The sequence below is a fragment of the Rhea pennata genome, chromosome 1 (genome assembly GCF_028389875.1).
Source record: "Rhea pennata isolate bPtePen1 chromosome 1, bPtePen1.pri, whole genome shotgun sequence".
NCBI classification, from domain to species: Eukaryota; Metazoa; Chordata; class Aves; order Rheiformes; family Rheidae; genus Rhea; species Rhea pennata.
In genome coordinates this window covers 52,988,102-53,058,517 of record NC_084663.1, presented here as the reverse complement: position 1 = coordinate 53,058,517, position 70,416 = coordinate 52,988,102, and the positions used below count along the sequence as shown (strand labels likewise).

The 70,416-nt window shown below is 45.7% G+C and overlaps 3 protein-coding genes across 4 annotated transcripts; 1 reads left to right on the top strand and 2 right to left on the bottom strand.

The window, feature by feature from the left end:
* Positions 1–17,838: 17,838 nt before the first annotated feature.
* ERP27 (endoplasmic reticulum protein 27) lies at positions 17,839–37,127 on the bottom strand. Its single transcript, XM_062568541.1, has 7 exons — positions 36,906–37,127; positions 36,506–36,606; positions 32,812–32,949; positions 29,226–29,342; positions 26,497–26,622; positions 19,258–19,455; positions 17,839–18,391 (listed from the first exon to the last, which is right to left on the bottom strand). Exons 1-7 carry the CDS (start codon positions 37,024–37,026, stop codon positions 18,263–18,265), a joined length of 930 nt encoding a protein of 309 aa, XP_062424525.1. The 5' UTR covers positions 37,027–37,127; the 3' UTR covers positions 17,839–18,262.
* A 687-nt stretch (positions 37,128–37,814) lies between these two features.
* ARHGDIB (Rho GDP dissociation inhibitor beta) lies at positions 37,815–46,734 on the bottom strand. 2 transcript variants are annotated; one of them, XM_062568527.1, is made up of 6 exons: positions 46,628–46,734; positions 42,777–42,965; positions 42,143–42,226; positions 41,182–41,258; positions 39,590–39,653; positions 37,815–38,638 (listed from the first exon to the last, which is right to left on the bottom strand). In XM_062568527.1, the coding sequence occupies exons 2-6, from the start codon at positions 42,952–42,954 to the stop codon at positions 38,439–38,441; spliced, it is 603 nt and encodes a 200-aa protein (XP_062424511.1). In that variant the 5' UTR covers positions 42,955–42,965; positions 46,628–46,734; the 3' UTR covers positions 37,815–38,438. The 2 variants fall into 2 exon arrangements, with proteins under 2 accessions (XP_062424511.1, XP_062424516.1); XM_062568532.1 differs by lacking the exon at positions 46,628–46,734 and adding an exon at positions 43,538–43,643.
* Positions 46,735–59,338: 12,604 nt separating this feature from the next.
* On the top strand, positions 59,339–67,068 carry PDE6H (phosphodiesterase 6H). The gene is made up of 4 exons (XM_062568519.1): positions 59,339–59,670; positions 62,792–62,980; positions 63,379–63,419; positions 64,355–67,068. Exons 2-4 carry the CDS (start codon positions 62,841–62,843, stop codon positions 64,429–64,431), a joined length of 258 nt encoding a protein of 85 aa, XP_062424503.1. The 5' UTR covers positions 59,339–59,670; positions 62,792–62,840; the 3' UTR covers positions 64,432–67,068.
* The last annotated feature ends 3,348 nt before the right edge of the window (positions 67,069–70,416 follow it).

The window sequence follows — 70,416 nt, the reverse complement described above, 5'->3', positions numbered from 1 at the left end:
TATGTAGGACTCCAAGTGACCTCACATGCAACATATATGTTTCTGTGATCTATGAACTTTTGCCTAGTCCCCAAAGAAAAGTCCAAGGATGAGAGCTCTAGCTCCTGCAGTGACTGATGATTTTAACTGGAGGAATTTCAGACCTAACTGCGGCAACAAGGTAGTCACCATTACATGTGTACTTTACAAACAGCCATGGGAAAAGCAACCTGATGTGAATATTTCTAGAGCATGTCATTATTACTACAGACAGCTTATGGAGCTTGAGCAATGGTCCATATGGAGTCCTTGTAACCCCTGAGGCTAGTTATTATGTATTCACTCCAGTGCATGAGCCAGCACATAGAGGAAAGCTCTCCCTGCTCTCTGACATGGCAGAATGTGGGCCAGAGGCCTGTCTTCTCAAATCATGAGGAGCAGGAATAAAATTTTCTCCAGGTGTCCTTGAGGTGCAGGGGACATTGTTATGAGTCACTTTTGAAAAGCAATACAAAGAGGGACATTCTTTGTCCTTTCTTCTACCACAATTCAGAGACAACTGAATATTCAGCTCTGTGTCATGCAGAGCCTTGAAAGAGGCCAGGAACTAGGAAAACCTGGTTGTCTTTGTCTACCTAGATGTTGGAAAGGCTTTGGCCACAGTGTAATCTAGGAAAATTTTTGTGAAGTTGGAGAAAATGGGCATTAAAGCCAAATTTGTGAGGTGGTAAAGGAACCAGACAAACAGAACAGAAGCTCAAGCAGTGGAAAGGGTCGATGTTGAGAATTTACCAGTTGAGTTCCTCTTGGGACTGCCTTTATTGAATGCTTCCATTAATGACTGGCTCAAAAATGGAATACTTCTTGAGGAAGTTTGTTGATGACACCAAACAAGAAAGCAATATCAATGCAAGGGAGCCTGGGAGGTTATATAGGTGGAAAAGGATGACCTTGAAAGCTAGAGTAACAGAGACAGGATAATAAGCCCAAATGCAAGGTTTTCCAAAAGGCTTAGCAGCAAGAATTCCTGTTGTAAACTAAGAGCTCATCAGCTGGAAGTAACAGGGCAACAAAAAAAAGTAGTTTCATGGAAGAGGTATTCTGATGGGAAGCGGTGTAGATGAGGATGTGAAATAGAGATCGTTTCAAAGAAAAAGAATAAAGAGCAACTCACTGAACTTGAGGAAGAAATATACTTTGTTATTTATGACTGTGTTAGGATAAGCATCAAGGAAACATAAGAATTATTTAAGCTAAGGAACAGCACTTGTCCAAGGAACTAGGACTCATGGGTATGGATTATGGCCACGAGGACACTGAGACTGGAAATGGGACATTTCCTAACTGTGAGAGCTGTGGGGTCTGAAACAGCTCCTGTGCAAGAACTAATTGGCTGTCTGCTGTCCTGGTTGGAAAAGCCTTATGGACACTGAAGGGAGGAAAAAGCTTGGTGACTCCCACAGGCCACAGTGAGAGGGTCTGTCATTTTGTGAGTAATGGCAAAGCCCCCCAGCATGGTACCAGGCATGCTGATTATCCAACTCATGCCTCCAGTGAATCCGTCATCAGAGTCACTGAACATAGCAGCAAGGGAAGAGCTCCATGGCACAGCGGGGTTTCAAAAAACCAGATTGTCCAGAGTATCAAGTAGTTGGACTCACTGACCTAGGCAGCCCTTCCCAATCTTACATTCCTGTGTTTCAGGATATAAGGTAGTCAAACACTGCAATGGGCTATGGCTTAGGAAGCAATTTCTCAACATGATAAACAAGTGTTTTTTGGAACAACTAGTTCTACAGCACATGCGAAAACAAGACTTTATTTTTACTCTTTCGTTTAGTCCTAAGTAATATCTAGGAACTGATCCAAGAAGCAAGTATAATTGAGCCACTAAGTAATGGTATCTAAGTATCCACAATATAATTACAGTCAACAACCTCATGGAATAAATCGTGCTGAAAACTAGCGTACTGACACTAAACTTTAGAAAGGGGGATTTTTTTAAACACAGGACCTAGTCAAAAGACTGCAGAATAAAAATAAATGGAACAAATTTCAGGCATTTAAAGAACTTGATATATATATTTGAATGTGTGTTAGCTCTGTCAATGAACTCACTCAGCTATCAGAAGTTAACCCTAAAATTGGTTCAAAAACCAATTGTTCATCCTGGAAAAACACAATTTTCAACATTTCAAAACTGGATTTAAAATATGGGGATTAAAATAAATGTTGAGCACATAAACAAGAAAAATCTAGTTTTGCAGCCATCAAATAATTTTGTTTCAATATAATATAATATAAATAATTTTGTTTCTCTGAAATGATTCATTTCCATTTCAGTGGTTAAGTGGGAGGAAGAAAGTAATATAATGAATAAATGTTTTGCTCCAAAAACATTTAAGCACTTATCTTTGGAATCTGTTTTCACCTTTCCCTGGAGAAAGAATTTTGCCCCCAACATTTTGTTTTGCGGAAAAAGAAAAGTTCCTTGTGGGAAAACATCTATTAGTTCTAATTCAAATTTCTTCTAATAAAGCAAATCTATGCTATGTACAGTCTTAGGAGTATAGTAGAAATCACATCTGAAACTTATGGATACTGTCAGTTTCTTATGGTTGAGGACGTTTCCCATGCAAACTCACAGACAGCTGCTTTCACACTTCCTCCAAAGGTTTGGGGTAAGGTGCATTTTAGAAACTCCCCTTTTTGTCCTATGCAATGACTTTCTCCTGCCCACAGATGTGGAGCACACCCGCACATCCAAGCTGGTGGATGTCACTCTGGAGTTTGTAATGACTGACTGCTCAATATTCCAGTGCCAAAGAGCAGGACTGAAATCAAGCACCACGAAAAGGCTCAGATCTGGCTTCCCTGATCAAGTCCAGAAGATGATTTTGGCTAACTTTTCTTCCACCTGCAGTGTCCTACAGCATTTGGACCTCTCTCTGCATTAGTCACTATTATAAGGAAAAGTTTCCAACTTGTGAGCTGTGGGGTTTTGTTGGTTTGTTGCACCACTGGCTGGTAGACTGGGTTTTGAAGTCACTGTGTTCTGTTGGTGGTGGTAAATCTTTAATCAATTTTAATTCAAAGATTAGTTGCCAGACACAACCTAACAGCTGTGGCCCATGGAGTTGTGATCCTCAAAGTTGTTCCTTGTGATCCATGAAACTTCAAAATGAAGCCCAATGACCTAGCAAAATCTCCCATTGGTACAAACATGGCAGCCTTTGGGGTCAGCAGTACATTTCAATGCCCTCCGTTTCTGCTTGCTGCAAAAGTGAGTGTGGCTGAAGCCTCTGACTCCGACACTCAGTGCTGTCTGTGGGAAACCAGTCAGTTACCTTAAAGACTGACTCTCTCTGTTTGGCCAGGACTTCCCAGAACAGCTGTGTTTGGCTGAAACAATGAAAAAAAAGATTACTGGTAACGGAAAGTTCATGAGCACAGAAGAGTAAAATTTCACTGAAGTTAGACCAAGGTTATTTAATTCTCTGAATAAAGCAACAAAACATTCAGAGCTGTGGCTTTCTCTAGCTTGACACCCACTAACCCACGCATGTCCACATACATTGATTACCCTATTTCTCTTACTGCCTGGGAAGGAAGGAACAGAGAGGAGATTGTTAATATTATTTCTATGTTGAAAAATCTGGCAAAGTCTCATGCACAGGGATTAGATAATTCATATAAGTAACTAGAATTGCTTGTACTTCAAGTATCCTAGGAAAAACTGGGCCCCAAAAAAAGTTTGAACTCTGACTGTAAAAATAGAATGTGCTTCTGAGATGCACTCTTATGGGAGAGGGGAACAGAAATCTTCCTTCCTTTTCCCCTCCCAATCTTCTCTCCTCACCATGTGAATACAAAAACGTCCTGACCTGACTCATTCTCTGAGATCAGATGAGATTTATGCATTTTATTTCCTGTCCAGACATGCAGAGTGATAAGAAAGCAGCTGTGATTTCAGTCTGCTCATCCATCTGCTAAATAAAAAAAGAGCAATACCATCTCTTTTTTAAGCAATCGATTTAGATAGCATCTTAGATCCAGAATCTGCCAGTCTTTGTGAAGTCAAGATTGGACTAAAACATTTCTGTGCTGCCCATCTTCAATGGGTATGGCCCCTGAAATACTCACAAGCATCTCCGTCACGTTATATACCTTTCTTTGTTCTGTCTTAGGTTCAGCATTGACTCAACTCTATGTTACCACAGATTTTTCGTAAGTAAACAACATTTTTTCTCTCAAACCAAGCCAAGCCTGATCTTGGCTTTGTTGTTAGTATCTGAAAGACTTCAAAGCAAGATTAGGGAGGGGAGGAGTGGGAAAACATAAGAAACCCAACTGATTGTGCAATGCTGTTTGTGGGAGAAGAAAGACATTTCTGAAAGCATGACATTTAATTATTCTTATATTTTTATGCCTAATTACAAATAGTATTCATATTTCTAACATCACACGCCAGCCAAGTCACTTAACTTGATGACCTTCAATAGCAATTAATTTCACATACTAATTATATGTTCTTTGATTATATATTTCTTGTTTATTTGTATTCATTTCATCAATTGATTATTTTTATCAAGAGATTCCTTATTCTCATAAAATGGAAAAGAAAAAAGATGGATCAGATCAATTTTTATTGCTTTTCAGGTAGCTCTTTCTTCTTCCTACAAAGGACTTACCAAGCAAAATGTCTTTGTCACTAGTTGTCGTAATCTTTTTTTTCAAACTGTAGAGATTTGTAAAAGAAACAGTAAGATTGGTACAAATGGAGAACGAAGGAAAGTGCTGGGGTTGTGAAAACACAGGGAGGAATGGCAGAAGAAGGACTATAAGAACAGCCTATATTCATGGCACCAAGATTAGCAGGTCATCAAGGTCCCAGCACATTGACGCACAGATCCTCTGAACACCCAGACTCAGAAAATATAGCATAGTCTAAAACAGGGTGGATAGTAAAACAAGGGAAAATGGACACCCAGCACTCCCCCCAAAAGACAGACTCAAACTATTAGAGATTATGATGTGAAGATAAAGAACAAGACTGAGCCATAAGATACCTAGATAGGGAGAAAAAAAGATAGTAAAACGTAATGACTTCCAGAGGTGGGACAAATGGAGAAACAAAAGACCATGACCCCTGTCTGCTCCTGAAGCAAACAAAAAACACATCTAAAATGAGCATATGGTGGCCAGACTAAGAGAAGTGAAGGAGATGTGATGAGGTCTCCAGAGCCCTTGCCCCTCATCCTCTGCATCACTGCAAGGAAAACAGACAATGTGAACTGATGCATCTTGCTGTTTGTGAGTTGTGAGTACATGGCTATAACAGTGCTAGTGTGAATAAGTGAAATCAGCGTGGCTTAAAATAAAATAACCTTCCACTCCTAAAATGTCTCACATTAAGATTTGTTTCTACAATATTGCAACTTTATTTACTACAAAATGAGAAATGAAAAGATAAGCTCCAGACTTTTTATGATATCCCCAGCATATGATAATCTTCATCCAAAACCATCTCATATCAATCTGCAAATTTGGCAGTGGTCCACGTGGTAGGAGATTCCTCTTAGAGCTCTTTTGACTTTGGCTTTTGGTCCTTTCATCCAGGCGCTGAGCAGAAACCTAAGACAGATATACATAGAGAAGAAAAGAAAGGCACTAGTGCTTCAGGCATGGGACAATGTTCCTGGATTCAAACTCCTTCCCCACTTGGCTTGGTACATCTTGTTTGGAGTCTGCTGTGTTGACACTTCTCAGGCTAGTTTATTTGCTTTTTTTTTTTCTCTCTATGCATCTGATAGATAGAATGGCATTTTAAGATTCAATATTGGCACCAATAATCACATATAATCACACATATGACTTCTAGCATACATCAGTCCTAGAGGTTACATTGAGCTTTTTCTGTAACGAGACTTTCCATTAGAAGACGCTTGTCAACAAAGACTCTTTTGTCCTTTCTAGGCCTTATTGTTTTTTCCCCTCCTGTTTCAGTAATGAGATCCATAAACAACACCTCCTGGCTTCGTTTGGGCTGTATTATTTGGGATTTCTCTTCTCACAGTCTCCCACCTACAGCCATACCTGCACTGGAAAATTGTGCTGTAAGTTTGCTAGCAAAATGTGCTGTACAAGTCACGTATTGGGTACACAAGCAAGAACTGCATTTACAACATCACTGGCTGGTTAACCCTAAGATGAATAGGCAAATTATTTAATACAGTACATTTCCCTAAAGTAGACAATATGTGAGAATCTGCTTTGTACATATTATTTACAAAACATCTGTATGCATCTATAGAATGAGCCTTCCCCCATAGTACTTGGCCCACTATCTGCCTGTTACTTTGACTCCTTGAGGTAGATACTCGTCTTCCTTGATGTCATATCAGCAGTGAAGCTGCTGGAAACACTGAATAAACAAAATACACTCACTAACTCTTAAAAAGACCCTTGACTATTATGACACCGGAGTATACACCAGAAATGAACAGATAAATCTAGTAATGACTGCAGTAGTAATAGTCACCTTATGAGGTGAGGCCCCCAGGACCTCTTTAGGGCTGAGGTCTCGTTTGTGCTGATTCCTCTGCAAGCTCCAGAGGGGCGAGACATGTGGCTACGTGCCCACGTCACCCTGCTGTGGGGGATAAGGCCTGCCCAGCAGGAACAAGACTGAGCCACAGGCTCGTCATGAACAACCCCTTGTCTCTGCCTGGCCTCCCTTAGCCTCCAGGCTTTGAGAGGAGAGATGATACACAGGCATCCCAAAGGCAGGGAGGTCAAGGTCACCTTCTTTTTCAGCCCTGAGAGCCTATCTGATCTTTCTGGCCTCCTCTGCACTACCTATTTGATGCTGATCTGTTGCTGTTTCTGCTGCTCCTCCATCAACTATTGGAAACATCTGGCCGCTAAATAGAAATATGCCGTCATTACCTCATAGACCTGTTCTTAGCAAGGGAGACTATGAGATAGTAAAACCAAAAGAAATCAATTTTCCATAGTGGGTTTGCCGTTCCGGAGAGGGGCGCCAGCAGTAAAACAGCAGTGAGGATGTTACAATGAGCTCTGTAGCTACCAAGCAAAGAGCAAGGTCTGCAGGGCTAGAGAAAGAGTTAAGAGCTTGACTTCAGCTCCTTATCTCCTGCCCGAAAACAAGCCCCTGTGATTGCCTCAGTCAGGTTTCTGTCTCCTCCGTGCCACATTCAGCACTAAGGCATGAAGCCGACCTTAAGCTGCTCCTGAGAAAACGCTCCTGCTGGCTTGCTACCAATGCTGTTTCTTACCCATCTCCACCTGCTTGCTGTCCCTTATTCCTGGAGTCACCTGTGTTGCATGTGCTCCTGAAAAGCCTCCAGGCCTGAGGCAAGGTTTTCTTCTGCTCTGCTGAACTCCAGCTGTTCCAGCTACAACAAGAAGCCCCACCACCCAAGTGGGCGCCCAGCAATTGCAATGGGGATTACAGGCTCTGGAGAGGAGGCAAAAAGGCACAGAGACTTTCTGAAGCACACCAGGTTAGGATGACCAGAATAAACTAACTCACATGGATGTATCTGAATTCATTTTGATTTCAGCAAGCTTTGATTTTGGGGGGAAAATTAAGTGGCTAAATAGGAATGAAGTACATAAATACCCTTATGGGCTCATGACAGGTAGCAAAAAGGCATTGATTTCAGTTAACTAGCTAGATCCAAATTCCCATATTGAGGTCTCAAAGTGTCCGATGAAAAGTGCAGTTACTCTGTTCCATAGGCTTCTCTCAGGGAAAGATCCTTTTTCCTATCCTTCAAACATGATGTTTCACCATTGTCACTCGTAACTGATGTTCAGCTGTGCAGTCGATGATGAGCTGCCCTTTTGCTTGGGAACTCTTCAGAGCCCAAGAATGAAAACTCCCTCCTCCCCTGGGAGCTGTGAGCAGGACCCTGAGGGCTGCACGCAGCAGCAGAGCCCCATTCCCCAGCAAAATGCCAGGGAGAAGAAGGAGTGGCAGAGAGCTCGTTTCTACAGGAAATACAAAATAAGGCCCCACATGGCCCTGGGGCAGAGCCTGCAGGACCACAAAGGCTAGGGGAGCCCCATGGAGGGGGCCCTGGCCCATGAGAAGGGCCGCTGTGACCAAACCCACGTGGCAGAGCAAAGCAGTTGCCAATAGGAGCTGCGTAACAACCAAGCCAGCAAACCGAGGATTTAACACTCTGGAGCCTGTCTCAGGACTCTGCCATCTCCGCTCCACACTCCTGAGCATTTTGGGGCAGACAACCTTGACATTTCCCCCAACCCCCTTATCCTCGCCACCAGTGGGAACATTTGCCACTTTTGTCAATGATCCAAGCGATGAGGCTCTTTGGAAATTTGTAAAATAGGTTGTGGGGCTGGGGAGGAGAAGCAGGCAAAGCGAGTGCTTGTCTGGAAGTGGAGACCCTGCGCCCACACACCTCCCGTACAAAACGTGTCTGTCTGTCACGGAGAAATTTGCAGAGACAGATTTAATATGTTAAACACAAACAAACCAGCGCTGAGTCTTTGGCTGATAGTCACAGCTAGAAATAGAAGCCAGCCACTTCAGGGCCTTTGGGTTTGCTCTCCTGACAGATTCCCGGCCCAAGGACAGAGGTACAGCCCAAAGCAAAGTAAACTCTCCCCCCTGGGTTTTCAAGGAGGGGGGAACAGGAGTGAGTCAGAGAAAATCAGTGCCTTGCAAGGCACCAGGCAGCTCTGGCACTGCTCCAGAGCTTGCTCAGGGAAGGTCTAAGTGGAGGTCCATGGTGGAGATGTGGAGGGATGCGATGACCAGGAACACAGTGCGCCTGGCAACACACCACTGAGGAGTGACGTGGGGGGGGGGTCTGACCCTTAGATCAGCCTCATATATCCTCCTCTAAAACTGTCCCCTGTTGCAGGGTGCCTCAGTTTCCCCTTCTGAAATAAGCAGCTCTGTCAAAGTTGCTTCTCTGCAACTTTCATTCACAGAGTCGCCATGTGGAGTGTTTTCTACCCAATAACATAGCTGAGCTAATGATGCAGCTTTTTTCCTTTGCCTGATACCTAGTCTCACAAAACTTAAGGCAACATAATACCTTAGAGACTGCTATTCTGCTATCAGATGTGTGATCACTTGGAAGGGGAACTGGACAAGCAAACACACAGACAGCCTCTTTTCCATAGAAACAACCATAGAAATAAAACCTCACTTCATGTGAAAAGCTGGTAAAGGAGATTTTCAGGTCCTGAATATCCTAAGCATTCTTTTCTTTATTATTAAAAGAATGACATCTCTCTCCTCCTTCTGGATTGCAGAGCTATGTCTGCCAAGAGGGACTCCACTGGGCTATCACACGCAGGGTTTACAGGCTGGATAGAAACCTTTGAGTAAACAAGGCTCCCCGAATAAGGCAGCTAATCCATTCCCTTGCATTGCTTAAGTATTGCTTCATCTTCACTGCGATGGACAGTGTTTGGTGGATTCTGTTTCTCCTCCATTTGTGAGTCCATGTTCTTTTTAAAAGGGAGTGCCTGGCGTACATGCAACATTGCAGTTGTCTTCCTTTGAGAGCAGCAGGGTTATGCTTGGGATAGAGCTGCCTTCAGAGCACAGGGTGGACAGGAAGAGAAATACGGTCACAATGTGGGGCTGAGGGCCTCTTGCTCATGGAGAGACAGGGAGCTGGTGGGGAGGAGGAGGCAGCAGGTGCAGTGCCAGTGCTCTGTCACTCTCACAGGGAAGAAATTCCTCCTCATATTCAGGCAGAACTTCTTTTGCTTCAGTTTGTGCCCATTACCTCTTGTCCTGTCACATGGGACAACTGAAAAGAGTTTGTCCCCGTCCCCTTGACACCCTCCCTTCAGGTACTTGTACACATTGATAAGATCCCCCCTCAGTCTTCTCTTCCCCAGGCTAAACAGGCCCAGCTCTCCCAGCCGTTCCTCATAGGGCAGATGCTCCAGCCCTCTGATCATCTTTGTAGCTCTACGCTGGACTCTCTCCAGTAACTCCATGTCTCTCTTGTACTGGGGAGCCCAAAATTCTTTGGGTGCAGTACTCGAGAAGAGGCCTCACCAGGGCTGAGTAGAGGGGCAGGATCACCTCCCTCGACCTGCTGGCAACAGTCTTCCTAACGTACCCCAGGATACCATTGGCCTTCTTAACCACAAGGGCACATTGCTGGTTCATGGTCAATTTGTTGTCTACCAAAGCTCCCAGGTCCTTCTCTGCAGAGCTTCTTTCCAGCAGATCAACTCCCAGCCTGAATGCGTACATGGGATTATTCTTTCCTAGGTGCAGGACCCTGCACTTCTTTTTGTTGAACCTCAAGAGGTTCCTCTCCGCTCAACTCTCCAGCCTGTCCATGTCTCTCTGAATGGCAGCACAGCCCTCAGGTGTATCAGCCATTCCTCCCAGCTTGGTATCATCATCAAACTTGCTGAGGAGGCACTCTATCCCTCCATCCAGGTCACTGATGAATAAACTGAGTAAGACTGGACCCAGCACTGAGCCCTGGGAAACTCCACTAGCTACAAGCCTCCGACTAGACTCTGCACCACTGATGACGACCCTCTGAGCTCTGCCATTCAGCCAGTTCTCAATCCACTTCACTGTCTGCTCATCTAGCCCACACTTCCTTAGCCTACCTATGAGGATGTTTATGGGAGACAGTGTCCAACACCTTGCTGAAGTTAAGGTACATGACATCCACTGCTTTCCTCTCATCTACTCAGCCAGTCATTCCATCATAAAAGGCTATCCTTCTACCCTTCCCAGGGCAGCATGCTCCTATCTGCTTCTCTCTGGGTGGTTTGCATTTTTCCAGAGTGCTCTGCATCTCTGTGCAGTGAGGCTGTGCTACGCTGGCACACCAAATTTGGTTTCCATGCTGGGGAACTGCAACACTGAAGTGGCTGGAAGACTCATTAGAAGTGGCAGCAGCCAGACTCCTGGATGAGAGAACAGATCTGTGAAAAGAACCATTTAAGGATGATTGATCATTTGATGCAATCATCACAATCTCAGTTATGGCATCGGAAGTAGACTTAATCTATTTAGCTTTCACTTTAACAGTACCTTCCTCTCTGCAGTACTACTGTCTTGACAAAAACTAAAATGTGCCAAGATATAGCTCATTCATATGTTTCTCTGACCTGCCATGGATCTTCTTTAACCTACTTAACAGGCAAATAAAATATTTTCTTTACTACTAGAATATTGTCGGAGGAGAAAGCCTGAAAATATTGCTACCAAAAAGAGGGTTGAAAGCCAGGATGCCTGGGGACCCAAGAGCACTGCTAGAACCAACACTGCAACTGCATTTGGGAAAACCACGTGGGAGGACCCAGGAGGATAAAGCTGCAGGAATGTTCCCTCTGGCAAGGAGACCAGGGAGAGGAGGAGAGAGAAAATAGTGAGCCAGAGCTGCTCAGCTTGAGCTGTGGCAAACTAAAACATCAAATCAAGCAGGCTTTGATTTATGGAAAAAAATGCCTTTTCTACTTAAGAAAATAGCCATTGGCAGTCACAGAGAGCTGGAGGGTGAGGAGGAAGTCTGGCCATGTGGCTCCAAGGTTCAGGGGATCCAGATCCAGGAGATCTGGATTCTCTTTCCAGCCCACAGGCTTCCTTTATGATCTTGAGTAAATTATTGTCTGCCTCTTTTGTTTCTCAGTCAAAGAATAGAAAATATTGGCCAAGAAAAACAAAGCCTGGATTACAATGAGGAATTGTGAAATAGCCTAGGTCAACACCTGCGTTGAATTTCAAAATCCCAAAGAATACTTTCAGGAGCACAGATTCATAATGAAAGCATTGTTTGTATTTAGAAAAGCAATCTTTTTTGGCATACAATATGATATTATTCAGTGGGTAAGAAAACAGATAGGAAGAGGTTTTCTTGGTATGATTCTTCTGTTGATTACAGTGGTAACATCAAGAAAATAACAAAACAGAAAAGCTGGGAGATCATATCCTGCTCCTCTGATATCTGATTAGCAAACTAATTGACTTGATGCATCTCTGTGATTGCCTGCAGAACAAGGAATTAGAAGTGGCATGCACCATGGCTAACATCTGCTGGTACCCATGTAGGTAACAATATCCTGTCTCAGTCCCATCCAAGAAAGTTAGGATAGAAATGCCATGAACAACTCAACTGCTAGAAAAAAAAGGCAAGAAATAGTGGTGGTTATATAGGCATTATACAAACCACATGACGAGGTTGCATAGGGTTGCACAAAACATCTAGCAAGATGATGAAATGTGGACTCAGTAGGTGTTGAGGGAGCTGGGAAATGAGGGAAATATAGCATGGGTAATGCAGGGATAGTAGAAAAGCTGGGCTGTATACAGCCCTTCGCAAAGAGGAAAGATTTGGGGATCTTGGATGGACAGGAACTGAAAGCACCCACGATACATCTGCACAGCACAGTAGAGGGCAGATCAGAGTTCACTTTGGTGCCCCCAAGTAGGCTGGTACTTCCATCCAGTGCAGGGCAAACACCGTGAGGAGAGAGAGCCTTGATGTGGCAGCCAGTTTAACATCACATGCTCCAGGACAGCTGTGCTCTATCTGGTTGCATTTGACACCTATGGTACAGCCAAGCCACTGATACCTGGGAGGAGGATGCAGCACTGGAGGCGGCCAACATAGGGATGGCAACACTTCACCGATGCCATGCCCAGGGGCCTCATGTGGGTGAGCAGGCACAGCTGTTCATGGGCTTTTCCTCTAACCTGGAGAAATGTGCTGCTTTGCAGTTCGTGGGACTAGCCTGCCTGCCTGGTTTTGAAGGTACATTAGCAGTGAAGGAATAAATTCAAAGGGGAGAACAAGAACTTTCTTCTTCAGTGTGCATCTGTGGCTTTGCAGGTTTTTCCACTAAGAATACTGCTCTGTAGCTTCATCAGTGACTGAGCTAAAAGAGGTCAAAGAAGAACTTGATTCACAGACTTAGAAATACCACTGCTGTATTCCCATCCCCATCATTATCAGCTCTGTATGGTACCACTAGCACCTTATGTTTCTGATCCTTGCCTGTCCTTGACAACATCACCCCTGAGGGCAAGTTCTGTGCTCCTCCTAAACCAGTCTGTGGCTCTTCCCTGCCCTCCTGTTTCGCTCTCATGCAAACCACTTCCCCATTTGCATCCTTCAGGCAATATTTCCCCTCCTGTGTCAACTGCTCCCACCTCTTCATCAGCCCATGGGCTATCGTTACTGGTGCTGAGGAGAAGCCATCCTGTGCGGAGGTGCAGAATGACTAAGGCCTGTGGTCTGCCAACCTGGAATAGATAGTTTGCTCCTAATATTGCTGCCTGGACTTATTGGTTCTGCTTCCTCCCACACAAGCAGTGGTGTCAGCCACCTGTGCCCTTCACCCTTTTATTCTAAGGAGAACAAGAGCTTCTGAAATATCTTCCACTAAATATCTACTATGTCCTCCTCCTGCAGACTCAGGCCCAGCTCAGTGCTGGACTGGTATGTAACAAAGAGCTTTGGAAATTTCTTATTCAAAGTTGGCAGGGCCCTGGCAGCTAAAACCCTCACTAGAGAGAAGATAGGAGGCACAGCCCTGGCTCTGCTGCTGTAACCACCCTGCACCCTCTAGACTGCACTAGAGCCAGGAGCTCTAGAAGGTGTTGCTGTCTTTCAAAGTGTAGGGACCACCTTCACCTTCAAGGTGATGGGGGTCCCTCAGCCTCTCAAGGTACCTCCTTAAGCAGTGTCAGTCCAAAACAGTGGAACTTAGACAGTAAAGTCAGGGCCCTCCCCTCTTCTTCAGGTGATATCCAAAGGCTGTTTTTGTCCTGCTCCAACTAAATTCCCTGCCAAATTCCCTACAGTTGAATAACTGCTTTTGGCAGGGCCCAGCACTCTGGGTGCAGGTGGGACCACAGCAGCAAAGTTTAGGTGCAGAAATGTTTGAACTGAAGGTCTTGGTTCATCACATAACAGACTGGGACTAGTTGAAGGGGTTAATTCCCTCGCATCCAGCAGCATTTAGACTTTCGTTTGGGGTTTACACTACATAGAAGTGAGGGAATGAATTCTGTGTTTATGGAAAGGAGTGAGCAGAGCCTGCGACCCTGACAGTTCGTGCTCCACATATGTCCTGTTGACACCCGTGTTCCCCAAACACCCTTACTCAAGTTGACACGCGGTACAATTTACATGGAGATGGCACTATACTGCATGGTACTCCTGGAAAAGTCAGGAATAAAAATGGCAGAAAGCTGAGCCTTGTCTTGTAGATCTCAGAACAGAAAAACAGTAAATCCCAGCACCAACTCTTCTTTCATGTCTCTTGCAGCCTGGTGGGATCATTGACCTAGAATCAAGTTCCTGGATGTCCCTACAGCGCACAGAGGGCTGAGTGAAGCTGAACACTGAGTGGGGAGCCTCCACACACACACTAAGTGGTAGGGAACACTGAGGAGGGGACTGCAACCTCTGCATTGCCAGGGCACTTTCCCATCCCCAGGGATCAAAGGGAAGTGACTGAGAGCCAAATGGTGCCAGTACAACCTAGCAGCTGGCTTTTCTCCAGTGAGCATATGTGGGAAGCACTCCTGGGACCCAGTCCTCACCCCTGAGGAACATTTATGTATCTTGTGCAACATAGCACAGTTCAGGGACAAAATAAACAAAAATATTGGACCTCTTGTTCAACCTCCAGGTCTCTGTAATGTTCTGCTTCTGGAGGGCAGGTGTTGAAATCCTTTCTCATAGAGGATGAATTTGAACCTACATCTTCTGTAATTCAACCCGGTTCCCTGTGCCCAGGGGTAAAGACAGCAGCTCTCGCAACCCTCCCCAGTCTAGGCTAGCTTTGCTGTAGAGGAAGTTCAGCTTAGCCTCATTGATGGATAAATAATGTCGCTTGGATTGAGGCCCTGCGGCAGAGTAGGAGCTCTCACCCCATGGTGTCCCTACTAAACTGAGTGGAAAGGGAACCCCTACATCCTGCCCTCCATCAATTTGCATCTCGTTCCTCCTCCTCTTAAAACAAAGCCACACAGCCTTCCCAGCCAGTTCTGAACATCCGGCCAAATACAACATGCGTTCAAGAGAGAGAAAACCCAGCTGGAAACACAATTCAAAATAAAGCAATAAACAGAAGTTGCCTCCCCAGAGGTGTGCAGGTCCTTGAAGCATGATTCTCTCTCTGCTTTCTATCTCAGGCACAGCACTGCACAGTCTTAAGGCCACTGCCAAAGCTGCACTGCAGAAGCTTTTGAGCTCGGAGATCGAGGCAGGCCCCCACTACCAAAGCTGTGGCAGGACACTGAAGACATCAGTGCTATGCAAGCGCTGGAGAGTAATGCAGAGCAGGTGGTGGAGGAGGATGCTCTTCCTGTGGTTGCCCTGCGGCTCCCACAGTTGTTAGGTGCAGAGCTCTGGAAGGTGCAGAGGGAATTAAACTCCCCAGTGTACATCAATGAAGCTCCTAAAAAGCAGCCCCTATAATTAGCTGTGTACACAGCTGACAGTCACTGGGGAGGTTGCTTTTGCTCTCAGGCTTGTTTGCAGAAGCAAGGCTTCATTCACTTCCTGTTTTGTTTCCTTTCAGCACTGAAGAAGAGTCACGTTGCCGTGCCCAAGTCCTCTGGCTGTCATGTCCATGCAGGACCAAGACATGAACCTCAGACTCCCAAGCAGTAGGTTAGTTCCCCACCCGGTGTTTGGTTTGAACCACAGAGGTGCGTGACACTGGAAGCATCTCTGATGCCAAGGCTCCTCACAGATGTCTCTGCAGAAGGCCTTCCCACTTTACCTCAGGCACTGCAGGGACAGCAATACAACCCTTCCTAGTGAGGAACAAGCTGTAACTGTAAAAAGGAGCACTTTCCCCACTGAGGGCTACTGTTAGGGCATACAGCCCAGCACGTTCTCAGATTTGGACTGCTATAAATGCAGGAGTTCAAGAACATCACACACTACCAGGATATTGAAAGGGAGGCACAAGTTTGCTCTGTCTGGGATCTGAGCCAGTGCAAGTTGAGCCAGCTCTGATCCCCAGAGTTTTAGTGCCAGATGGTCCCAGGCAGAGACCTTGCCTCTCCCCCCCCCACAGCTCTAAGATTAGAGCCAGCTCCACCTGGGCACTGACCACTCCTCCCTCCTGGCACTCCAGAGGCCTCCAGGGCTGCCTCAGACATGACACGCACAGGCCTAGCAAGCCTCATGCATCAGGCAGGAGACTCTTCTGCCACAGTCAAGGCTTCATTCATGCTTTTCTAGTCCAGCTGTGCAACCTGTTGCCTCATCCATGAGCTAAGCCACAAGCCCAAAGCCCTGAGACATTTCATCGCCCCACTCACTCCGGCTGTTTTAATGAATACCTAAACTTTACAGCCTTGTAGGGTCCAGCTGATGGCAGTGACATCTCCACCCCAAGACTACATGCTGGTGGCAGAAAGTCACTGCGAAGTTGTACCTCAGAAGAGAGGATACCTGAGTAAAACAGCTCCATGGGCTGAGGGCAGATGTCTCCACCTTTGCCAGACTGAAGACAGCAATATGCATCATATAATACCCCAGACTCACCTCTCCTAATATCCCAAGTTTATTTTAATATCTGGCTGTGGCTAGTAGAAATACTAAAGGGTTTCATAGGCTGCATGCCACCTGCAAACCGGAAGCTAGGGACTGTTCAGCTGTGAAAAGGGGAGAACTGAACATAGGTGGTTTTCCCCTCTCTCCTCTCTTACTTCTGTCCGTGCACTCTTCTGAACCTCTCCCTTTTGGAAACGGTTCTTGGATATCATCTTGACCACAGAGCTTCTGAGATCCCATGCTGCCTACCTCCCTACTGCTTAGACAGGAAGAGCTCCCCATGCAGAAAAACACAGTCTCAGCTTTCCAATGCACAGTACAATCCTAAATACCATTTTGGTCATGTTGCTCTCTCTTGCTAATGTACAACAATGCCAATTCTCTATAAATAGGAGCTGTTACAGCAGTGGGCATGCTTTAGGCGAGCAGAGAAGGAAGTATGCGTGGGTGACAGCCTTAGGGAGAAGGATTTTGGCTTGATTCACAAGGAAAAGGCAACAAGAAATGTGGGGCACCTGCCTTTCTATTGTACTAACAGCCTCCCTGCTGGGGCAGGGAGTGGATCAGGAATCTAGCTCCTGATTTCTCCCTCTGTGGCATGTTTACCTCACCTGCAAGAACTCCTTTCTATTCTCATTTTTCCATCCTGGTCTGATCTCTGGGAAAAGGCTGAGGTTTCTCAGCCACTTAGGCACGCCGCCTCAAGTCAAGTCTCTCAGGCCCACAGAGACAATGCAGTCACTGTTTGGTGGAAGCATCTGTATGCCATGCCAAAGGACACTGAGCCAAGTATGAGGCAAACCTATGGCAAGCATCTACTAGAGCAGAACAGAAATGTCTCATTCATCTCGTCTGTAAACTCCCCACCCCATTCTCCAGCACTGAAACCTCAGATATCTAAGGTCAATAAACAGACAACAGCCTTTCCCATCAATGCAGAGTTGAGATATCCTCTATTTTGCAACTCAGCTTTTTACTACCACCACAACTCCTTCTCCTCTTAGCCTAGAGCTGCATCTCAAAGTCACTTATTTTTGGTGCACCATCTCTAACGTGCTGTACCTAGTGCTGTTCCGATCCCACACCCTCAAAGAATTCTCTCATTCTTGTGGAAATACCTGTTGGTCCTGAGTCCAGTTCCATGAAGAATGACCCTTAGAAACTGATCTGACTGGTTAGGCATTGCAAGCCTGGTTAAATAGAGAGAGGATTTCTGAGCTTCCCATTCAGAAATCCTTAGACTTTGTCCTTAAGTGAAAGACATGGGGAGTGGGAAATCACATATTTGCATAAAAATTCAGGCTATTCACTTTCTGCTTTATTTAGTAAAATAAATGGAAAAGTTCATGTGACCTCAGACTATCAATCTGTTCCTAATGTCCGGAGGGACTGACAGGGGATGCCAGCCTGGCACTAAAAGCAGAAGAGAAGGAAGGAACCGTCATGAGGGAAACAAACCTGACAGTTTCTCTAGGAGCTACAGGCTGTATCTCTGATACTACCATTTTGCTGTATAAACCTTTGCTCTGATAGTGGTGGCATGGAAGGACTCAGTGTAGAGAAAAAACAGTGTTCCTGGAGTACAGAGAAAAGAGAGTTAGAGCCAGCAAATGAGTAGGGAGGAGAGATTCCTAGAGGGGATAGACAGCATATATGTATATGGTAAGGAGACAGGAAGTCATGGTTAATTTGGCCCTTATTCCTACTGTCCCAGAAATTCCTGATCAGTGCAGCTTAGTGAATTCTTCACACATCAAGAACAGGTGACTCTGGGCACAGTCATCCTGTGGGCTGAGAGAGGAATCAGAGTTCCTCATTGACGGCTTTCTCCTTTGGTTCGTCTGGTTCCTCTTCTTTCTAAAACACATTAGATCAAACATTGTCCAGTTTTTCAAAATGGTGATGATAGGAAATGAGCCAACATAAAGGCCTCCTCTTGGTCTCTACACCACTGCCCTGCCTATCCCATTTCAATTGGGGGCAGGTTTAGCTCTGTTAGTTAGAGCATGGTGCTGCTAATGCCAAGCTCATGGGTTCAATCCCTGTATGGGGCTACACTGAGGGTTGGACTAAATGATCTCCAGAGGTCCCTCTCAACCTTACCATTCTATGATGATACAATTGCACAACATAGGCCACTGACATATGAGGCCTCTGTGCTATATCAAGGTGAGCTTTGGAAAAAAAAGAGAACTCTAACATTGGATGAACATGTAGATTAAATTGTCCTTTCCCCAGTAAAGAACTCTGGTAGAGTCCTGAGTCTTTGTCTGTGTACTCTGTTCTGTGGCCTTCTTGACAGATTTCCTTTCTACACCCATTGTCTGTCTCTCTGATCCCCTCCCATCTGCTGCCAGCCACTTCCCCCGTTCCCAGTGCCCAAAAGCATCCTTCCACCTGTCTTCTCAGCTGCTACTCTCAGCAAGTATATGCTTCCACCAAGACCTTTTCCTGTTTACAGAGGTCAGTGAAATCTACTTGTTGTAGACTAGAAGGCAGAGGTCAATGAAGAAAAAGGCTCTCCAAACACATCCATCTCTGCTCTGCTCTAGACTTAATGCTTTTCTGATATCCAAGTACAAATGAAAATGAAAGAGGAGGTGGCGGAGGTGAGGAAGAGATCAAGCAACTGAGGGTATTTTCCTCAAGAGCTTTTTCAGCAACAGCATTTTCCCACAAGGGCCAGCTTCCTGTAGACTGTACAAGAGTTCCCTTTTACCTTCTGCTTTCTTTGTAAGAAAATATTACAGAAGTCCTGCACACGCTCAATGGAGACTTCATCCAGAGGCAATACATCTTGCTCGTCATCTGGTGTGTGAAATATAGCCAGAGCTGGCAGCTGGGACTTCTTCAGTTTGAAGAATGACAACACTCGTTCATTGCTCTTCATATTGCTGTCTACCAGGACAAAGAGAATCTGTGAGAAGAAAGAGAAAGGCTGAGCAAAACAGAGACTGAGAGAGAAAGCAGATCCCCAAGCAGTGATCATACAAAGATTAAGTGATATTATTGCAATAAGTTAGGCTAGATCTGAGGAGATGTACCAGACTTCGTTAGGACAACCTTGCCAATGTCTAACTGTTCTATGCACTACATTTTTCCATATTTTATCAAGTCCAGGTTGACATAGCAAAGTGTCTAATTTTTCTTTCTTTAAGATGTACCCACTCTGTGACAGGAAGGCGGTCTCCATTTTTATTCTCTTTAATAGGTATGGAAACAAGATGTCTGCTGTTGGTGGAGTATGTAGAATAAGCTGACTCCTCCACTTGAGTGTTACTAGGATAAGACGATCACATCCTTGCAAGACCCAGAGCAGCAGGGTAAAAAAAGTACCTTGTGTGTGAATGGAGAACCAAACTCAGCTGCAAGAATACAGCAGTAAAGTCCAGAGGAACAGGAACCAGGAAGGACAAGAAAGAGTGTTTAGAGTACCAAACATGAGAGATGTATTTAAGTTAGCTGCAGTGACAAGACATGAAGGTGCAATGGTTTGGGAAATGGGAGGAGCTGTTGGCAAGACACCAATGCCCACATAGACCAGCTCAGTGAAACATCATTCAGAACTGTTGAGAGAAGCCCAAGAATGAGTAAGCCAGAACAAGAGTGGCCTACAGTTTTTCGGGCTCCTGAACATTCTTGGAGAGCAAGATTAAACCAAGGATTGGTGACCAACTTGATGATATCATTTTTGATGTAGGTTTTATCTGTGATCTTACATGGTGCAGCAGGAATTGAGAAACATTTAAAATTCTGGACCCTGAAAGATTATCAATAATATGTACATCTCAAAATTTTTTGTTAAATTATCTGTTAATGCTGCATTGCAAACATTATATATAAATTGCATAAAATAAAATAAATGCACAAATTGAGAAATTTATTCAATGATCTGATTAAATATTATCCATTGGCAGCTGACATCCAAGCCAAAGAAACAAATATCCAGTTAATATATGTCATTTTATCTTAGCTGCCTTAAGTTATACAAAAAAAGAAAAAAAGTTTTAAAAAAAGAAATGCACTGTGAGGATAATGGGTCTAGTTCTCAGCTTGTGACTCATTATTTTCTTTTCAATCAAAGCACTCAAGTTACTTCAAAAAAATTTTTTTTCCTAAAAATAAACCTGGTATATCTCAAATCCTTCACTTTAATAAATTTGCTTTTTATAAAAAAAAAAAGTTTCTCCAGAAAATTTTGTTAGGCAAAAGCCTATGGGAAGAAGGAACAGTTAGACTGGTGGAAGAGTTAACTGCTGTTAATTTTCACTGAGTATGTCTGATATTTCATGCAATTTCTCTTTCAGAAGTTAATTGTGCCTCAAAGGCAATAAACTGATGAGCAGACTGGTTGTGGGGACATTTTCCCAGAGTGCTAAATTCATCCTTTTGGGAGAGTATACTTTCATGCCATTTTGGCCCAACACAAGAATCTATAATCTATGCATGGGAAAGGGACATGATTTCAACTCCACACTAAGTTGACATAATCTTAGTATGCATCCTCATATCATCTCACCTAATCAACACACAGACACAGTATTCTTGGTGATGTGTCGCTGGCCAGATACGAGATTATATCCAAAGTATAGCCAGTGAATGAGATGACTGCACTTGGAGATGGATTACTAGGCAATCCCCTTAAAGTGCCAAACTGAAGAAAAGGATCTGTGATGAAGGATCTGACCTAAGAGACAAACATCAGGTTTTCAGATGGAGCAGAAGGAATGTGAACAATGGTTATTTTTAGGGTTCTCCTTCCAACTAGCGAGCTGGAAACAGAGCTTTGTGTCGGAGGGAAGTACTCTCAGAGGGACTGTAGAAGAGATGGTACGACATTTTGACCAAATGTCTATGTCATTTGGTCATTCATTGTCCTATGTCATTCATCAACTTTCGATTTTCTCTTTGAAAGATCCAATAGGCAACAAAAAAGCATTTTGTTAATCAAATGTCAATCAGGAAATTAATCAAAAAAACAATTAGAATTCCTGCACTGTTAAATGTTAACATTTTGTATGCTAAAACTCTTTAGCTTTAAAACAGAGTAATAGCTTTTTAAAATAGTAACATAAACTTTAGTCAATATTGTTCTCTTAATGAAATTTCCAGCTTTTGTTAAAAATCCCAAACCTAAAAAACTGTAAACATTTTATTTATGAATACAAGAACAGAATAAGAATTTAAAAAAAGGTTGATATTTAGATATCCAAACACTTTTTGTTTGCTTCTATTATAGAAGAACTAAAACACAAACAACTGACTCATTAACTGAAAGGGCTAAGACAGCATTCACAGTTCTTGACTTGGATGTGTCTAGTGACTCACATTTAGCACAAAGAGTTTCAGGGTTCTGAAGTACAGCAAAAGTATCACCCTCTTGTGAATGATATTCCAGAAATATGGGACAGACTGCAATTGTATCTATCCATTGTCACTTGAAAGAAGACACCTTAATACCTTCACTTGACTATAAGAATGATTAATTCCTGATAAAAGCTGTGATATGGTACAACTTTTTTTTGTTTCAATAACAAAAAATAAATTATGCATCCTATGCCAGATATGCTCCTGCTAAAGACTGTGTAGCCATGCAGTTACAACTTTGAGGCAGTCAGTATGGTGGATTTGTACTGAGGCCACAAACACAGGAAGCCTGATCTCTCAGCAGCTGGAAACCAAATATATTTCTAAATAGGGACATTTCCATGACTGATTTCTCCTGGTGGGACTAGTGTTTTCTCATGATGAATTCATTTTGTTGAAAGATTCCCAACCAGCTGTAATGAAAAGAATGAATGCAGCAACTATTGAAAATTATACTGACCACTCTACAAGAAAACAACAGGTCTTTTACCCTGACTATGCCCTTATGCTTCTGTGGATAGGAGCCACTGTGCTTCCAGTACTGTAGCCACACTGAAAACTTTCCCAGCATTCAAGGAGACAGAAGGCAAAATGAAAACATGAACAATTTTTCTCAGATGAAATAATTTTTGTGATACATAATTTCAGCAATTCACTCTGCTGTACGCATGGTCCCTTGACTGGTTTCCTCAGTGTCCTCAAAGTGATATGATGATGACTATTCACAAGCCAAACATGTTACCCAAGCTCCTCACAGATCAAGTTAAGAGGCTAGATCTGAAACTATTCCTGCATTTTCCTTGAGGAGAAATGTTTCTTGCATATTTAGGACAACCATGTTCTACATTTCCATAAGAAAATAAAAACTCTTTGTGGATATTCCACCTATTCTAGAAGGGAAGAAAGGACATGCCTGTCCTTCTCCACCAGTGATGGAAAGAGTGTATGGCCTTAGCTAGGACCACTTAACAAAGTTATAGTTCATCAAAACAAATCCCACTTCTGATGCCAACTATCATATCATTGCCAGAAACCAATAGTTTCATCCAAAAGAGAAGGTTTGTTTTCTCTCTTGAACTATCCTGAACAATAGCTGTTTTCTTTGGTTTTCCACAAAATTGTTTCATCTTGTACCAGTCTTCTTGCCTGTTTTTAGAGGCCTGCTACTAGAGGTAGTGAAGGATATGCTGCATGTCTGAGGCACTCTCAGCACCAACTCTTCTCTCCACACAATATTCCAAGAACACCAAACATAGAGCAATATTATCTGTGCACTATCTCTCAAAATAAGCTCCTTTTCAGATAATTTTGCAGATTGAAGCTGTCTTGGTGTCTTGACAACTTGATTCGTAGCCTAGTGCTTTTAGAACATGAAGTTTCTGGTAAATAATAGGATATGGAATGTTATTTCTCAAGGAATTTGATTTAATTGAGCCTAGTACTCCAATGGTAGAAGCCAATTTCATGTTTGCTATTTTTTTCCTCTAAGGAAAGCAAATGGGAAGAATGATCAAGCCTCATACCCAGTGTTTGACCTTGAGCTTTACAGAGATACAGCCTTCATTCTTTGAGAAGATTGCATAAGCAAAGAGATCAAATTCTTAAGTTTGAATAACTTCTCACATAGCTTCTGGCAAATCAAAGGAAAATGAAAACATTAGTCACGATTTAAAAAAAGAGAGACCTATAAAAACAACTTTACTGCGGATATCTATCAAGTGATCTAGACAATCCATGTTTACAAGTTTCCCAGTTTATGGCTAAAAAAGACGTCTAAATATTCTCTCTCTCAATTTTGGAGACATCAGTGTCTCGTAAGAAAGATAAAAAGTGTATAAATGACTGTCAGCAAGAGGAAGGACAATTTCCTTTCATGTCCATGGAAGAATTCCTAAAGAATACTCAGCAGTTTCTCAGAATTCGTTTCTAAATGGGATCCACATATAAGTTAAAAGTGAATTTGCAAGCATCATTACCCATATCATTTTGACATTATATAGCAAGTATATCAGTTGTAGCAAAAGCTGCTTTTGTTATTTCCCAAATAACCTTATTGAAACTTCTACAAACACCCATGAAGTTCACCAGCTGTAATTGACATGTTATGCTCTGATAATGTGGAAAGAAAATTGAAGACACCCATGCTAGTTTGGCTCAGTGATGCAAATCCTGCTATTTCCTTTCCAGCAGAAAGCCTGGATTTTTGGCAGTTCTTTTCCAAATAAGCACATATTTGAGTGCAATGGGATCTTTCCAAGAAGGCTAATGGATCCTCTCCTGCAGCTGCAGTACTCTAAGTTCTGTCTGTTTGCTGTTACCCATCCACAATTTTTTTCTCAAGGTCTGCTAGAAAATTACCTTATTTCCTTTCATTCTTGTCAGCTCTTGGTGACTTACCATTATCTAACATTAGCACTTCCCTCTCCAGCTTTTTATAGCCTTCAAGTTCCACTATAATATCTAGAGGAATCTAGAGTGTTTTCAGACACTCACTACTGCTCAAGGTATGGTTCAGGCTATTTTCAGGTTCTCCAGTTGAAAGCTTGAGTTTCCTCTCAGTCAAAGATGAAAAGACCATAAACCAGAGATAAAGGAACCATAATCCAGGGACTGGCAGTGGATCACCTCCTTCACCATCCATTTTCTTCTCTCAGACTGCAGCAGAGCTGTGTGAAAGGATTGGTACCTCCTCCACTGCTTGGGAACCCTCTCAAGCCTATGAATGGGCTCTGTGCTGTCACTGTGGAAAAGGTACAATATGCACCAAGTCTCCCCTCTCTGTTCTGGCACTCTGCAGTCACCTTGAAACACTGCAAGCTTAAGTGGTACATGCTTACAGGGAACCTGAACATCTCTCCACTGGACAGCAAGGATTCCCTGCTTGAACTTCTGACAATACTAACGCACAGACAACCAAGCTACAGGCTATGAATTATTTGTCAGTCATTCTGAATAAAATTTAATTCAATAATCTTGCATTTTAATTCAATAATCTTGCATTTATGCACAGATAATTTATGAGCTACTAAAAGGCAGTTGAAATCACAATTTAGTTCTCAGAGTGCAACTCTTTGGAGGGAAAAAACTTGCTATACTCTCAATCACTTCATCTATGTACCTTACAGTATTACTGTAGTGAAATGGTAATAGTCAAATCCTCACACATTTAGTCTCAATATTTCCTTCTGGCAAACTCCCTCTCTATTAATGTGATGGGAAACTTCTCTGCATGAATAATAATAATAATAATAAAAAAGAAACTAGATTTGGCTTGTGGCTAATTAATAAGTCAGCTGGACTTCAGTACAACATTTTATCCAATGTTTTGTAAAGTATTTCTAGGAAAATTAACTCACATCCACAGACATGTGGGCTTGTCACATGAAGTGAAAACTGGACGCATCCACATCAGCAAAGGATAGTGATGCTGAACAGCGATGCACTGCATTAGAAGAGTTAGTTGGTGGGGGGGAGACTTGTATCAGACTGCAGCTCATGGAGGACAGGGATAATGGTGTCACTATAGCACACATCTCATAAGAGATGGATAGAATTTTTCAGAGAAAGGAGTTTTCTTTCATCAATATGGATTTATCAAAGAAAAACACTTTTCAGGATATCTTTTGGCTATAATGTATGGTTTCTGACTGGTTTCTTCCCAACAGGTGGGAGATTTCAAGGTCCAAAGTAGTCTTGCCACAATCAAATCTCAAGACTTTTGAGGATACATGGTTCTCCATTTCAAGCTGAGGACATACTTGCTTTTTAATCCTTCAATAACACAAGCAGCTGCCTGCAAGTATCCTTGTTCCCAAAACCCAACTTTTTCCACCCTCATGATCCTCTACTGCTGCGAGTTTCTGCCTGCCCCCCCCACCTGCCATTCTCCCCTGCCCTAAATGCCTTCTCATTGTTCCAAATCCTTCACTGGCCTGCCAATTCCTTCCTCTGTTCCCTGGACACAGCTATAATCCAGCTGCTGCCATGAAAAGATTTACTATTTGGGGAGTTAGCAAAGGGGTGGGAACTAGAGGAAATTTCTCTAAAAGTCATCATCTATTCCATCACCTTACTGTGGGAAATCTGACAAACCCATCTGCCATTCCTTTAAAATAGCCCATTCCTCAGGACCCAACCAGAAGGCTAAGAGTTAAGAAGTACCATGGCATTAATTACTATCTGGTCACTTATATAATGCTCCTTGGCATCTCACAGGCTATATATACAAAATCACCTCTCACACCAGTGGAATGTAACTGTCAGGAGACTGAACTGCAGCAGCTGTTTGTCATCTCCCAATTGAAAGGGAACAAAACTGGACTAGAAGCAAGGAAGAACAAAATGTCCTACTAAGAAAGTGTGTGGGGGGAACAGGATACAAAAGAAATTTTCCCCGTATGGAGGCAAACTGGCAGAAGATTAAGAGATCCAATCCCTCCACTTGATTGTCCAGTTAATCCTCTTTTCCTCCCATTTGGCTTTTGCTTCACTAACGCAAAGGGTAGGAGATGATGTCCCCCCATTCACAGAATAAATCACTGTTTTCCCTTCTCTCCTTGATGGATCCTGTTTAATCTCTGTTTGGACTCACCTTCCCTTGGAAGAGCTCTGCTGCCTCAAGAAATCTGCGCATGCGCTCAGGATGTTCTGGGGACCTCTTGTCTGTGATCAGGAGGAGGTGAAACTGGACAGAACTGTGCAGCAGACCAATTGCTGTCTGCCAAAAACAAAGTCATTACCAACATAGAGAGAGAGAGACATAGGCAAGAGATTGAGAATATTCAATTTGCGTTGGATGTACTGCCAGACGGACATCAATTCTCATATTTTAACTGAAGCTCCTTTGCTAATAACCCTTGCAAGCACAGCTTTCTTTGAAATAGGAGGAATCAGGTCTGGGTTCTTTGAAGGAACTCTTAATCTCCTGATTTCACTTATTCCTGAGCCAAGAGTCTTAAGATCATAAGGCCAAAGCCTTAGGATGGCCAGTGACTAGGCAAGGGGGCCACCTGGATACAGAAGCTAAAGTCTACAGAGGCAAGGAAGTGGAGATGGAAGACCAGTGAACACTAAACCATTGGAGTCATGCACCACCATGGTGCACCCAATCACTGAGGTCTGGCACCTGGCTAAAATGGGAGCAAGAAAGTAAGAAGGATTTGTAGTGCTGGGACTGGTGTGTCCCTTCATTAACTTTCTTGAGTATTAAGCTGTACATAGTGAGGAGCCCCCAGTAGACCTCATTTCAGCAGCCCCAGGAGCTGGGTAGCCAAGAGCCCTGAGGGTTAACACTGCTTTCTCTACTGGGAAAAGTCCTGGAGCTGGCAGTCGCTCCATCCCCTGAGGAAGGGCCAAGCAGGCAGCATACGTTGGCCCTCTGTGAGCAGATTGGGGCTGGCACTGACCAAGAAGTCATTGCTCTGTCTCCAGGTACTGGGCAATTTGTCATCTCGCTTCTTCTCCTGTCCTCTTCATGCAATGCAGCCTCTCCCTCAAACTAAACAGAAGTCTGGCCAGGCTACAGCTGACCTGTTGCCTCCCCTGTGCTACTGAAACCACAGAGATACAGACCGCCCTGCGCCCTGCTCCCCGTCCACACTTTTATGAAGAAACAGAAAGTTTCAACACATTCCAAGAGTAATAGTGAAGGAGTCAGAAAGTGCACTTCTGCAAGGGCTGTGCACCACAAAGCATCTAGTTTTTTGGTGGCTGGGACTTCCCCTTAACCTAATATTTACCATGCGTTTGGTACCACTTAACTTCTGCGTAGTGTGCAGATGGGGCATGGGATAGTGTAGAGGGGATGCAAATCAAGGCTGAAGAGTGTTAGAAGAACTCATGCGAGAGGACAGGACTGGAAAAATAGAGGATGAAACCAGGCAGCAGCAAGGGGCACTACAAGGCTGGGTGGAGAAGGTGCAGGACTAGTGCACCAGTTGCTCTGGCAACACCAGACAAAGGTGTGTTTGTTCACACAGCCTTTTGAAAGAGAGATCAGCATGGCTTATTAGCGTAGGTTCATCGGCATGGCTGGATCACATCCGACTCTTCTGGAAAGTACACAGGATAATCATTGCCTAAAAATTGCCTAAAGTATGTGGGCGAAACAGTAAGGGCCCCAGGATAGGGTTAGAAACTCTTGGCAGGGCTTAGTTTGATCCATGTGACCCAACATTTTGCTGACCTGTAACATTCTTAAATATAAACAGCATATGCACTGGGAATAAATATTTATGAAAATCCAAGCTACATTAGCAGAGCTGGGAGGCCTTCAGGCCTTGGACTGCAGGAGGCACTGTTAATTGCAGCATATTGGTAGTACTCCAGAGGGTCAGGAGAAAACTGGAACATGAATACTGCAGGTCATACTGGAGGGGACTGGTTGAATAGCTTAGGGACTTCTAGGTCAGAAAGACAGCCTGAGTACTGAACAGGACACAGCATTGCGAGAGCCCAAAGTATCATCAGAAATGCATGAAAAGGAGCAATATTCTAATGAATTGCCAAAAGATACAAGGGAGGCTAAAACATTACAAGGATTCAGAAGGACTGGGTGTTTATAAAGATAACAAGAATATCCTTGCTGCCATTATTTGGGTGTTTTCAAAGGGCTGTGAAGACAGCTGGGCAGGAAATAGCTTTTCTGTCCCAGGAAATAGTCTATGATTTTGAAATATTTTTTTATCATCCCTTATCAAGATGAAAACCAAAAGTACTTTTTTTTTTTTTTTTTTTTTTAAGCAGAACTTCTACAGTATTTCACTTGGAAACAAAATGGAGTATTTCCAAAACAAAATGCCCTCCTCTCTGCTGGCAGGCTGCACCTGAACTGGGGAATGGTCAGCCCTCTTAGTGATCCTTGGCACCAGTTTCAAAGGTACAGCTTTGAAACAGGTTGTGCCATTCTTCTTTAATTAAATTAAGCCCATTCAGCACTACTGTAGCTATTCAGAAGTCCACAAAAAGGAAAAAAAAAATGAAAGAAAAAAAGAACAGGAATGACAAAAGTCTCAGCCTTGTGTCCATCACAGCTTCTGGGACACACCGGCTCCATAGTAACCAGCCCAGTGAACTGCTGGGATCTCAGGAGAGCCTAAAAACCATAATCTTTGGTACTCCACAGAAGGAAGGAAGAGACAGGGGGACCTTGCAATTGCCAGGGGAGTCAGGTGGAGGGGCAGTGAAGATGGGCAAATTCTGGGAGTTGAACTGGCAAATTCTGGGAGTTGCACACATCTGCATGTGCAAATTTCTGGGCCACAGGAGGCCTGAGGAGAAGGTTGAATGCCAGGGCAGGGGTTGTGGGGAGCTAGTAATTACCACAGGGTTGTACTCAGTCACCAGTCGGAGTTCATTCATCCGAATGAAATGAACCATCTTCTCAGCACTGATTTCTTCCTCGTCTATGATATCCAGATACCTCCGGTCATCATCTGCCTGAAGACATGCAAAGATACCTACAGTCATAGCTGTCCCCTCCATGAGTATTTCCTCCAGAGGAGTGGATGGACACTCATCATAAGTGCACACAGACACCTCTGGGGATACCACTTTCCTCTCCTGCCCAAAACATAATCTCCATTTTGCAAGGTCCAGACCCATTAGATTTATAGATCTACCTGGGCATGGAGAAAATTTTCTCTTACCCTCCGTCAGTCTCCGAAGGCAAACTTTGGCATAATAGAAATTACTGGGGATGCCAGATTTCCCCACAGTATCAGCTCCTACTGCACTGGAGACAGGGAGGATTAGCTGATAAACTTTTCTAGGGGCTGTGGGGAGAGATTATTAAAGCAGCCTACTCCTTACATCGATCTTGGCTTTTCATCGCTCTTTAAAATCTTCATCTGCTTATTCTATTTCTTCTAAAAGTAATAAACATTGGCATGAGCCTGTATGGATTTCCTGGAAACACTGTGCAAGCATGAAATCTCTCCAATAAAAAGTCGAGGTTTTTTTCCAGCACAGCAGGAAAAAAAAAAACAAGCCCAGCAGATTTTAGCTTTAGAGGAAAATCCATCTTGCCACACATCTCCCCACACTTCACCCACCCACTCAAATGGTGGTTTAATTTGTTGAGGTTTCGCTGACCTGATAAACAGAGAAAAAGAAGGCAAGCATTAAATAACAGCTAAACCAACCAGAGGGGCACAGTTGCTGTATAGTGGATAGATGGGACCATGGGAGACGACCGATCTGAGCCATAGGGTTGCTGGGCTATGATATGTAACAGGATCAAAGTTTGAGATTTGAAGACCTTTTATATATATATGTTGTATGAGGTTCTTGGGGCTGAGGAAATGTACTCATACATACCTCAATTTTATTTTCTGCATCTGTACATACTCTGAAAATGCATGTTAGTTTTTCTAGATTGTGTTCATGGTGTGCAGACATCTAAAGCCCCCTTTGTTGTTCTGCAGTCGCTACCAAGGACTTTCATCTGGCAGGGGACCACTGCACTCTGTCTAGCCACCCAAACTGGTGCTTTTCAGACTGTGCAGTCTGATTCCTCTCTCAGACTTGCTCCAGCATAAAATGAAAAGACATCTCCACTCTAGTGATGGGATCAGGCCAATGCAACATCTGTATGGGTGAGGCCAGACAGGCCTTGGGAACCAATTTAAAGCACTCTGTACCCCACAGAAGGCCTTCTCTTGACTTTCATGGGCTTTTGCAAACAAGAAGTGGTTATACCTCTGATTATGCTATCCTGGTCATGCATCTTTATATTTTTCAAATAAGTATTTGATTGCAAGTACCTGTCCCAGTTCTTTTTCTTTTCTTTTTTAGCTCTTACTCCTTAGTCCTACATAGTATTCAGCAAGGAATAAAAGGAAAAATAATGTGCCTAACTTAAATTTAGGAAAAAATTCAAAATTATGCAAGTGAATTGTCAACCACATCTCACCTGGTTGGTGTATGTTTCTTGGGTTTTTTTTTTTTTGTTTGTTTGTTTGTTTGTTTGTTTGTTTGTTTTTCGTTCTGTTAAACCAGGATTTGGCTGTAAAAGCTGGACCATTAACGGGGAAGATTAAGTATTATCCAAACGCCAACATCGCTTTCTTTTATCAAACACTCTCTCAATGCAATTATCCTTAATATCTGTCACAGTGCAAAAAAAAAAAAAAAGGATCCTTTCAATGTTTTGGAAGAAAATCATCATGACTAAGAACCACAACTGAGATGGATGTTGCTTTAAATTGAAACATCTGCATATGGCAAATAAAAAGTTAAATGAAAGGCCCCTGCCCACCCGTGGCTCATTATTAGATCATGCTCCTTGTATTATTTGGCCAGTGGTAAACACAAGGCAGGAAACGATGAGAATCAATGAATGAGGGGAACAAAGTGGCTTTATATAATCTTTGTACGACCTAGATCTAGATATTGACCAAGATACCATACTTAGTTTCTCTAGCACGTAGAGCTTCCTAGTGTGCTTAGAGCTCCTTTGACCTAGCACTTTATGTGCTTTTTTAACATCTTGTACTACCTAGGGCCCTCTCACCCTCAGATACACCTTTCTTGCCCAGTTTTCAAGGGTCACGCTTTTGTGAGAAGAGGCTATACAAGGTAATTCATATAAGCAACAGAATACTTGCTCTTAGCTTTTTTAATATTCTTGGAGCAAGTACAAGACCCTTCCCAATAATGTCCCTTCAAACTGGAGCAAACATAGCTTCAAATTCAGTGAGATACCCAAAATTACAGCTGGAGTCAACAAAAGTTTGAACTTGTGCAGCATCCATCCCTAAGAAACTGCAAAGTAATGTTTTTAAAGGGTCCATCCCCAAAGTATAAGAACTAAGAAAGGACAGAATATGGATCTGGTTTCAGTCACAATGGAAAAAGTGTGTATCCAGAGCGACAGCTTTGCCTGCCTGAAGCGACACTTGGCAAGGTTTGATTTCAAGCCTGCTGTGTTGATCCATTATAGCATGGTCTCTAGATGCTTTTCATGTCTCAGGAGTCTTTCCAAAACCACAGGAACACCATCCAAATAACACTGAGCTCCAGGCTGGTTGCTGGTCAGAAACACAGCCATCATTCTTTGCAAAGCACTGGGTGCTGAACCAGATCCACAGGGCACACATTTAAAATGGAGAATCTCATCAAGTGTAATAAGTGCTGCATGTCTTAGGGATGCAGGCTCTGCAAGTGAAAAGCAAAAGACCATTCTGAAGCAGGAAGTTCTACAGATTCGCTTTTTAGGTGTGAAGGTAGACTGACTGTTAGTGATAAGCATTTTTTGGCTTGCTAGCACTGAGCGGAGATGAAGAGTCTTTAGTCCTCTTCTTTATCACTACTGCCCAGAGATTTAATTTCTTTTGTAATGGGATTATAGGTCATTTTAAGCTCTTGTTCTAAAGCCTCTCTCACTAAAAATAGTAGGCAGTGTCATGTCTATTGAATATTAATTCTGTAAATATATTCTTTTGTACAGCTTAATGTTTCTCTGGAACTGAGCATTCCTTGGAAATAGCCCTGAGATCTGCCCGGCTTAGCTCGTCGCAAGGCACAGAGGTAACACTTGGCCTCTGTAACAACCTCCTCTGCACCTCCAACGCGCCTCCGGCTTTCGGGGAGCTGCACAAGCGCTGCCTATCAAACATTTGCGGCGTGCCCAGGGCACATTTGCCTTCTCCTCTCCAAATATCCTCCGCCCATGACGGAGGATACTGTCCTACCGTGGCCAGACCGCTGCGTCCCACGCGCCAGGTGGGGGATTCGCAGGGCACGGGGCCCTGCGCACCTGCAGCGCAGCCGCCAGGCCTCGGGCCTCCGGGCTGGCCGTGGGGCCGAGTGCCCCTCTCCCCGCTCCGGGCGCCTGGATTTGAAGCAGGGGGCGCGGGGGGTGGGGGCCGGGGCACGGGGGTGCAGGGGGCCGCCGGGGCCCACGCACCCTGCGGAAGAGGGCAAGGGTGCTCGCCGTGGCGTTGTACTGGGACCGCATCGCCGGGCTGGTGCTGAGGCCGAAGGGCACCTCGGGGATCAGGCTCGCCGCCCGGCGAAACTCGGACACCTCGGGACCGTCCAGCTCCTGCACAAAAGGGAGGGAGGGGAGAGGGAGGGAGAGAGGGGAAGAGAGGGAGGGAAGGAAGGAAAGGAAGGGAGGGAGGAGGGGGAGAGGGAGGAGGGAGGATGAGGAGCAGCGCTTCCCGCAGCCCGCCTGGATGTGGTGCGAGGGCGACGCCTGGTGCCCGCCGCGGCCCCCTCGCCCAGCGGCCTGTTCCCCCCTAGCCCCCGGCCTTCCCCCTCGCCCCACTGCCCGTCCCTCACCCCACAGCCTGTCCCCTCACCCCACTTTGCCCTCCCTCACCCTGCTGCTCGTCTCCTCACCCCGCAGACCGGCCCCCTCACCTCACCGCCCGTTCCCTCGCCCTACAGCCTGTCCCTTCGCCCCATAGAGCGTTCCCCTCACCTCACCCCCTGTCCTTTCCCCCCACCGCCTGTCCCTTCACCCCACAGTTTCTCCCCCTCGCCCCACAGCCTGTCCCCTCGCCCCACTGCCTTTCCCCTCACTCCGCAGCCTGTTCCCTTCACCTCACCACATCCCCTCCTCACCCCACAGCCTGCCCCACTGCCCCGGGCCTGGGCTGAAGGCAGGGGGCCAGCTGGGCTCCGCAGCCCCAGGGCGCCCCAGGCTGGCAGCGGGCGAGGAGGGGCTGGGCAGGAGCCCCAGCCTCACAGGGCTCCCCCAGGAGCTCAGCCCTTGCGCCCGGTTTCTCTCTCGCTCTTCCATTTGCCCCACAAGGCCCAGCAGGAGACGGGGCTCGTCAGGGCTGTGGCACGACACAGGGACTGCGTGCGTGCACCCGTGTGCGCGCACACATATGCATGCGTCCATCCCCCCCGCAGGGCCCTTCGCAGAAACGGAGCTTCCCTGGGTGAGGAGGCGGATTAAAAACAAGTCCTGCAGCCGGGGTGGAGATCCCCTTCCCCCACGTCTTTCCCTCCCGCGGTCTCCTTTCCTGCACCGCGGGGACCCTGTGCAGGGATGCCTCCGCCTGACGCCCACCTGCCCTCACCGGGGCAGTATAGTGGTGCCAATTACCTACTTTGTCACGCGCTGGGAAACGTGCTGTTCATCTCAGAACCACAACCGCCATGCAGCTACAACGGTGCGGAAATCTCAGCTTTTACTTCTTTTAAACCTTGTTTATTATTCCCATGCTCACTAGAGCTCTTAAAAGGCAGGGAGAAAATCCAGAATTGAGAGGTATCACACTTAAATATGCACATCTTTTACATATTTATATACATATATATCTATATAATAATTTTAAGATAACCTCTTGGTTCTGGAGTCAAGGTTTACCATTTTTAATGGCTTCTGTTAGCAACAAAACACCCTAGTTCCTTCTAAAAAAGTGTCTAAACATCTCCTCTAAAAAGTAGCTAGTACAGATATATTAAATGGTGGAAATACGCAATTTCTCAGCAATTTGGGATCCATTTTCTTTTGTGCAGTGAGAGCATTAGCTACAGCCCTAGGCTATATTAAAGCTTCCATTGCTATTTCCTTTGCAAACTTTTGAGCAACGTATCTTTTGATACTTCTACTTATTGGATTCAAATGCACAAGACACAGTGCCTGCTTGGAAATTGTTTTGTTTTTCTTCTTGATTTCAACAGTCAGCTCAGCTGTTTGCAAGCCCAAAGAGAATGGAAAACAAAATTCTTTCCTCAATCAAAGAAAAATAACTCTCGTGACCTGTTTTGGAAATGCCAGCGCATCAAATCAGCTTTGGCGAGAGTGCTGAAGTATGGCATGGAAATAAGCTCACTGAGTTTTAGAGCATTCCTGTGAAAGATGGGGTCTAATCAGGGCAAGTCTGACCCTATCACACGTGCACGCTGGGTTTCTGGAGCAGTGTGCTGTTTTTCCAACATGGCACGCTGTTCCCGGTAAGGGAGGCCATGCTCATTACACACAGTGCTTGCAGAGCTGCATACTGCTGTGAACTGAAAGGCTGCAGCAGAGAAATGATTTACAGTGAACAGAGAACATGGACATTATCTGGATGAATTTAGTCTCGGGCAGAGGGCCAAGACTAGCCCTCATGGCACACATACCTCCTTATGTACTGTTTAAATGCAGCCCTGTTGTGTTTCGCACATTCAATGCCAGACACATCCCTGGCTTTTGCCTCACGCTCGCTGCCACCAAGGCTGTCCCCGCAGTGCAGGACACCATGGTAGTCTCTCCCTGCTCTAGGATCTGGCATGACAGATGTGATCAGTGTCGTGTTAACTCTGACAGATGAAATCACAGAGCAGGAGGAAGGCTGTGGTGGTGCAAGACGCTGGTGGCCGTGCCCCAGCACTGCTTGGCCCGGTGAGCAAACGCTATCCCTGCCACAGCTCAGTGCGAGGCCTCTGCTGACAGCAGGCCACGAGGCCCTGAGTACAGCCTGGCCACGAGGTCAAACAGTTACCGTCTGTGAAGGAGACATCTGAGCATTTTCACTCTGTATACGCAGCATGCCTCGCCGGTTTGCCAAAGCATAGCACGAGTAGCCTCCGCGGGAGCTCTGCATGCCTGCAGCTGCACACCCTGCAGCGGCTGATGCTCTCTGATCAGTGCGTAGCACTGCCCCGGGGCACCTGCCTCCACACTGACACACTCGTTGCCGCCCATGCTGCACAGGCAGAAACATTGTTCCTCGCTCTGTGATGTGCTGTGAGATGCCTTTGCCCTACACCGAGGGTAGGACTCCCTCCCCAGGCTGCCCTCCAGCCTCAGGCATAGGGCAGGAGGAGGAAAGGAGTTATTTTTGAATGGATGAAGTCCTCTCTCTGACAGAAGCCATGAGGCAGTACATAGGCAGCAGGAACCCAGAACAAAATTAAAGGAGAGGTGAAAAAAGGTGCAGTGGGAAAACTTAGAAATAGTAAGAATTCTCTTGGCCTCTGCTTTTTGTTGCTATAATTCAATATATGTTTTCGTCTAGTTTCCTATGGAAAAATATTCATGCCATTCTGGGGAAAGGGAACACACACCTCTCAATCACTCTTTAATACTGTTGGCCAATTTCGACTGAGTTTAGACACACAGATGCAGAGATCCCAAAGCTATCAACTCTGGCGAAACAAAGCAGCCACATAGAGGGACCATGCTAATATCCACCCTAAGGGGAGGCTACAGCTTCAGCCCAAATCATCTTAGACTTCAGAAAAAGCACACCAGCCCTCCTCTCTGAAACATGGCTTCCTCGGCTCTGTCACGTAGGGAATGCCTTGTTCGTCTTCAGTGATTAAAGCAACCAACTGCCCCTTGCCAGTTCACTGTATTTCTCAGCCACCTGCATTCCCATTTTGTTTCCCCTGCAGCATTTCCATTTTTCCTCCTCCAGGGCTCCTACAGACTCCTACACATTCCTCCCTTGCTCCATCGCTCTTTCTACACATAGACCAAATTCCTGGCATTCTCCTTATGGCTTGTCGCCTAATCCCTCCACGTGTCTGTTACAGCCTCAGCATCTTTCTGGATAGGGAGCTGCCTTTAGAAGGTGTTTATACCACATCCAGCCCCACACTCCCACCAGGCCAGGCTACAGCTAACATCTAGAAAAAGGGAGGTGGTTTGAACATACCTGGAAGAATCCAATGACTGCCACCTCCGCGCCACTGATGAAGGCTTTGACATCCGCTGTATTGTTCAACAGCGCAAGTAGCTTTGCATTTTCAGCTGTGCCTGGACAGGAAAGGTCAGAGTTGGACAGAGGAAACATAAAGAGCAGTTCAAAGAAGTTTCCCTATGCACACACAGGTATCCCAGCCTTTACATGTTTGTCTGCACTCTCAGCACACCTCTCTCAGTACAACACTTGCATAGCACACCCTGAGGAAGCAGACTCAGCATAAGGAAGACTCAATCCGCATTCTTCTCCACTCCCCTTGCAGATCACCATGGACCTCTCCACCCTAGAAACCCTTGTGGTATTCCCCTGTCAGATCCAGTCTTCTCTCTGAGCTAGGGGGAAGTTCACTTACCATGGGATGCAGAGCCTTCGTCATCAGCGCATCCTGCTGGGGAGCCCCCCGTGAGGAGGATAATGAAGAGACACATAAAGATGGAGGTGCCCATGATCCCAGCTTCCCTTCTCTTCGCCATGCCACCTTCCTCTGGTCCTCTGCTAAGCAAGTGACACGTCAGGCGTTTATTGGTGGGAAGGGAGCAGCTGGCCTGGGCGAAACCTTCAGCTCCTGAGATAACTGCCTGGCAGGGGGAGCACATTGGTGCCTCCCTGTTGTGGAGACGTCAGCCTTGGAGAGAGCCCCACCACCAGCTGGGTTCTCACAGACAGCGCCCATCACCATGTCCTCCTCACCTACAGTGCTGGACATCTCAGCTACTCAGTGCAGCTCTCCCTGCACCCACACAACTAGGTATTATAAATTGCTAAGAGCCCTGCTTGTAGAGAGAGGCCATTGCACATTCCTAAGCACTCTCCCACAAAGGGTCATTCTCCCTTGGCCAGTGGGACAGCCAGCCAGACAGGCAGCTCCTGAGTTTGCTCTGGCTAACGGGGAGCAGCCGCCATGATAAATGTTAAACATGAGAAGGGCATGTTATAGCTCCCTGGGCTCATTCAATTGCCACCTTGCCTGAGAGGTGAGGGTTGTCTAGTCCAGAAGTCTGCCCAGTCATGGTCAAAACTTTGGGCTTCAAAGGAGGGTTGATGAAACCTGCAAAGAAAGCAGCTCTGAAATAATTTCCTTATAGGGCAAAACTGTCTCCAGGCTCCCTATACATTAGAGGCTGGCTGACATTTTGAAGTGGAAGACACTTCAGAAACACACTTTTATGCCTACCTATAACACATCCTTCACGTAAACCTCATTGCAAAACCCTGAAGGTCAGCACCAGGAGATCTACTTCCGGAAAGAATAAGACACTCATGCAGAAAAGAAGAAACACTGGTTTTATTCTTGGAACACTGAAGTCTTGTTACAGCATCTAGCTGCATCCCCCTGACTGTTTTTGCCTGCACAAGGATGGATTTCAACAGGGTAGGGCACCACATACAGACCAGGAGACCATCATAGGAGGTAAGTGGCCATTTATGATGAGTCAGAGTACATGGCAAGTGTAATTCAGATAGGGATTTTCCAGGGACCAGTCCGCCCTGCCAGGAGAATCAAGGAGCTGGCGAGGTGACCTTGTTTCCTAGAAAAGGCACTTCTGGGACCGGCGTTGGTGTAGAAGGGGATGTGAAGGCAGCAGGAGAAAGTACTGGAAGCAGGAGAGGGAGATGCTTCCCAATTTAACCCATTATGTGTCATGATGGAGCAGTGGTGAGAACAGGCGAGTTATATTCAGTGTACTGGAAGAAGCAGCAAAGGCCGTTTGCAGGCCTGTGCACAGACCGAGGCTGGCACAGAGCCCCCTGCGCCCACAGGAGGGGCTACGAGGGCTGCGGCCAGCCACAGTAGCAGGAGTAGGACCAGCACAGTGGGCATGACCCGCCTGGAGCCTGGTGCAGGAGGCAGGGGAACAGAAGGGGGAAGGCAAACTGGGTGAACTCATTCGGTCCATTCCTTCTTGATGGACAGGTTCCACTCCCACGTGAGATGGTCGTGCTTGTCATCATCCGTGAAAAAAGACTTGTTGTGGTAAGTGCCTCGAGCCAGCATACCTTTCGGGGCCTCTTCAATCGGCGTTAGGAACTCATACTCCTCTGGCCGTGGCCCATAGCTGCCAACCATGAATGTGGCTTTATCCACTAGGAGAAAACAATCCACAAGGGACAAACCCCTCAGGTGGAGAATAAACAAGGGGAGAAGAGACCAAGAGCATGAGCACAGACCACAGACAGAAAGGAAGCAGTGCAGAGAGAAAGGGACAGAAGTCAGCAAAGGGGACAGAATCAGCATAGGAAATGAGAAACTGGATGAAGTGAAGCACAGGAATAACTGAACAGATAGAAGAATGAACAGGCAGATGGACAGATGGGCAGGCAATTCAGTCTGTATCCTCTCTCATGCACATGCTGCTGGAAGGGAGTAGGTATACACAACATATTGCTAAAGATCTCTCTTGATCCCTTCCTACTTCTCTTTTGGTGAGAATGGGATGCTGGAGCCTTAGAGGTGGCTGTATGCAGAGATGTGAATGTGGGATGTATGTGTGAAATGGGGCTTCCCTCTGCCTAGCCTAGGCAGGGCAGCTCTATACAAACAAGAGAGGCAATGGGCAAAAACAGGGCCCTGCAGACAGTGCAAAGCTTTGTAAAGCAGCTCCACGTTTTATCACATGCATCTGGAAGACTTTCAGAGGGTGATAAGACCTGCAAGGACTGTACACTCTATAAAGGGCAAGACAATCTATGGGGTGGGGGGAATAGACAACTTATGTATGGAGAGGAAATCTTTGTGGCAAGCACCATCTAAACAGTGTCTCTGGAGACATCTCTACTGCAGACTGTGGTGCAGCACACACATACCAGAGCTGGCTTGCAGGGAGTTAACACAGGCAGGGGAAGTAGTTGGTCTGGGTGATGCAGAGTTCAGGCTAATGCACTCTGCTAGGAAGTCTCCTCTGTGTCAGCAGAGAGGCCAGTTGGGCCAATGGGGGCTCTGTCCCAGCTCAAAGCTGCAGGGAACACTTCTGTGAGCAGAGGGGCTTGCGGGGGGTTGAAGCACTGGTGTGCAAGGTGGAAAGGTCTCTTACTCACCCTTCACCCCTGTCCGGTAGGTGTGCTGCACGTATTTCAGTCCTGATACAATGTCCCTGTTTACCTGCAAGAAGTGACCAGGAATAAGTGTCACAAAATAAGTTTTTGGTGCAGTTATCTGCTTTTTTTTTTTTCCCTCTCTCTTTAGAAACATGTCTCAAAATGAGTCATCTTGGCTCCCTACACCACTGCTCCCAAGGGCCCAGCACAAGACATGTACTGCTGAGGGGAGCCCTGACATTATTCCTCCACAATCTCCCAAAGACCTATGGAACCATGTGTGTGTCTGAGGGCATCTCTCACCTTTCCCTGTCTTTCCCCTGACTCTGACATTGACTGCAGCACATCAATCTTCCCAGGATGGGCTGATAAAGGCAAACCAAAGTGAATCAGGGAGTTCCCTGATATTACTTTCTGTGTTGAAAACTGGAAATGGTGACCGGATTCATCTCTTTAGCACAAAAAGGTGGACAAGATTAGCTGAGGTCTCCCTGCTGCCTTCTAAGATCAATGGGGAGCTGGCAAGTTCATTTTCAAGACATGGAGGGACAGTTTTTTTCCATAATCTTTCCTCAAGTCTCCCAAGGATAGCTTGGACATATCCCTTGCTGACCCCACCCAGTACACACTGCGTCCCTGCAGCATGACTCAATCTGGAAACAAGATAGGCAGATCCTTTTACATCCCAGGAGACAATCCACATGGTACCAGCCCTTTCCAGCTCTGGGACTGAGGGAGGGAGTTAGAATAACTTGTCTGGCTCCAGACATCTTCTGTCAACAAGGCTGAGATACGTAGGAAATGTTTCATAGGACAAAGAAGGGCTGGAGGTGTCCCTGGGGACAAAGTTATCTCCAGGACAGTGAACAAGCCTCAGAGAAGGAGGGAAATCTTTCTCACAGAACCTAAATGTTAACACTTTCCCTCTCTTGTTTCAAGATACCTATCCGTCTTCCCATTTCACTTTCTCTGCCAAATCCAGCTTTGTTTGCAACAAATACTTGTGAAGATAACCACTTCAGTGCTGGATGCCACATTGCATTGTGACCACATTTCATTTTCAGTTGGAAACAGGCAAAATGGCTGACACATGCCAACTGGGAGAGGGGAAAATAAGCCTGTTCAAGTGTATCAGAACTAAGGAGATCTCAGATATCTTCAGCCAAATGCTATAATATTTCATCTTTTTATACACTCAGTAAGCCCAGCAATGCAGACTGAATAAGTTATAAAAGTACTTCATAGAAAGGAGTCTTCTCCCCCACTTACATTCCTACTATGTGTGGATTAAAGATTTTCTGATAGCTAAAAATTCAAGCCAAACTCAGTCAAAGATACCTAGCTGGCTCCAAAACAACCTGCTGTTCACCATCATGAGTTGATAGGAAGCAACTATTTCCAAAAGGTGAGCAAACGACAGCAATCACCTGAAAAGGGGATTCCCTTGTTGAGTAGGAAGACACCTAAAGCTAGGGGTGCTTTCCACAGGCCTGGCTTTCTGGCAGGCATGCTGCCAGCTCTAGTTATCTTATAGACTCCTGGTGATGGGCTTCAGCAACCAATGAGAAGCAACTGGAAAGAAAGCAACTCACTTTGAAGTGGATCTTAACTCTGTATTCAACTCCCTCCTTTAATACAAAGGTCTCTTTCTTGAGTGCTTCAAGGTCACCTGTAAGAAGTTGTTCAGGTCATTAATTAGAGGTGGGAAGAGATCACACACAGGGGGCTGAAATGGGGCTAGGATTAGTATGGAAAGTGAGCATCCCTTTGAAAGACTGCATGCCTGCAAGAAGAATGTGCAAAGGTCTGTACAAGCATTTGCACTGTGAGCATACATGCAAAGAAATGACTGGGCCTGCGTATGTGCACATGCCTGTGTCCACATCTGTGCAGATAATATCCGAATAAATACCGATCTAGGCACATATGCATGACGATATTTATGCACAGACTCACAATTAGCTCTTCATGGGAGCGTATAACACATTTTGCCCATGCCTCACACCAGGCTCTGGTGAGCAGGTTAATAGGAGCTGGGCATGTTTCACAGCTCCTGCCTGGTGCGCAAGGCTGCCCCGGCTCAGCAGGGCTCTGTGTGGTTTCAGCTGAACAGGAAACCTCTCTGCTGCTCCATGCCCAGCTTCCTCTCACTGCTGAGAAGCCCATATAAGGTGAAGCCTGAATCTCTCCCCATGTCCCCAGCAGCCGGAACTACAGTATTGCTTGATTCTGAAGTTTCAAAACAGTCTGTTACCCTAATGAATGCACATACCTTGTGCTTGTGAGGCCTAACTGAAGGGAAGTAAGAGCAGAAGGCAAAAGAAACCCAGTAGCTCCTAGAACGTGCTAAATGAAGAAAAAGACCATTGAGACTTTCCTCTGTTACATCTCCTTGTCTTTTTCATAAATGTATGTCTTAAACAAGCAACAAGCCTAAGATGTCCTCAGGGTTCCTCTAAAACCTGCTGTAGCATCCCCAAATTCCTTTTTAATTTGAAGCATGCCAGGACCTTTGCTTATTCCCCCGTGTGCCCAAAGAGAATCCGTACCTACCTGTGAGGTCCATAGTGATCGGTCCTGGTGCAGAGTCACATACCAGGGTGAGTCGGGTGACCACCACGTTGGGAGCTGTTGGGTCTACAGGATAGGAAAGTTAGGGGGAAGCTGTCAGCTTACAAAATGAAATATGGGGGGAGGAAGGGGAAACTAAAGAAACAGGGTTGCCTTCCCACACAGACACTGCACTTGCACAGCACAACCCACGCATCTGCACCAGTTCCTTAGCAGGGATCCCTCCAATTACCATCTCAATACCTATAAACCTCTCCTCTAAAGGACACTCCCTTCTTAAGATTCTTCTAAGCAGCAAGGTCCCCTTTAAACATATACTGGTACCCTCGTGTTTCTCACCCCTCAGAAGCCCCCCAGGCCGACACACCATAGGTCCCTATCCTGTGCTAACACTCCCTACTGCCTTACGCCTAATGGTCAGAGTGTCCTTCCTGCATTCTTTCTGTGCACTCCTACCTGTCTATCCCCAGTCCACCCCCATCCCATTCCAACAGAAGCAGTGCACATGCCTGGCCAAACAAGCTTCCTCTTGTCTGGGGCTGTCTCACCCCCTGCCCACAATTCACTGTTGTTATGCACCACCCCAATCCCTTCGCATTAGGGCACTTCAGCTTACCTGACACTATAGGCCCATCTCCCAGCAGGGACTTCTTGTACTTAGCGAGGCTTTCGTCATCCTTGTCCAACTCTTGCAGCTCCTGCAGTGTTTTCTGGGGAGGAGGTTTGTAGTTGAGTTTCCCATCCAGTTCATCATCATCTTCCTCCACATGAGGTTCTTGGGTCTTCTCAGTCATGGTCACTTGATCTGGGTAACAGAGGAGAGGGGCGGTCGATGGGGTTGCTCCACAGGGATGTAGCGTCCCCAGGAGCACTTGTCCTGGACACGGCACAGCTCAGTCCCCCGGGCTGTCGGGCAGCCACCTGGCCCCACCGCCAAACTCAGCGGTATCGTCACAGGCAAATGGCGGCAGCAATCAGCTGCAATGCTGACGCTGCTGTGCCGATACTCTGGTTTCAATATAATCCCCCTCCTGCCCCCGCTCGTCTCCTTGCAGGCACGATGCGCACACGCAGACCTACACCATTCCTCCCTCCCGGGGAGGAGGCTGCGGGAGCTGAGCCTGAAACTAGAGTGATTTACAGCCACTCTGTGCAGCATGACTGCTGACCGGCAACCCTGTAATTACAAGCCACTGTACAAGGCTTCAGCATTCACCAGCTATCTGGCACAAAGAGCCATAGCCACACACCAGGGCATGGAGAGACATGAATATAACCAAGGCTGGAGGTTTCATTTGCCCTCTCATAATCGGGTTATATGCCCCACTCAGATAGGGTTTAACAAAGAAATCAAATATCTGACAGCAACTCCCTTACATGAGCAAGTTAATGAAAGCCCTCAGGAAAACGAACCCTCTTCAGTCCATCTGCTGGCGTTCCTGGTGTTTGCTCCTAGGAATAGCTCGCGCCACTACTGGCCAGGTCTCCTTCCCACTGAGAAAGGAAGCACGAGGCGGTGCCTACGACAGCATCTAGCCCAGCTGCAGCGCAGCTCTGCGTACATGCGCTTCATCAGCGAGGCTTCTCGGAAAGGAAAGGAAGTCAAGCTGGAGCCCACGATCACGCTGTCAGCATCACCGGGACATGGGCCACCAAAGGCAGGAGGGCAGCGAAGCCGCGTGGGTGGCTCCCTCCCAGACGCGAGCCAGAGCACAGAAAGACCAACCGGTGAGCAGCCAGGCGGAGCGCACGGGAGAGGAAAGCAGGAAGACAAAGGAAGGCGCAAAGAAGGGGAGGTGAGGCAGGACTGTGTCAGGTCCCCCTCACTCTGCCACTAGCCCTGTGGAGCCAGCCACATGCTCCTGACCACTTTCTGATTCTTCAGAGAAAAGTTTAAAAAAAGAGTAGTGCTCTGGTGCAGCGGTGGACGATGCAGATGGCCAAAGCATTCCTTTGGTATGGCAGCACAGTGATCTGATAGAGCCACACAAATCTCATGTCATGCCACTTTATCCTTATATTAACTCCTTTTCCCAGGCTGTCCCTAGTTATTTGCAGTTCCCCCATCAAGCCCTTTATCTCTCTCCACAGCTATGGCCTTAGCATTTGCCCCTGCTCCCAAAAGTTAAGTTGGGAGCTACTGGGATAGCTTTCCTGTTCATTAAAACAGAAAGGAAATAAAAAATAAATTAAAAAAAAAAAAACATGCTATAGCTCAGGGTGAATCAGCAAGTAGAATCAGGCAGGAATGAGTAATACATAGACCTCCAACTGCAATCCCAGTGTGGTGAGACCAGCGGAGAAAACTCAAGGAGGAGTGCGTTGGCAAAGACGCTTAGCAAGTTACAGAGGGGGCAGAGCAGGACCAAACACCACAGGAGCAAGTAGCCTCCGCTGGGCATGCTAACGGACAACGGCTATGATGCAAGAATCTGTTGCAATGCCATTTTGTCATGAGTCAGGAACCAGTGCAGGGAGGGCAGCTGAGGGGGAATCCCAACTCAGACTGGCAGGAAGGAAGGTACATCTCAGTAGGCAACTGCCCTGAGCTGAGTAATACCCAGCCCTGGTTCTGGGGCTGAAAGGACACCTATGTACCATGGGAAAGGCACGTGAACTCATCCTCCTGAGAAAGGAAACCAGAAGTTCCCTCATGAAAGAAACAACTGATTTTGCCCCATGCCCCACTGCTCTGCAGCCTCAGCGCAGCCACCTTGCAAAGCCCCACACCCCCCAGAGCTGTCCCACACAAAGCACAGGATGCAATGAGCTGCAGCAGCCCCCAAGAGATCTTGGTTTACACTTTGGCTCTAGCTGCAGATCTGAGTCATCTGCACTCTCCCAAACTTCCTTCATGATACTAGGCTGCATCTGCCACCACTAGAACCACACAGCAGAGCCGCTTGCCTTCCCTCCATCCTCCATGGAGGTTTGATGGCTTATCACGGCCACGGGAGAGACACAGGAGATGGAGACAGACCTCTGCAGCCCCACACCGAGAAAAGGCAAAGAGTAAAGGGCTGGGCTGGCTGGTTGTTCCCCATCACTCAGACCATTCCCTCCTCTCATACATGCCACAGAGACTTTCCTTGCCAGTCTGTGCTGGCGGCTCACTTGAAGAGGGAATGATTTTAGGGCTCCGAAAACCTGGATAGGCAGCCTGCTGCACCAGCAGCCCCTGAGGGATGGCACAAACCAGCTTCTGCTCTCACACATGGCTGCAGGACAGCCCCAATCAGGTCCCGTTCCACGGTTTCTCCTCAAACTGCAGGCCCATCCCTGCCAAATTCCCAGGCAAGGAGGTGGCCAGCAGGAAGCTCATGCCTCAGCTGCCTCTACCCCTCTCATGCACAGCAGCATCCCAAGGCTGGGGGAAAGCACCAAGGGTGGAAGAAGAAGAGCACAAAAAGCCAAGGAGAGCAAGCAAGCTTTTCAAGGGGAGAGCTAAGATCAGGCACAAGCCCTGGACTCCGAATCTGCTTGCTGCAACCCTGGGACTGGTCCTCCCTTCAAAGAGAAGCACGCTACCGGGCTCAGGCACCCTAGCCTCTCCAGGGTAAGTGTGTGAGCGCCTTTCAGGGTCCCTGGGCTCCTGTGCCAGAGCCCAGGCCAAGGACCAGGCTGGCAACAAGAGCCTCCCAGGTGCTCAGGCCAAAAGCCTGTTTAAAAATGAGAAAATAAACCCTATAAATGCTTTACGCAAAGAGAGACAGAGCTGATTTGTGGCCTGCCTGCCTGCATTTTTCTTGTTTTCCTGCAGCCCCTACCCACAGTCATGCATCACTGGCACCGCTGAGGCCTGGGGGCTTTCACAAAGCCACAAAAAAGGGACAAAGGCAGAGTTTCGGGACCCTCTGCCAGGGAGAGACGGCTTCCTGAGGCCAAGGGAGGAAACATTCCCGCTGTGCTGCGGGATGTTAGCTGTGCGGGGAGGGGAGGGGAAGAGGGGGTGGGAGGGTGGCAACTGCCCCACACCTGCAGTGTGGGAGGGCAGGGGAGGCTGGGAAGGGGGGTAGGTACCATTTCGTCCCCCAGTGCTGCCACTGGTCCCTTCTGGGGACAGAGAGAGGGGCACACGGGCATCACCGCATTCACGCTTCCTCTGCGCATCACATTCGCTCCCCCAAACTGCCCCTAGATCTAGGGCTTATCCGTGGGTCAGGCAAGAAGGATGCGATTTTCCGCGAGGGAGGTGTAACACCCCGGCCGTAGGGGCACCCCCGGCGCCCCCACGCTGCAGCGCCGCCGCCTCCCGTCCCTCGGCACCGCCGTCCTGCCCCGCGGCGCTGCAGTCTCCCGCTTCCCCGTGGGGCGCAGGCAGGGCCGCGGCCCCTTTGCCCCTCGCCCCGGGCAAGGCTGCGGGATGCGGCCCCGCGCCGGCAGCGCAAAGTTTCGCAGCACCTTTTCCTCTCTCCCCTCCGCTCCCCCCCCCCGCCCCTCCCTTTCCTTGGCCGCGTTCAGACTCACTGGCTGAGCGGCGGCTGCGTCCGGGGTCCTTCTCCGCTCTCGCCTCTCAGCTTTGAGCTTTGGCAGTTGGAGCAGGAAGGAAGTTGGTGAAAAAAAAAAGAGAGAGAGAGAGAGACACACACACACACACGCGCGCGCGCGCGCGCGCGGAAAAAAAAAAGAAAAAAAAAAAAAGAAAAGAAGCCACCAGCAGCAGCCCGCTCGAAGAGGAAGCGCTGAGCGGCGGCGCGGCCGCGCATGCTGCAGCGCGCCGCTTCGCGGGGGCCGCCGAGGCGCGGATGCGCGGGGCGCTGCGCTGCGCTGCGCTGCGCTCTGTGTGCGGCCGGGAAGCCGCGCAGGGCGGCGGCAGCGCTGGCGGCCGCGGCGCCGGGCGCTCCGTGCCGGCTGCTGCCTCGGGGAGCCGGGGCGGGGGGGGGCTCTTTGTTTCTCAGCCCTTTTATTATTATTATTATTATTACTATTACTATTACTATTATTTTCTTTATTTTCCCACCTGTTGGGGTGTCGGGATGGCAGATTTCGAAAGCTCGTCCTGGTTAAGGGAGCATCAGGCTGAGCGCATACGTGCAAATATGGGGGGTGGTGCAAACGGGGGTCATTGCAGATGAATCTCATTTTCGCTGCTGCTCTGGGTGACGGCACTTAATAAGTTAATTGTTCGCATCCAGCCCTACCTCGGGAAGAATAAGCTCTCATTTTGCAGGGATGTTTAAGCGATCTGAAAGATTTTACACCATTTCCTCTCTGAATTACCAGAAGATTTTATCTTCCTCTTCCAGTCACAAAGTGCCCACTTAGCTCTTCAGTGACATAAATCCTTCACACGCGTAGTCCTCAGTGCAGAATTTAAGAACAAATTAGATCACTGGTTTCCAACCTACAAACATGAATCTGCAATAATCGATGGACTGCTTTTAGTGCATCTGCAGAAGCAAATCGAGCAAAGCATATCTATTGTCAATGGACTTAAATTTACTGCAAAGCATCAACATGTCCATTAGAAAATGCTTAGCGTACATAAATTTTAAAGGGTTGCAAACTGAGTAAGAGAAATCTTTATCAGGGATGGACAGATCTCAGACGAGGGGGACTGATTCTCCTAGCCTACCATTGGTTTGATTCAGGCTAGGGATGTCACTTTGATTCTGAACTCATGCATTTCAAGATACAGAGTATTATAAACTGCAAAAAATAAGTCTGGGTGGCAATGGCAGAGTCTGTAGTCTCAGAAGCATTTTAATCTTCCATGAATTAGCACTGCCAGCAAGAGAAATTATTTTATTCTCTGCTGCTCTTTCTCACTCCCACACTTACCCTCCACATAGACCAGCACATGAATGCTGAGCTGAATACAGCAACTGAGCTGGGCTTAAAACTCACCTGGCAAAAATAAATAGGCAAAGAGAGAAGAATATATCCATTTAAAGCTGAGATTGGTTCCCAGCCTAGTTTAGAGTGTGATCAAATGCTTGCACTAGCAGAAGGAGAGGGATTGTGTGGGCAAGGGAAGGAGCAGATGAGGATGGGGAAAGGACAGAGCAACTTCATTCAGTGGCAGCACCAAGTTATGGTGCCTCAAATTCTTCATGTGAACAGTCCTGGCCTGGGAAAGGCATGAAGAACTGGATATGCTAACTATGGTGAACTTTGGGAAAATGGCCTTGTTGTGCAGCCCCTGCATCTTGTAGATCATCTTATCTTGCTTATTGTAGTGTTTGAACTAACACACTGATTTCAGAAGACTTCCCAATTTGCACTGAGGGACCAGAACGCCATTTGGCTGGGAGGGTGTGTGGGTTGAGGTTATTGTGTGCTCATGGCTTGGCTGGAGATTTCCTTGGTTTTAGCAGTTGTGTACAGAGGTCTGTGCGATCGATTGTAGCTCTGGTATATTACAATCATTTTTGCTGGGTAGGAGAGAGTATTTTTGTCTCTTCTTTTTTTCTTTTAGTTGGAAGAGATAAATACCATACTGCTTATGTATTTATATATCAAGACCACTAAAAACACTTGCATAGAGGTATTGGGACATATAGCTGTGCACCACCATAGTTATCTGCATTCAAACTATATAGGAATAGTATTTGCCTAGTATGCAGGAGAAAAAGGTTTTCTCCTAGACTGGAAATCAGCTTGTATGCAGTCATGAGCAAATCATGCCATTGCCCTGGGCTACATCTTCCTATGGATAAGAGGCGTGAGAAGGAGCTGCAGACATTGGATACACACCATGCTGAGCAGATGGGAGCTTCATCATCCCAGTCAGCGCATCCAAGAGCCTGCTGGGGAGCCACGTCACTGATCTGCTGGAAGAAAGGCACTTTTTGAACTGGGTTATGGCAGAACATCATGAAAAGCAAATCCCCACCACCAAGTATTTCATCTCTGACAAACAGATGCTATGCGGTGAAAGCTATCTCCTGTCAGACTTTGTCCAAGCACAGCCAATTCTTGTCTGTGGCAGAAGGAGGCAGGGTCAATGGATAGACCACACCTGCTTTATTGCAAAAGGAATTGATATTTCAAAATGTGTGCTTAGCTAGAAAATATTATTTTCTATTTAAAATAGCATTATTAGGTACCCTTTAATTGCTTCTCACTGATCACAATTGGTTGACCACATCAATACATGTTATCAGCTGCTGATGTCTAACTTTTTTGAGTGAATATCCAAAATCTTTTTCAAATTTTTAAAGGCACATCTTTCAGTTACATATCCTTTACTCTCAACAGTCATATGACTTATAGAGTGTCCTGGTTTTATTGGACACAACAAATCTTGTTCTTAATTCTTAAAAATCATGAGATTAAAAAAATAGATATGGCATTTTTTCTGTTCCAGTTCAGGTTGGTGCCACCTCCAAGTTGCATAAACTGTCCAGCATTTCTGGGTTTAAATTTTTTTAGAGTGGTGGCACACTGCTGCTGCATTCTGAAATTTCATCTCTATGTTCTACAGAAGATGTGGCTGCACTGAAGAAAGGAACTACCATGTAGAGGGTATTAGAAGTGGCTATTTCAGTAAACCAACTCCTGTTATAATTTTTTGTTTTTATCTGCTCTTTAGTTCCAAAATTTTTAAATTTGCAGCTGAAATTTTCCAGGGTAGAAGTTCTGGGGGAAAACATTAAGAAATAATTTAGTCTGGGCAGAGAATATACTTTTTTATATATTGTAAGAGGGTTGACAGTGTAGTATTTTTTCCTACTGCTTTTTTGAAATGATTTTGGAGCTATTCATTTACATTTGTACAGAACTCAGTACATAGTGTCACTAACTTACATTTCACTCTAATGAATAATTTTGTTTAATTCTGTCACTATCATGAGTTTTGTCTCCCCTTCAGACTTTATACGATCTCTAAGAAAACTAGAGGTAATACAGTGGAAGGACAATCTCATGGTGCAGCAAATTTACTTCAGCAGAGCTGCTGCAAGGTGTCAGTTTTGATCGCTGATGTCCCTAGGATAGGTAGCATCCCTCATGACGTGCAGAAATCCTTTCTCTGCCAGAGATCACAGAGGGTTATTCAGGCCTGAGGGAGTCACATGGTGATAGGACACGGGGGAAGGCGGTGGGTGAGGGCACACAGACATGGGGCCATCCTCTGTCATATGAGCGAGCATCCACTGCATCTGCAGGTACCACCTGGCTCCCTGATAAACCCAGTGCTGCCTGTGCTGCCTCCCGCTTAAGCAGGATAAATGGGTGCTGAAGCATGAATTCATTCAGTAGGAGTAAAACACAGGCTCAAGGCACCCAAGGATTTGCTTTAAAAGGCAACATCCTAAGGCTAATCATGCTGTGCCCAGTCTTCTTTGCGCCACTAACCCCTCCAAAACCGCTGCAGGGGAGAGTGTAGGCAATGGGGTGGGAAGGATGGAGAGGGGATGGGAGCCAGACATGGTCCCAGACAAGGAAGGCACTTTTCAGCATGGAAAGCTAGTGGAGGGGGACACTCTGGGGTCCAGATCACCTAGTTAGGGTTTTAGCTGGATTTTCTACCTCCAATCCCATGACAATCCATTCAAACCACCTGGACTCAGGACATGAGGGATCTCAGCTGGGTGAGAAGTTGACTCCTGAAAACGTGACTGGGTACTCCAATCTTTCCAGCTAGTACAGAGAAGATTTCCTTGAAAGGTGAAGAGAAGATTGGAGGTTTAATGATCGTCTAATCAGCTTTCAGGCCAGTTAAAATGCTAATCACATAATTCCCACCTCCGGCCTGAAGATGCACAAAGACTTCATGTGCTGCTCCTGAAGTACTCACCTCCCATGAGGAGGAGTTAGTCGGCCTGGGGCAATGAGTGAGGAAGAGCAAGGCCAGCAGGTAGGAGGATGGCAAGGCAGAGGAGAGAAAAAGATTTAGGCATAGGAGAGTAGGGGCAATATGGAATCAGCTTCACCCGGAGGCAAGTCAGGAAAAGGATGAGGACTGACAGAGCAGCAAAAAAGAGGAGAGAGACAGGGCTGTGAACAGGGAAGAAGGTCTCTGCCACTGGGGAGGAGGGGTCCATCCCTACCCGCTGGAGCACCAGGCCCAACATGGATAAGAGCAAGTTTATCCGCCATCCCTCTCACCAACTGTTGTGCCAAGAGCCACTGTTTTCCAGGGGATGGTGTCCTAAAGAAATCCTGGACCTGAGCTGGATTTGACAGAGGACCAAGTTATTTTATGGCTTCTCAGGTGGTTACGTAAGGTCAAATCTTAATAAGTGTAATCAAATCTCAGCCCTAAGCTGCTCACTGGACAGGGTGTTAGGGAGGTGTTTATCTGAGCACTCCTCCTTGCAGCGTGCCTTTCCTCCAACGCAGCTGGGGCTGAAGCTAGGGATAAATTAGAAGTTGTGGCAGATCCTCTCTTCCTCTTCTGGCCTGAGAAATTCTCCCCTGCCAGTTGCACTCTGCCCTGCCCATGCTAAATATCCCTCAAAAGAGGGACAGTGATTTTGTCCTGGGAGTTCATGGCTCAGACTTAGACTGTGTCAGGGCCCCCATTAGCTCTGCCAGTGGAGGAGTGGGCTGCTGCGCAGGCCAGAGCCCCTGAACCCACAAGCTTCCCCTCCCAGCCATGCTTCCCTTCTCCTTATTTTTTTTTTTTTTTTTTTTTTTTTGTCTTCTTCCATAGATAGCTTTTACCTCTATGGTTCATGTATGCCATCAGCTATGGACCTTGCTACTAAATCTTTGTGCATGCAAACCTTTCTGAACAACCTTTGTGCAAAACCTGTACCCCCAGCATGCAATGATAGCCCCTAAAGGATTCACTGAGTTTATGATGTGCTTAATGATATTTGACTGGATCCCAGAAGTGAGCTGAAATTCCAAGTCCTCAGTACGGAAGTAGCCTTAGCGACTTCCCAGCAAGAGGCTTCAATTCACTTTATAGAGGTGTGCACCTCCACTCAAAAGCAAGCATGTAGGGGTTCTGAATTAAAAGGAAGGTGAGAATCTCTGACCAATAAGCCATAGGAAACATTAAAACCTAAGCATTTTCAAAATCCTAACAGGGAGAACAGGACGTTTAGTCTCTGGTAATATATCTGAGCAATAAAAGAAGAAAATTTTAAAAACTGATTTACATTTCCATCCCCTGCCTTTTTGCCCTTCCACAATCATTTCCGTCAGGGATGTGCTATCGCATTACATTTAGCACATTTAGCACCCGTGTGCCCAGGAGGGGAGCAGCCACCCAAGAGACAAGATAATGGAGCAGGAAGAGCTGCCTCCTCTGCCCATTAGTGGAGTGACCCAAGGAGAAGGCAAGATGCTCGCCAGAAGCAATCATTCCCGTTTGAAAGGCTCAGCTGTTACATGAAAAGATCGTAGAAATGGTGGCGGTGGCAAAGAGCCGAACGGAGTAAGATTGCACAGCGGTGCTTCTATCTGGTAGGAGGAGAAAAGACAAATACGTCTGCTGCATGGTGTGAAAGCAATAGGAAGAGATGTGTTCCCCTAAGAAGAAAAAAGGAACATTTTACCAAAAATGTTTTAGAAGGGCTGCTCTTGATTGGGCTGCTGGTTGCCAAGGAGAAAGTATTGATTGTTCAGAGAAAGATGAGAAAAAGAGCCGCCAGGAACGAAGACATCTGGAGCTGACTTGTGCACAGTTTCTTTTTCTTAGCCCAGTGACACTGAATCCTTTGCTGCTCTGTTTGGAACTGAATAAAGCTCTGGAATCATCTGATTTAAATAAAAACACTCTCTTACAGTTTCTTTCTTTTTCCTTTTTTTTTTTTTTTTTTTTTTTTTAACAAGACAATATTTCTTCCCCCTTTAGTTCAATGGGTGATGGCTTTCAGTGAGTGCTAGTGGATCGTTCAGTCGCTGCTTACAGGTATATGGCATGCAGTTCGCTAAGAAGGAATCAATAGAGAAAAATAGAGGAAAAATCTAAGGAGGAGGCTTGAGATGACACTGTAAAAGCAGTGTTATTCAGGTACATTTTTCAGAACAACCAAATGTTCTGCCCTTCTGGCATAGATAGCAAGATTAAATACTTGCTATCCACAAAAAATGGAAAAGCCTGTCAGGTCATCATTCAGTACTTTATTGTTGGACTTGTTTTGTAAATGATATTCAGGAAAAAACATTGATTATATGAAAGAAAAAAGCAGAGATATTTTAATTGTGGGCAGAGTAAAAAGCGAGAAAGAAAGGAGGCTTTTAAAAACGATCTAACAAATTCAAGCCCATTGCAGCTGTACCAGTAGCCTGGATGCAGACATTAAGCAAAGTTAGCACGTGGAAAGGATACTCACTAATGTTACTGCTTTCTCATGGGACAGCTCAGCAATTAGTGGGGGGATGCTCTAAACAATGAATCATGTAGCAGTTATAAAGCACCGAGCTTTTTGTGCTGCATGGCCAAGCACATCCGTCCCCACGGGAGATGTCTGGATGGCTGGGTCTCATCTGCAGGTCTATGAACTTTCTCTACATCAGTTTCCATGTTTACAAACTGGGTTGATGGAAATACAGCTCCATGCTTTGTGATCTTTGAGTGAAACGCACTATCTAAAAACAAGAAGATTCATTCTGTTTTTTCTTGTATTGATATGAATCAGGCAAAATAGTCTTGCGAGGGTTAGGTGCTAAAATCACTCATTATCTGTTCCACAATAAGCCAGATATATTGTTCAGAAGAAATAAAATGTATCTCTAATAAAAACTGAAGTGTATGACAGACTACATGGGTTTTATATCATCTGCTATAAAAATTCCCAGCACACAGCATGTCCTAAAGTGTTGGTGCCTGAGAGCCTGAGGGCTATAATGATGCTCTGACATGCACAAATCGAGCACTCTTGGCTGAACAAGAAAAGCAGGGAGCTCTTTTTTTTTTTTTTTTTTTTTTTTTTTTTTTTTTTTTTTCCTGAGGAAGCCTTGGAAACACACCATCCTCTGACTGCTCAGGCTCACAGCACAGGTTTGGGTGAACTGCTCCGTGCTATGGAGCACCCCCATTGCAGGAAGCAGCAGCAGGGACATTGCTGCCACTGTGTTGTGACAACAGCCTTTGCGCTGCCCCCTAAGGTGTGCTGCAGCCACTTCTGCCTCCCTCATGCCTAGCAGAAAAGCCTCTCTTTCGGGTATTTTTTCTCAAAATTCAGATATGTGAGACAGCTCCCTAGCAAGTGGGTAGATGCTGGTGAGTGTAAGGTTGTGCCTGGCTTCTGACTCTGGAAGTCTCTCTCTAGAGCCCTGACAGTAGAAAAACAGATTGCAATCTCTTTCAATCTCTGCCCCACTGCCAGAGCAGTCTCCAGGGCCTGAGTGAAAATGGGAATCAAGATCAAGCTCTTTTGTGAGCTGAACCCAGAGACACCGAGCATAACTGTTGTATCAAGAAGCAGGCACAGATTTCCAAAGTCAGCAAGCCCCTGCTTGCTACAGACTGTTACAGACGCTTAAAACTGAAACTAGAGCAGTGGTGCAGGATTTCCTGAAGGAAGAGTGATAAAGCTCTCCAAGACGGAGATTTCTCTGCATCTTTGATGGACTGATTTGCATATATTCAAACAGCCAAACATCTGTGCCAGGCAAAGCCCACTAGAGCTGTTTCCTTTTTTTTCACGAATGCAAATGTGAGGCTGCTTGGGAACATGATGAGCGTGGGGTGGCGGTCAGAGCTACAGCATGTGATCTTCTCTTGCAGACACCTTGGTACACCAAGTTTCTCACTGAAATACTGTTAACATGACAACCTTACTGGCCTTCTGCAAGACAAACCGACAATCCAAATCCAGGCCCTTTCTAGCCAGGAATTCCACAAAGCTTGTTAGGCTGCCTATCTGCCAGAGGGAAATCTAGGTTTAACAGCAGATGCCTTGGAAATTCCCTACTCATTTCCAGTCAAATATGTTTGTGTGGCAAACGATAAAATTCTATCAATAAGGCACAAAGGCTCAGGAGCACCTGGCAGAAGCTTGCAGAGCTGTGTTTCAGTAGAGTTATCGTGGCCTGTGCTAGCCATCTGCCCTCATCCACTGCATCTCCGAGCCAGAGTCTCAGCTGGGATTTCCTCCCACAGTCCCACAAGCTCAGCCAGGGCCGGGAAAAGTCACTGTCTCGTAAACTTGTGTTTTCTTTGCCATTCAAGCGAACTGCTATTTCTAGTACAACTATAGTTACCATGGCTACCATTTCATAAATAGGGTCAGAAACCTTGGAGATATTTAAGTGATTCCTTGGAACAGGGAATAATCTGGTCAGAGGTATTAAAGCTCATGGTTTTTCCTCTGGGGCCACAGGGACTGCACTGATGCTACCATTTGGCCCCGCAGCTTCTGGTGCAGCTCTGATCTGGTCTTGGGGACAGCAGCTGTGGACCAACAGGCCAGTGCTGGCTTCCCGGGATCACAAGGTAATGGGAAAAAGAGCTTGGAGAAGAGCTGGGTAGCAAGGAGGGACAGGAACTGTGGACCAAGAATGGAGCAGGCATGTGATTCCTGGGCAAAACTCATCATTCATCTGGGGTGACACCCATTGCTGACACAGTGCTGGTGCCTGTTGCTCTGCAAAAAAGATGGACCCGCACAGCCCCTACAGAGCAAATGCCACCCTGTTTGTAAGGGAAAAAGGGAGAAAGAGAGAAGAAGGTGGAAGCAGAGCGAGAAAATGGTCTGGTGATAGCAGGAGGGTAAAAAGCAACACAGTAGCAGGACTGGCTGGGTAGTTTCTCCCATGTTTTTTCTCAGTGGGGAAAAAAATAGCTTTCTGTGACACAATGGAAATTTTCTCCCACGTCCACTTTTTGTTTGAGAGAAATGAACTAGCTTTTCCTGGAAAAAAATAGGAAAATAAAGGGGATGTTTTGAAAACACACAAGCTGAAAAAATATATATATTTGTATGATTAAATAAAAAGAAAGATTATAAGCTTTCAAAGAAAAAAAAGAAAGGAGAAAGAAAACATTTTTCCCGGGACGACCAAGGGGTTGCAAAGACAATTTCCCAGGCAGCTCTAACTACAGAATAGCAGGCAGCAGGGGATGGGGAGCACCCAGAAACCTGCCCGTGGCAGATGGAGGCATGGGAATGAGCAGCCGGTGCAGGATCTGAATCGGCTGCCAGCAGGCTGCACCTGTTTGTATCCGCACAAGCGGGTTCCTGCCCACAGTAATCGCGGCTGCTGTCAGGCGCTGCTGCGCGCCATCAGTCTCTGGGCGTTTGCGTATAAGCTCTAGTTGTCACAGGGATGAGCCGAGGGCGACATGACACTGCTCCCGTCCTCCTCCTGGGCCTAGAAATAATCGCACCACCCTTGTGAAGCTGCGTGCCTGTCCTCGGACATGCCGGGGCACTGAGTGTATTTGCTGCTTCTCTTCTGGATTTGGAGCCCCAAGGCTACACTCAGATTGATTTTCCAGCTTCTCTGTGCCCACTCAAGGGCCAGGACCTTATCGATCATTTTAAATGTAAGCTAAGAGTGTCACTGAGGGATTTGGCTCATCTCACATCAGCCATTTGAAAGGCCAGAGGCTCCAGCTATCAAGACTTGCGCTCAGCACCAGGAGGCTGGAGTGGTGTTGCACTGGCGCCATGCTCCAGTCACCTCTATCAGGAGCTATTGGGTCAGAGAACCTGTCTTTTCTCAAGCATATTCAATCAGACCTAAGGGCAACATAGTGCTCCCAAATCCCTTCCTCCAGCCTCACCATTAAACACCATCACTTCTGCAACACCATCACAGCTTCTGCAAGGGACTCTGACGAGATGAAGCAGCCTGGCCATCGCTGCATGAAGAGGGACAGTCTCTCCTTGGTTGTTCCTCTGCTTCCTTCTGCCCCTGCAACACTCTGATGTTTTTTATGCATGCCCTTCCTCTATGAATATTTTCAGCCCTGCAACCTTGATCTCGCTTTGTGAGCTGGATCCCCAGCAAGTGGAAATGAATGGAGCTTCAGCAGAGCCCATGAACCCTGTAGGACTGTTGCTTTGCCCTGTGGTTAGGCCTCAAGCCACAGAACTGTGGTCCATGCCTGAGATGCTCTGCTGCTGTGGCTGAGGATAATCTAGCAGGACCCTGGTCCTTTTTTATCCCTAGACTCTCCCTTCTTTTCCAAATCTCCAACTGTGATCTCTCAGGCAGCATTGTAGGCTACTAAAATGCATGAGAGATACAAAGCATATAATAAAACAGTATGTGTTACAGTCAACAGAGTTGTATCAGGTTTGAATTCAGCCTGAGGCATCCTTTCTCAGACAACAGCCTTACATATGTAACACCACCAATACTCATGTGAGGCTTTTAGTTTCTCAGTCCTTCACTGCTGTGAGACACAGACTCAACATCCCTGCGCTCAACACAAGACACCTCCAAGAGACCTAGCTGTTACCCTTGGCCTAGGGCCAGAGACAGGCCACCCCACCAACTATGCAATGCTAAGGTCCTGCGTCTTCTCCCCAGCATCCCATCTGTTGGGCGCAGCTAAATTTACCAGAGCTGTACAGCATGTCTCAACACTGCGCATGTGTGTGTGTGCGTGTATGTGCACACACACTCAAGCGATGGTATCACACAAATAGCAGATAATTTCCTTTTTCCTCATTGTTTCTCCAGAGATTTCCTCAATGTGTTCCCAAGGGATGCTGCAGGCTGGGGTACACTGTCCTGTAGCAGCACTTGAGGCTCTGCTGCTCCCTCAGACCTTGCTGGAGCTGCGCCTGCAAAGATCCAGGGTCAAAGTTATCCCCACACATCTCCTCCCCCTCCTGCCCATCCTCGATTGGCACCTTGTGTCCTGATGTCACCTGGTGATAGGGTATATCTGCAGGGGAAGGGACACCTTGAGACATTTTCTACAGAGGCTGCAGGACAGGAATTGAATATTTGCACAAGGAGCACTTGACACTGTGAGTATTTCCAGGAGCTCAAAGCAATAATGAGTGTAGAAGGGGGAACGAAGCAGGAACTGACTGCAAAACTCAGAGGAGAGGAAAGTCCTGATGGGGACCCTATAGAGAAAAGTTTGGATTTTTGTACTTGGAAAGTGTAAATGGATCCAGTAACTAAGAGCAGGGGTTGCAGTTTTTGTGTGGTCATTTTCTATTTCATCTTAGCATTATGGCTCACTGCCTGGAGTAAAAGCAGGTGCTGCAGAGGTGGTTTGTCTCAAAGTTTTGTGGCTCTGCAAACAGCCAGCTCTGTCCTGCATGGGGCCACTTGGTTTGTCATGCTGAGCAGCTTTTCAGCAGGGGCTCACTGGTGGCCCTTAGGTTTGTGGACTCAGCTGTCTGAGCTTTCCATGTGCAGTGCCGGGGGATGTCTGAGGAGTGCTGGTTATAGTACATAGTTGTCTGGGCTTGCAGCTGGTGTTTCCTGCCCAAGTGCCCAATGGCAATAGCAGAACACATTGGTGGGGAGTTAATGCTGTGCGATGTCACATCTCTGGCGCTACTGAACTTCTTCCTTAACCAAGACCTCAGACAGTCTTTACCTCAAGGAAGCAGTTGTGTGAATACAGTGAGTATAGTGTGAATATAATGTGAATATCGTTCTGCTTGAAATTAGTTTATGTCTTTTCAAATGCTTTTTTATTTCTTTTTGATCTTAAAACTGTTGCTAGTTTAAAGGGTCCAAGATCCTGTACAAAACAGGATCAGAAATGGTTGAAACTGCATGTATTTGTTCCATCCAGCTCAAACAAGTGACACTGGAGCTGTGAGACCCCTCACATCTCACAAACATCTTACACTGGATACAACATTCCTGATGAGAGCCTGGCTGCAAGGATGATGCCAGAAGCTCTCATCAAGTCAACACCGGAGGGTGTAAGAACCTCATTAAAAGGAATGTAAAAAAGAAGGTGTTTCTTCCTGGATGCTGTCTATTCCCAGCGTAGCACTGCATGGAGGGTCACAGCTCATGCGGTTCTGTATTTTGCACTCTTGAGACACCATGAAGATGACAACGCACATGGAGGAATCTGTACTTGCTGGTCTCAGATGGGGAGAAGATCAAATCACACACTGAATGTTTCTGAAGAAGGTCATGCAAAACATCTGCATTATCTGTTAGGGAAATTTTCCATGGATAATAAGAGATTAAGCGGGTGGGGGGAGGGGGGAAGATTAAAGAGATGACATTTGTCAATAGCATTCAAGCCTCTTTAAATTCAAAGAAAAGTAAAAGAAGGATGATTAACCTGGCCAGAAACCCAGAGGTGGACTATCTGACGCAACTGAGTTAAGAACATTACTGTGTATTAGATATAATTAGCATTTGGATGCAAGCAAGGCTCTTACTCAGTGGATTAAACTCTGGACTGAGCAGAAATGCTGTCAGCAACAATTAGCTAACACCTTGTCAGAGGAAGGGGCAGATGAAACGTGTGGAAGAACATCTTGTTGCTCAGCAGCCTTTGTGTCTATAGCTAACAGCACTCATCCAGGAGCTGCATCCCAGTGCTGGTGGCAGCAGAGGAGCTTTGGTGACAGTCTGGGAAGGCAGAAGAGAGCACCACAGGAGGAGACCCAGTCTCACTGAACACTTATCAAGCCATCAGGTGTGGTACCAAGGACTACACAACTACTCAGGTACGGGGAAGTGGAAGGCTGGGAAATCATAGAATCATAGAATGGTAAGGTTGGAAGGGAACTCTGGAGATCATCTAGTCCAGCCCTCAGCATAGCCCATATGGGGACTGAACCCACAGCCTTGGCATAAGCAGCACCACGCTCTAACCAACTGAGCAAAATACCACTGAGAAGCTGCCGTGGGTATTTAATTTGTGCCTGCGATCCTGGGGAATCTGCCCACTCGCATCCGGTCCTGTGCAGGCTTATTCTCAAGCTGTGGAAGGGCAGTTTCTGGTGCTGTTGGGCAGCATCCTCTCCAGCACAAGTGGAAATGCCTTTGCGTGTGTGTGGTGGAAAGAGAGTCCCACTACCTCACCGGTGGAAACGAAGCTTGATTCTTGCTGTGAGCTGGAGGCTGTGCTGTGGCTTTAATGTTGCTTTCCACCCTCTGTTTAGTGATGAGTGGTGAGAATAGGTAGAGGGAGGCTAGTATGGAAGAAGAGAGAATTGTCCTTTTTAGCATCATTAAACGCCCTTTCTTGAATTCATCCAGATGGGAGAGAGGATGTAGAGTGATTTGATCAGATCCTTTCTCCTACCAAATCCCAGCTATACAGTATCTGGCAGGTGGATACAATGGCTTAGGATTGGGCTAGAGGGAAACTCCAAGGACTAAGTATTCCTGTTAGCTATTTCTCAACTGAGTGATGGCCAGGAGCAACACATGGACTTAAGAACTAAAGGAGTTGCCCCTTGAAGAAAATTTTGCAGTTAAAGTACTGTGCTGCAAGAAAACAGGCTGGCAAAGCAGGGGGTGAAATCATTTGAAGACTGAGTTCATCTCCCTCTTACAAATTTTGGACATCGGGCTAAAGGTTAGAAAAGTTAGCCTTTTTGTTCTTTCTGTTGCACTCTTTGGGACAGCCCTTGAGAGGGGTCCCAAGGTTTTTCACCTCTCAGAGGAACTGAAGGTGCTTGGAAGTGGGTGTGTGGCCTCGTATTTCAGGAGGGGTATGTAGCACTGCAACCAGGAACCCTACTGACTCAGATTTCTCCTGAGATCAAGGTACTGCAGACATCCCATGGAGCACAGCTTTCCTATGCACAGCATTTTGTTGTTGTTGAGCAGTACTTTTAAAATTCCTCCCTGGTTCTGAGGAACAGTGAGACACTAAATTCTCCCTTGATGTAGATTCACACAGCTCTGTGCAACTTCAAACGAATAGTCCAAAAAATGGAATTCAAAAGATTTTGGAGTAACTCCCAGCAGTGCAATTGAGGTCACACCAATCACCGCACTTCTGTTCCCATTCTGTAAAAGATGAAGGTAACAGTGTTTGCCTGTTCTGCCACAGTTCCATGAGGATAAAGCTGTAAACACTGGGCAACTGCTCAAGTACTTGAGAGATGGCAGCCACGTAAGTAACTTCTATGATTTTGGCTGATCCCTGGGTCTGTGGGCATGCTGTGTGCTTAGGAAGCATGCCTTCCTGGGCACTGTGTGCTACAGGCGGGAATAGCATCTGTGCACTTAGCTGCAGACACAGCCATCTGCTGCTCCATTTGCGACTGCTGGACCCTATCCAGCCTCCTGCAGCTGAGGCAGGAGTTCTACCACAAGCGGCAGAAGAACTAGCGTGCTTCTAGGTGCTATTAGTAGGATCCATCCTAATGTCATCACAGATGGAAAGATGTCAAGGGGGAAGTATTCCCAGAATGCCACAGATAACACAGTTCTTGGCCTCACACTGGGTTCAGCGACACAGAGGGGTTGCTTGGATGCTTTTTCCTCTTGCACCTCAGGCTTTGCGTTCTGGCATTCAGGCCATTTGAGGCACTGTCAAAGACACGAACCTCAAACTAAGAAAAGAAGCACTTCATCTTTGATGGCATATGTGCTTCTGAGATTAAAAGTCTAAAGTGTCACTGGAGGTGAGACTGAGGATTAGGCCAGAGCCTATCTCACTACAGTGACATAACAGGATTAGTTGGCCTTCAGTATCAAAATCTTGAAGCTAATTCCCTCAGTTATCAGCATGGCTGCACAGGGATAGACACTGGGAGAGAGGAGTTAAGTAATGGTCATGGGCAAGAATGCGACTTCAAGGATTGGCTGGGGAAATTGGCAACTATTTTTGTCCACAAATGCACTTGGGCAAACCATTCTAACATGCTAATTAGCATGAAATTTGGTGAGAGGCTGGGAGCTCCCCTTTGGGCACTGGTGAAAGTCACTGCTGTCCTGCCAGGGAAAGAACTAAAGCTGTCAGGGCTGCAGCTCTGCCCACCTAGGCAGTAGAAAGATATCCCTCACATGAGAACTGCTCCCTGATAACCATTGATCTCTCGCGAAGTGGAGTTCTGGCCTTGACCCATGTGCAGTGCAGTGCTGAGGAGATCAACGCATGTAATATGATGCTTCAAATCAAAATGGACAACATATCCTGGGGAGAGTTACAAGCTTTTCTCTCCTGAGAAAAATCCTGAGAAATGAAGTCCTGTTTAAACTACAGCTTGCAATGCTTTGCCTTAGCTTTCTTTGCAATCTGTCAAGCATTCTCTGCTATTTCCCAGGAGGTTCAGACTGACAAATATGAGGCCATATTTGCAGCTGCATCCAGGCTAAGGGTCCAGGGACCAAGTGTCCTCAGCATCCCATCTCTAGCAGTGTCCAAAAGGCAATGTTTAGGCATGAGTATAAGAATAAGAGAAGCATATCATGATCACTCCAAAAGACAGGATACTTCTCTGAGCCAGAAGTGTGTCTTTGTGGCTCCTAGCAGTCATATTCTGAACAGAGTAGAAACATCAGCACTGCTGTTGCAGGACAAGCCAGAAGACAAGCAAGATTGGCATTAGCCTTCCTATTTTGTCCAAATTGTTGGACCAGCTGCTGCAGCAACCCATCTCCAAGAGTCCATCTGTGTCTGAGGCAAAAGAAGGCATAACTCTCCACTACTCTACAAGTATACAAGCATCTACAATGCTGTCATGTTACTCTATATGCATTGAGTCTTTCCTTATGTTTAATCTTGTCATAATTCAGCTTTCCATAATTATTCTGTCATCTGATTTTTGGTACCTAAAATTATAAGCAAAGTGTCCTGCCTTTGTTTCAGTCCTTGCAATTATCTTACAGACCGAGGGACCTGAGAGAGGAGTGTCCCAACACACGCAGCAGCTCAGCGATGAGTGAGAACCCCCCTGCCACTCTGAACACTGCAGATGCTCCAACTGGTCCTACCACACCGCGCAAGGGGCCCCCCAAGTTCAAGCAGAGACAGACAAGACAGTTCAAGAGCAAGCCTCCTAAAAAAGGAGTAAAAGGGTAATGGTGTTCACAGTCCCCAGGGGAGAGAGATAAGGGTACCTTTCCTGCCTGCTTGCAGAGTCTGAGGGCACTATAGCAGCAGCAGCCCACCTTTTTGGGGCTCTGCAAGTGGGAGCTCCAGCAATGAAAAGAAACCTTTTTCACTAGGTCACTGTTAAGCAGGGCTCCTGAAGCACCATTGCTCCCAGGAAGGAGCCAGGAGGCTTCCCTGCAGCCCTGGGAAAGGTCCCATGCTGTCAGATCCCCTGGCCTGGCCCCAGCCCAGAGTTGTTCCTCTTTGCCCACTGCTCACCCAGACACCTTCCTGGGCATGGTAACTTGGGTCACAGGCAGGCTCCCCTTTCTTGGTTGCTGACGGTTGAAGCTCACCTCTTGTTTGCTCTTTTCTCCCATAGGTTTGGAGACGACATCCCAGGCATGGAGGGACTGGGGACAGGTAAATGCTGCAGGATGTTGCTGTTGTGGATCTCTCTAAAAAAAACTGCAAGTGCAATCACATTTCTGCATGAGAGAAGACAATCTGCGGAGTCAGGCAGCAGCAGCCTTGCTCCTTGGCCTCTCTGTATCTCTCACGACCATGGGAGAAGTCTAGCGCTCCCTCCACAAGCTGTCATGCTTATGCTCATTTATGCTACAAGACAAAAAGGCTATTTAGGCACATTTCAATTTTTGAATACTTTCATTTGGCTGCTAATATGCCTGTTTGTTTTCTGATAATACTCTGACTAAAAATTTCAGCAGCATGAGTTTTTCAAAAAAATGTCAAATGCTAAGCTATTAATACATGAAAATCACAAGAACTAAATCTCAGCTAGTTAAGTATTTGAATTATCACCAGAATCCTCATTTTCAGAATTTTATGCATGCACCTGGAGTTGAGAAACATATACTGGATGACCTGTGACAAGTCACAGCTTCTTAGGCTTCAGTCACAGCTGCACCTATCAATGAGTTACACATCTTGAATGCTGTAGACCAAATTATTCAGCATCTGATTTAAGGTAACACATGTCTTCAAAGAGATGGCATCTGGCAATGGGCAGTTTAGAAAAAAAAGGAGAAATCACATAACAGGAAGGAATTTTTACATCAGTCTACACAGTCACTGAGGAGATTATAGAGTATGTTGGTTTCTGCTCGTTTACAGAGAAAGATGGCACAGGAGAAAATATAATGATCTGGTTAAGTCTGGCAGTGTGACAGATTTGAAAGGCTCATCTGCCTATTTAATCTTCAAGTAGATGCTCATTTTTCTTGTTTTTCTCATCTCTTAATGTTCCCTCAATAAATCTAACAGTTTTTCTATTCATAGAAAAGAAATCCAAGATGTGCAGTGACCAGAACCCATTTCTCTTTCTCTCTCTTTTGTAGATATCACAGTGATTTGTCCATGGGAAGCTTTCAGCCACCTGGAACTGCACGAGCTGGCCCAGTTTGGGATCATCTAAAGCCCCAGCATCTCTCCTACTGTCACATGGTGACTCCACAAATCCCAGCATGGTCTTCATCACCTTTGACACTTACTTTTGGCCCTTACACCCATCTGCTGACATTTTACTGCTCATGGGCGAAGTGGCTTTGTAAGAGGTAGCTATGAGCAATTTCTTTGCAGATCAATTTGGCAAAGAAGTTATTCAGGATCTTGAACAGATCATGTGCTTCATGTGATGAAACTACTGAAAATGTCTCAATGCCTCCCTGTAAAATAGCAAGTCTTCTCTCACTGCTGCAGATCTTTGTGGGTATGGAGAAAATGGGATACTGCATTTGAATTTTTTCCTTTGTTAGCTGAGAGTGCATGTATATCCAGACCTAATTAGACCAAGCCTATCTTTTTTTCTTTCTCCTCTCCCTGACAGCTTTCTATACAGGATTTCTGTAGGTTTGCCCCCATGTTACCTGAGCCATCAATTAGTTGCTCAGAATATATCTGTAGAGAACAGAATCAGAGAGTCATCAGTCCAGACACTAGGCCATTTTGCAGTAGGAGGAGACATTTCCCCAGGGGATCACGATAAGGAATATACCAGTAAGACTTACTCCATCACCAAAAGGACTTGGAAATATTCCCTCTGCTGTACTACTCATTGACTAGTCAGTGGCCATGAGATTCTGGCTGTTCTAATAATGTTAAATGAAAACTTGAGGTGTCTGTGATCAATGAGTAAATGAATTAATCCTACCAGTCATTCCTCTTGTACTCATGAGTGGTTGCAATTTTAAAGAGACTCGCCAAAGGACATTGCTTTCCCTCTCTTCCAGTGGGAAGCCTTCTTTGAAACACATGTACTGTCCCCACGATGTACATAGTTATATGAGGTATTTTCCTCCTCAGGACACATTTGCTGTTGGTTAAGACAGAGAATCATTACAGGTTGTCACCAGACTGTGCCAGTAGTCCAACCTTATCTATTACAATATGCTGTTGTATTAGTAGCTTCATCTTCCTTGTATTTAGCATAGGGCAAGTCTCCCTTCATCCCACCCACGCCAGGGAAGACCCCAAGACTCCCTGCTACCCTCACATTAAGAAAGGGCTTTTGTTTTGTTTCGAGGCAAGCGGCAAGCATTGCTGTAGCTTTGTGATATTCATTAGAAGAGATGATATTTTTAGTCATTGTCCTCAGCTTCACAAAGCTCGTATAAAAACAACTTCCCCTCAGTTTATCTTTCATGCATTGAACATATTCATGGGAGTAAGGAATGGTTGTGGTGAGGAGAGCACGTCCTTCCTTTGTTTGTAGTCATCTCTAGGAAAGATCAATCCCCACCCATAAAGCGTTGCTCTAAATCCATGGCTGTGCTATAGTTATCAGTTACTGTCATTCCAAAAAGAAAAGCTAGCAGTTTTATTTTGAAAAATAGCTTCAACACTAAAACCTAAAGGATGTTCTTGTTGGCAGTCCAGAGTATGGCTTTTACTTTTCAGCACTTCTGCCACTGCACACAGCAATAAACAGAGAGGCAGTTCAGAACAGCAGCACAATCACTGCACATGAGTCAGGTACCATTTGGCTAATTGCAATATACAGCTATTTCCTTTGGCAGTGACAGTCTGTCCTCTCTGCTTTCTCCTAATTTCTCACATCTTTCTCACCTTTTAAAGTTTTTCTTATTTCCTTGTGTGTTCTGTGTAAAAGTGACATTTTATTTAGCTTTTATTTGTAGGAGACTGATTACATCTTTTTTTCAAGTTCAAGTCCTAGCCCCTTCCTTTTGTGTCTAAATAGGCATATTCTATGTCAATGCTCTTGCGCTTTCCTTCATGTTACACTGTGCTGTGGCAAGTAATCCTTATTTCATCTTTTCAGTATGTTCTATTCTTATAAACTATCTGGCAAAATACCCATTGGATCCGGTTTTGGATCATGCAAGAAGCTTGCTGGCTGCCTCTATTATCACCGAGTTGTTCTGTTTTTAAGCAGGAGTATATAAAGAAGAAAAATTTTGAATTAGTCCTTTCACTCCTTTTTTCATCCCAGGCCTTGGGAAAGCAGTAAAAAAATAGTGAGATTCCCTGCCCGAAGATAATGAGGTATCAACAAAATTCTCCTTAGTCCAGAGACTGAAACATTTCAGCAAATGGGAAGGTACTGGTGTAGTTCCACACCTCTGACTGCCATATTCCCTGCTCCCATCAGAGAACTACTCAATTCTCCTTTCTAAAACAGACTAATAGTACACACATACCCCAGATTCATGCTGGGGTACAAAGAGCTTTTTCTGAAGATGTTCTGAGTCACCACAGCTTGTTAGTTATTTTTAAACTTTTTTTTCTATGCATTGAAAGGGATTACATATTTCTTGTAAGGAATTCTGAGACTTAGAAGTGGAGTCCTAAAACGTTTTCACAATTATTTTGTCTGAGGTTCTGAGGATTTTTCTAAAGAGATATATTCCCTGGAACCTTAATTTAATTTAGTTTTTCAAGCAGTGAGAGCTGGCTGTGATAAAATGAAACAAGAGTATTTAAATGGATCTTTGAAGTGCTTCCATCTATATACATTGTAATACATTGTTCTTTTACTATAAAACAGGTCAAAAGCAACAAAAAATAATAAAAGTTGTTTTAAAAATCCTAGAAATGAAGTTTGTCTTACTTACAAAATATATCCAGAGAAAGTCAGATGACTTAACTTTTCATTCTAAAATCCTTTCATTGGGAAAGCTCTGGCAATCTCTCACCATGACAGAAAACTAGCTACTTCATCTCTAAACAATAGGCAGTGAAGTCCAACTGTGGTATCATCTGAGAAGCAGATGTTCTCTGAGTGATGACTTGTGTATTCTCGGGCTGAAATCTTTGGCCAGTTAGGTCTGGTGGGACCCTGTAGCAACTAAATGTCAGTATGTTTCCACCCCAGAGTAATAAATGACTCAGAGATGTGAATACCACTCAGTTCCTTCTCAGTGCTTACGACTGCAAGACAGAGCTGTAAATGATCATCTTCCTTTGCTTGTTATTGTTTCTGAACTTTCTGAATGTTCATATGGGTTTGAAGTTGGTTAGAGTCGATGGCCTGCTGGTACACTCAGAAAATGTTTTCTTTAGTGATATCTTTGGAGATTTTTTCTTGCACTTTATCACTGACTGCTTAATGCAAAGTCTTCCAGCTTTGAATGTTGTCTATCCTGTGAGGCACAAACACCAGTTAGCCAGGAGTCTTTTTTGCTTTGCATAATTCCTTCCCTAACATAACTCTGAAAGACCATGAAACCTCCTTTTACACGGTTAGTGCTACTTAGTAGGACTGACTTTAAAGCTGGGTTTAGCTGATGGCTGGACAAATTCTGTATCATACCAAGAGTGCCCCAGAAGATGAGTCACATCCTCACTGCCCTCAGTTTCACAGCAGTGAACAGAGAATAGGGTAATGAGGCAGTCAAGTAAATCTAAATCTTTACAGGAAAAGAAGTATGAATTTTGGGAGAAGTGAGAACCACGTCTCTTCTTCTCTTCAAATATCTGAATCACCTCAGGAATACCAATTTTTAAAGAAATCTTCAGTGTAAGTTGAGTTTCTTAGGAGATCTGAAATGCTCAGTGCAGGATTTCACATTTTCCTATGATATCAATCAATCTTGTATGGAAGAATCCCACAAACACCAACAAAATGTACTGTGACAATAGCTTTATGTGCTGTTTGGGGCATTCCTCTGTAATATAAATGTGAATCTGAGACTGAGAGAGAGTGATGTCAAAAGTATCCATTATCATTAGATCTCCAGTACTGGTTTTTCAGAGTACTTAGCATTATGTCTTGATGCTTAAAATGCAGCTCTCACAGATTTTGGGTGCAGCTGTAAGTATTCACTATTTCTGGCAGTGAGATTCAGGGTATCAGACTGACATTCAAGAAATGATGAGTATATATTTTGAGAGCATTTATGCAATATCTAATAGGAATGACTTGTTGAACATCACTTAGGATGGGCAAGTTCTTCCAGTCAATACTGTTTTAATACCACGGCATCACTATAACTCTCATCTGCACAGAGTTGAAAAAAAGGACATAAGGGCATGTATTTAAAATTAAAGATGATATCACATGCTTATGAATATGAGACAGAGTTATGCATTTATTTTGCACAGGCAACATTACCTCTGTCATTTCCTAATACTAGGCTTCCTAACTTGGAAATCTTCCTTGCAACTCCAATATTGCTGCCAAGTTGTTAAAAGTGAGCTTAGCTTAGGACACTGAATTTGGGTACTTACACCTCTGGAGGTTATCCTGACTATCCAAGGCAAGGAGTGTCTATGGCTCATACTTCCCCACAACCAGCTGTAACCCATGTGTAGGTGGGGCAAGAAAAGCTGAAGTCACTGTGCTGAGAGCACCTCTCCACCTCAACCATAAGGATTTAATTCTATCAGTTGCAACTTTTAGCTTCTCTTACAAAGCTCTCTCATTTTTATATGGTTCCTTCTCCTCCTTGAAATTTAGCACAACTATGGGAGGATTTTCAGACCCTGTTGCTCCTGTTGTATGAAATGGACACTTGTGCACTTGTGAAGACTCGCTGGCCTTGGGCATTTACAAATAGGTTCTTGTCTCCAGCATTTTTCTGAGGGCTTCTCTCACATTCCTGGAGTTGTAAATGATGGGGCTAAGCACAGCAGTCACCAGCACGTATGCAGCATACACCAGCCTGCCTTATGGCTAGGAAGACCAGAGAAGGGGCATAAATAGCTGAACTTCATTGTCTGATATAAGAGTGGGGAAGACCTCTGATACCCTGCAAGCTCAAGATGAGCATGTAGGCATTGGAAATGCACATAGGAAAGAAAGAGTTACTTAAGAACATGGCAGTGCACCCGGTGGGGACAGCCCAAGTCAGCTCCAACAATAGCCAGATGCCACAGGAGAGATGACATCTCAGCCACCAAAAGGCAACCAGGACATCAGGTGAGCATGGAGCAGCAATGCTGTGAAGGCCCTGCTCTGTGAGCTGCCTAACAGAGCAGTATACCAGTTCTGCCCTGCTGAACATGTCAGACAGGGTATGGCAAATAGCTAAGGAGCACTTGCAAGAACTCCAAGCTTGTCATAGTAATGAAGAAAACCATCAGCACAAGGCACAAACCATATGTGGCACACACTGAGTCGACTGAACTTGTTCCATAACAACAGGTCTAGCTCCAGCTAGGAGGCAATGACTAAAGCATTCCCTTCCATGAAGAAAGGGAATTCAAGGAGAAATACATCAAGATATGGGAGCAAGGGATGCTTCAGACTACAATCGCAATAGTCACATCACCACAGATGACAGAGAAGGTAACCAGAAATAGCATCAGTGGGAAAATCTGTGGCTTATGTTATTAGAAAAGAATCAGCAGGAAGAACTCAACAACCTGTTCTCCCCTTCCAGCTTTACTTTGCCCTCCACCCACTGTGATAAGAAGGGAAGTATCAGAAGGAACAAAGGATGGAAATGCCAATTAATTGTCAATTAATAGCCAATTAATTAGGCTGTTATTAAGCTCACATTACCTTGGGAGAATGATCTCTGCAGATTTACAGAGGGTGAAAACGAGCACAGGTGGTTATAAACAGCCAGGAAACAGTGCCAGTTCCTGAGCTGCACAGTGGTTTCTGTCACACAAGTGACCCAAGAGACAAACTCACTTTGCTTCAACAGCATCCCACATTGGTTCCTTTATGCACAAGGTGAAGACAAGCTCATTCTGGTCCTCTTCCAAGCTAGCTGGGTACAAGCCAGCTGTAAGCTGTACCCTAGACAGCCACCTTGCATCCCTGCGGCTGCAGGCATGGATACAGCCAGCTTGCATCTGTCTACACTACAGGAGCTTGCTGCAGGTTCTGAGAGTAAAAGAAGAATAACAGCAGGTCAGCAGCTTAGGATACAGCAATCAGTTTTAGATCTGGCTTTAACCACCACAGTGTTACCAGAGACCCTTGCTGGGACCA

Bases quoted from the DNA above. Each gene is read 5' to 3' on its own strand.
- PDE6H (XM_062568519.1), top strand. From the start codon at position 62,841: ATGAGTGAGAACCCCCCTGCCACTCTGAACACTGCAGATGCTCCAACT. The intron at 62,981-63,378 runs GTAATGGTGTTC...TTTCTCCCATAG, and splicing joins CCTAAAAAAGGAGTAAAAGG to GTTTGGAGACGACATCCCAG. The intron at 63,420-64,354 runs GTAAATGCTGCA...TCTCTTTTGTAG, and splicing joins CATGGAGGGACTGGGGACAG to ATATCACAGTGATTTGTCCA.
- ERP27 (XM_062568541.1), bottom strand. From the start codon at position 37,026: ATGGCGAAGAGAAGGGAAGCTGGGATCATGGGCACCTCCATCTTTATG. The intron at 36,607-36,905 runs GTAAGTGAACTT...TTTCCTGTCCAG, and splicing joins CGAAGGCTCTGCATCCCATG to GCACAGCTGAAAATGCAAAG. The intron at 19,456-26,496 runs GTGAGTCCAAAC...TTCTTCTCACAG, and splicing joins CAGAGCTCTTCCAAGGGAAG to ATTCTCTTTGTCCTGGTAGA.
- ARHGDIB (XM_062568527.1), bottom strand. From the start codon at position 42,954: ATGACTGAGAAGACCCAAGAACCTCATGTGGAGGAAGATGATGATGAA. The intron at 41,259-42,142 runs GTAGGTACGGAT...AACTTCTTACAG, and splicing joins GATCACTATGGACCTCACAG to GTGACCTTGAAGCACTCAAG. The intron at 38,639-39,589 runs GTGAGTAAGAGA...GTTTTCTCCTAG, and splicing joins CTACCGGACAGGGGTGAAGG to TGGATAAAGCCACATTCATG.